Raw genomic sequence first — 60,948 nt, 5'->3', positions numbered from 1 at the left:
GTACGTACAGGACTGTGTGCAAAGCCATGTGGAGGATTAAAGACAGGTAGAGTTGAACTCTGCATGCTCAGAAAAAGAAGCAATAGCTGAAGTTGGCTTTGCTGTAGAGAAGACTGTCAAAAAAACTATGCGTCCAAGCTTTATGTCTGCTTGTTGTGTCTGAACCTTTGTCTACACATGTCTCTCAATAATAAAAGTGAAATAAAGCCAAAGGACTAGTAGCACATTTTGACTCTACCTACAACTGCTGAACCACTTTGTCACCTGACACTTTTATCCTTTCTCCCACATAACAATGCTCACTTAAATACAAATTTTACCTTCTATATGGACAGGAAAAACTCCAAACTATCCTGGAGCTCTGGAGGAGAAAAGAAATTTTGTGGGATGTATCTGTGCTACAGATACATAGTTCAGGCTTATGGGGATACTATGGTAGAAGAAAGGGGAGACGTACTGAGAAATTGCTTCAAGCTGTTGTTTCCAGATGTTTTGGATTACTTGGTGCTATCATTCCTCTGGAATTCTCACTGTCTTCACATGTACTTCTGCTTGAAAATATTATTAAGGTAAAGTGATTTCTGAGGGCATTTACCTTGCCTTATGGACAGAGTTGCTAAAGGAATCCAGTCTCTGAAGTACTAGATTGACAGGGGCTGGCTGTCATCCCTGTCTACAAGGTCATTAATTTTTTGTTGTGAAGCACTGCGGTGGTGTGGGTAATGTTAAAACCCTTGTGCAACTCAACCCAAAGTGGCTGCATGGATGGTGGATACACTGGTCCCTGCAGAATGCAAACAGTATGTAACAGCTCACAGACTTTGTCCCTGTACCCTTTAGCTTCAGAGCAAGCTGGACCGGGTCCCAAATCTGAAAAATGAATGGGGACACGGTGAGATGAAAAACACATGAAGTAATGATGTTGCTGTTCTTGAACACCCTCAGTGATAGCCATTAATGGCCTCATTTGACAAATTATTACACTGACTGATTTGCTGCTGTTCTGACATCTAATCCTTTGCAGCGTTGCAACTGTTGCTCTCTGTAAGTCCTTTATGTCACCCTTGGCTCTCTTAAACAATATTTCTGGACTCTCTTGTAGATTAATATGTCCATCATGATTTCACCTTGGGCTGATAGCACAGACCTTGCTTGTTCTGTACCTGACTTGGATGAGCAGAGCTGTCTGGAGAGAAAAAAGCTGCCATAGGAAAGGAAAACCTTGTGCTGAGCTCTTCAGCATGCACTTGGGAAGGAGCCTGCTCCACGTCCCCTGGGTGACTCCCCGAGTGTGTTGGGGGAGGGCTTTGTCCTTTATTGTGAACAGTGGGTGTTAATGTAATGTCTAGTAAAGCCACCAGCATTTTATTTACTGCAGTTAAGTCGATGAGAAATGTCCCATGGATGGAAATAGGAGCAGGGTAACCAAACGGGGAAGACAAGGACTTGTCATTCGGGTGTAGTAAGAGCTGGGATGGTTTCCCGTTGGGAGAAGGGCAGTGTGGAGGCCTCCTTGCATCTGGAGGAGTACTGGGTTTCCAGCAGAGCTCTGGGCCCACGGTACAGAGAAAAGGAGAGCACTCTTAGAGAGCTGAAGCAAAGGTGAAAGATTCTTTTATTGAATTATCCACTCTCCATTTGAATTAAAGAAAGGTGGATGGGCTGGTGGTGGCAGCGGGGGCTTCGCTGGGAGACGCTTTGGCTCCTTGTATGGGGCGAGCCCTTATTATGTGTATTTTGGTGATGGGATGACAATGGAGGTGTGGGAGACGCCTCTGAGTCACCCTCGGAGCCCCGGCGGCCCCGGCCCATTGGCGGGGCCGGGCTGGGTGGGTGGGGGTCGCTCAGGGCCGGGGTGAAGGACTCATAAGGCGCGGAGAAGCCAGAGGCGCCCCACCGCCCGCACACGTCGGCCCCATGGAGCTCGCCAGCCTGATCCCCGCCAGCCCCGGACCTGCCGGTGAGCAGCCCTGGGGCGCGCAGAGCGGGCGGGCGGGCGGCCGTGGGCCTGGTGGCGGTGTTGGTGTCGGTGTTGGTGTCGGTGTTGGTGGCTGTGTCGGTATCGGTGGCTGTGTCGGGGCCGTTGGGGCAGAGATCCGCCGCCCGGCCCCGCTGACCGCCTGTCCCCGCTGTCTCCCCCAGGAGAGCCCCGGGCGCGCCCCGCCGGTCACGGCGCGGGGCGAGAAGGAGGCCGGCGCAAGAGAACCACGTTCAGCAAGGCACAGCTGGAGCTGCTGGTCCGCGCCTTCGAGAAAGAGCCGTACCCCGGCATCGCCCTGCGGGAGCAGCTCTCCAACCTCACTGAGATCCCCGAATCCCGGATCCAGGTGAGAGGGGCGGGCCGGGAGGACGGGCGGGCGGGCAGCGGGGTGGCTTCCCGGTGGTCCGGGCACTTAGTCTCTGCCGGTCCCGCAGGTGTGGTTCCAGAACAGGAGAGCCCGGCAGCTGAACCACAAGAAGAGCGAAGCCGCCGCCTACCCCCGGCCGGGCAAGGCAAAGCCGGCCCGGTGCGGCGGCCAGGAGCGGCCACGGGCGCCGCAGGGTCCTGGAGCGGAGCGGAGCCTCCTGTGCCCGCAGCCAGGCCTGCCAGGAGGGAGCCAGAACTTCTGCGGACAGCCGCCGTCTTACTCGGGACAGCCGTACTCAAGGCTCGACATGCATTTCAGGAGCTTGGATAACACTTTTGGAGCTCAGGGTCAGACCCCAGCTCGCTTCGGTTTGGACTGCGTGGGAAAAGGGGTCCCACTAGGTGCGGAAAGCATGGGGAGTCCCCCTCAGTTCTCGCTCCCTGTGCAGCAGGCACAGGACTATCCGCACCTGAAGAAATCTTTCCCTGAAAACCACTACTCAGATGCGGATGTTTTCCAGACTTGTATAGAAGATCACCAGTACCTGGCAGCTAAAGAGAACATGTACAGGAGGCCTCTCTTTAACTATATCAGTGCTAACCAGGGCCTGGGTGCTGAGAACTATTCATGTATCAAGTCAAACACCTCTCCCTTTGCAAAGGGCTTTGCTTTCAGTTATGGTGAAGGGGAACCTAAGCTTGAGCTGGAGCAGGTGAGGCACAGTTCACCTCTGCTTGAGGCTAGTAATGCTAGTCCTCCTTTGATACTTCCAAAACATGAAGGGGGGTATCAAGGGACACTTGCCACTCTAGCCACATCATATGGGCAGCAGGTGCTGGAGACAGTAAATGACTATGACTCTCATTGGCTGGGGATGAGAAATGAAATTTTGGGAACAGGGTTAGATTCACTGTTTGAGAATGAGCAAAATGCAGAGCAAGGTGAGCAAAAAAGTTTCCTTTTTGCTTTTGGTGGCCAGAGTTCAACCTGTCATTTGAGTCACACATGAAACTGGCATGTTTGCCTGATGAAGAATTAATGTGATTTTTTGTTCAATTGGCAGTGTTGTCCTAAGTGACTAGAGGTTTTGCAGGTCTAAGTGTGGAGTGCTTGCTCTGAGTTTTGTGCCCTGTCTGGAAGGGAAAGAAAGATAAGCCACATAAGTAAGGGCTACAGGAGAATAAACTGCCAAATGTGTCCCATCCCAGGGGAACTGTCACTAAGCTGCTTGCAGTATTCCTGCACATTTGGTTATTGGCAGACTCATGTTAACTTGCATGCACAGACTGATCTTCACAAGTATGTCTGTACTGAAGATTTTTCTGTGTTCGGACTGTGCTGGATTAATTCTGCCAGGAGGATTGGGACTATGGCGTTGCTTTTGTGGCCTTACTGCACTGAGTTTTGTTTCTATTCTGGTCATAATTCACTTATTTTAACTTAAGAAATCTGTAGAAAACAGACTTATTTAAGCTTTTAGTGGAGAAAGGATTAACACGAGAAGGGGACAAGCATGGGAAAAACAGCATTGGTGGTGGCAGGGGATGGCTCACTGGGTGTGTTTGCATTTTAGGTGTGCTCCTGATAGAGAACACAGATGTTTTTTCCTGGATACTTAATGTGTAGTGTTTTCATTTAAAAATGACCACACGTGTAGCCTTTTAAAGGGCAATATTTTTGTGACTTCCTTTTGTATAATTTGTTTGCAGGTTGTATTCTTTTTTTTTCTTGGTTGTCTTCAAATTGTAATTTTCTATTTGCCAAATGAAGGTTTTCTTACCTTCAGGAACTTGTAGAATTGCACTCAGAGGAAAGAAAAAAAATTAATTTCATCTTTGCATTTGCACATTGAGTCTGTTTTTAGAACTGTCAAGATCCATGGCTGTCTAGAAGACAACTGTAATCATGGAAGTGTTCTTCACATGTGTCTCGGGAGACTGCCATGTTTACATGTTAAAGCAATATCAGACCTACAATGCTGAAAACTCTACAGTAAATCCTTTTGTGTTTAAAATGTGGCTCTTTTATATTTTAAGTATGCCTAGATCTAAATACATATGTTATTAACCTAATTACTTTGTTTATAGAACAAAAGAAACGATGAAAATAAAACTTAACCACAGACCGTTATTTTATTAATAAAGTTGATATCCCTGAAGAAGCTGTCTATGGAGATGTGTATACAAGAAGTCCAGGAAATTAGGTCTGACTTTTGTCAGTAGTTTTTAGCTGTGCCTGTAACTTTTCTGCCTTGACCTGAAGGAATGTGACACACTCATTTATCACAAAGGAACCATGGCTTCAGACAATAGCTGCAAGGCACAAGAAGTTGCATCTGAGAGCAAAGGCTAAAGAGATGTTTATATTTATGATTGTATATATGACTCCTTTAGTAAACTTTTTGAAAAAATATTTCATTAAGACTCATTTCTTTATTTACATATACCCTCTCCCTCATAAGACCTTCTTAATGAGAAGGCACAGACAGAAAAGTAGTAATTTTACCCATGAAAAAGACAAGAAAGTGGTGCTCAAAAGTGTGTAGCAAAACAGCCTTACTTCACGAAGAGTGAGGTAAAGAGGAAGAGAAAAAAGGACATCTGAAAGAATAATACACACCATTAACCAACAAGGCTGGGATTTGGTTCCTCCCTGGGGTCAGTGGGCACCTGGCAGGTAGCACAGGGTCTTCCCATGGTATCCTCCCTGCTGATCTCAATGGGTGGTAACCAGCACCTTCTTATCTCATGGGGTCTCAGGCAAGGAATGGGAAGGTCACTGTTACAGGTCTCAGGTGAGGCTGGTCCCTGCAGTGCATCCAGCTGTTACCCTGTCACTCTGTAGGCATCCTATTCTGTCAAAGCTGCACTGAGGCAGCTGTGGTAGGTGTTTGTTGTTGAGCTGTCAATCCTGGCTGCTCTACTAATACTGGGTATTCCATTATAACCCCTTCATCTGGTATTCACCTTCCCTTATTAGGAAACCCACATTTCTAACGCTGAAGTCAAATACACTCTGAACACTTCCTGTGAGCAAGTACTACAACAAAAAAAATCATTTTTCATCATAGAGCTACCTACTGCTCAGAGTAGAGCTCTTCTGTAAACTACTGGGTTTCTTTATTTTGTTACAAGTTGCTTTTAACACACCTACCCAGCATACATTTCACAAAGAAGAAAAATCTGTGCAGAGTCATTGGATGCAATACTCTTGTGATGTTCCTGTATACTTTCTCTCCTTGCTGTGAGGTAGAGAATGCCAGAACAGAAATTATATGCTTATTCAACACATAGGAGGCACTTTCACAACAGTGGTATCAGTACCTTCCCCTGGACTTGCATGCCAACAGCATCTCTGCTGTCATGTTAGTACATGATGCTAAGGAAGAGGTGGGGCAGGAACCAGGTGTGTTCAGTATTGGACTACTCTTCTGCCTGCAAACCACTCCTGTTTAGATGAGAAGAGAGGATTTTGCATGCTAAATATTGAAAACTGTATTTTCTTCCATATAACTTATCAAAAAGAGATATTGAGGACCCAAATTCACCAATGTGGTTTACAGTCAGCCTGGGCCTACCCCACTGCTGGGTGTCCCAAGTTTCTCATGATGCGGGATTCTGCAAATCACATTCCCTTCTTCTCCAGCAGCAGGACCAATGTGACAGCAGCAAGTCCTCACTGGAAGCCACTTGCCTGGGAGGCAGGATCAGGCCAGCATCACAGAAGGAGCAGTTCATGATCTGGACACCTCTTTAGCAGACCTGTGCCTTGCTGCTGGTTCATGCCATGTGGCAAATCACCCTAGAGGAGAAGGCCCTTCACTTCATTAAGCAGGGTCTGTACCTATAACTCTCTTCAGGGTGACTTACCTTCAGGCATGGGCACAGACCTGAGATAAAACAATGACCCACTTCTCACCCAGGGTACCTTGCCCTGGCATGTCTGGTTGTGTCCCTGTGGGTGGGGGGCTTAATGCCTGCAAAAAGCCCCCATCCCAGTGCGTTAGTGACAGGATGAGAGAATGTAAGCTGCACCAGGAGAGGTTTAGGTTGGACATAAGGAAGAATTCCTTGGCAGAAGGCATGATAAGGCACAGGCATGGACTGCCCAGAGAGGTGTGGATGCCATCCATGTTTATTCCAATTTAGGGACAGACTGGACGTGGCACTGAGTGCCCTGGTCAAGGCTGTCAAGGTGGTGTTCGGTCGCAGGCTGGACTCCATGACCTCAGAGTTCTCTTCCATCCAGCTTGGATGTTTCTGTGATTCCGTGACTGCGTTCGAGTTCACCGCACTTAAAAGCCTTTCATAGGCTTTTACCCTCTGACCTGTTTGCCCTCCCACGGCCCTTGGCAAGGATCCATTTTTTTATCTTTTTCACACGCATTGCTGGGGCCACACCAGCCGCTTCACACGGGGGCTGCCCCGAAACCCGGGGGGGCAGCGGACGAGGCCCCCGCGCCTCGGTGCTGTGGGGCCGGCCCCGCCGGGCAGCTACCAGGGGCTTGCGGGGAAGTCATTTATTCACAAACACGGGAAGAGGGGCCACTTCCCGTGGCTGGTTCCTGGTTCCCGGTTCCCTGTTCCCGGCTCCCGGGGCCGGAGGGACACCGTGTCCGCCGGCAATAGCGCTCCGCCGCAGCCGCCGCCATGCCCGGAACTCGGCGCGCAGCCGCTGTTTCCGGGGGAGCTCAGGAACGGGCCGGTGGGTGGGAGCACACGTGGAGCGGGCGGCGGGACCGGAGCGGACCCGGCCCGGGCTGACCCCACAGCGGTGTGAGGGCTGACCCCGCAGCGGTGTGAGGGCTGACCCCGCAGCGGTGTGAGGGCTGACCCCGCAGCGGTGTGAGTGCGACGGCATTGCGCAGCGGGTGGGACACCACTGCACAGCGGTGTGGAGGGGGGACGCCATTGCCCAGGGGTGTGGGTGGGACAGCACTGCACAGGGCAGGTGTGCGGTGGCGGCCCCGTGGGAGGACCCGGTCCCGCCCTCAGGGCCCGCGGTGTGCCCGGAACCCCCGTGCCGCGGGTACGGGCCGTGCCCCTCGCCCCCCACCCCGCCGGGGCACTGCGGCCTACCCGGAGCCCCGCGGCCCTGGCGCGGAGGGCCCCGGTGCTGCCGTGCGCTCTTGAGGCCGCGCAGTGCGAGAACGAGCTCCTTTCCCGAGCTGGTCAGGTGATGGTGGCACGGTGAGCCCTTCTCCCGCAGGTGTGTGTGCTCTGTGTGCTCACTGCCTGCTCTTCTGTGCCAGCTGAGCCCGGAACCGCACAGAGGAAATCTGCGTCTTATCGGTTGTAAACAGCTGCTGGAAGAGTGAGATGGAGGAAAAAGAGAAGAAGAAGCATCGTGCGAAGCACAGCGGGCCAAAGGCAGAGAAGAAAAGGAAGCGTTATCTCAACAACCTGGGAATAGGAGATGAGGAGGATGCACGGAAGAGAAACCCCAAAGCCTTTACGGTGCAGTCTGCTGTGCGGATGGCCAGGACCTTCCATCGGTAGGAAGTGGGAATTGGTTATAGAGCATGCAGGGTCAGCTGGATGGACAGGCGTCGGCTGGGGTTACTTTGTTGCTTTGTCTGGAAGGCATTCTAATTCACCAGATTGTGTTGTAGTCTATACCTGTGTCAGAAGTGTGATGCTTTCTGCATCTGTGTTACACAGTACAGCTGTGTTGATCAGTGATAAAAAAAGTATAGCTCCTTAGACTCCATGGGAGTTCCACATACATATTAGTATCTGGGCTGAGGGTGAACCTTTGTTTCCAAGATTTTGCAAATACTGAAGGCTTTCAAAGAATAAACATTGCTGTTTATTACGTTCCTCTATTTATTTATTACAAATTTCTTCTCAGAACTCAGGATTTGAAGACTAAAAAACATCACATTCCTGTGGTTGATCGCACTCCTTTGGAGCCACCTCCAGTGGTCGTGGTTGTAGTCGGCCCTCCCAAGGTTGGGAAGAGCACTGTGATAAAATGTCTCATTAAGAACTTCACAAGGCAAAAGCTGGTTGAAATCCGGGGTCCTGTTACAATTGTTTCAGGTGAGAACAAAGAAATGGAAGTGCATATTTTGTGCTCCTTATTTGTCTGGCTTTTAGAGCTAGGATGTGTCCATGTTCTCGTAATTCTTGGTCATTTTGAGAAAATCATTTGGATGTGCGATCAGGCATACTTACAGTAGAAGAAGAGTGAGATTTAGGCTTTGGGGGATTTGTCACTCTAAGCTTGGTTTTCATTCTGCTGGAATCCCAATTCTCTTTTGTTTTTTTTTTTTGTTTCTACCTTTCTGACCTTTTTCCCCATTTCTTCCACCCCCCAAACCTTTCACAACTTTGCCTTTTCTAGTGGGTTCTGTTTTCCCTTTTGAACTGTTTTTCTCTGGCTTCATTTTAGCTCTAAACATGTTTCATATTCTTTCAGTTTCGCTGTCCTTGTGTACCTTTTTTTCTTAAGCTAAGGAATACTTTACTTAGCCAGTTCCACTTACATTTCTCCACCTCACCCCTTGGTCAGTTCCTTCTCCTTTTTGTTAAGTTTTCAGTCCCAGTTTCCATTTGTCTTGTTCCCTTCATATGTTTCCCTAAATGTTTCCAAGGGGATCACTGAGGTTCTATGCAGAGCCCACAGCACTCAAGACATAAATTGGTAAGGGAGATTTTGCTTGAAGACAGATAACTGTATGTTTGGTAGACTCTTCAGAGACTTTTAACTAACGAGTCTTGTTTTTGCAAGGAATGATTGACAAAAATGGGAAAGAAAAAATGGAAAGAAAATTCATGTTTCGTTTGATTTCCTAATTGGTCTACTGGATCTCCAGTGTTGAATCTTTCAGTTGAAAAGATAAAGAAATAACCCATGATACCTGTTGTCTGTAGTTGCTTAAAGTTGTTACTAATGTTGTCTTAAGTTCAATTACCTGACTTGAGTTAGTCAAGCCAAGTTACCAGTGGGTACTTTTTTTCTTGTTTGAATACATGTTAATAAATTTTTTGGTGTGTTAATCCTCTCTTTTTTTTAAAGACTAGAACAGAGTATATTTTTTCATAATAATATCAAAAGAGCAAAAATATATGGTAAAATAAAATTCACAGTGTTAACTGGGGCAAAAGACAAAAGAAGCAGAGATTTTTTTTCCCCAAAGGTAAAAAAACCCAGTTTTTTGCTATTAGCATTGTTTGTGGAAAAGCCCAAACAACTCATTTAAAACCATCAGGTTGAGTACATTATCAAACAAAAAATTTTAATTTAGCAAAATTAAAAACTTGTAAAAACACTTCTACAGTGGTGCATGTTGGACAATCTACATGTTAGACAAGAATTTGAGTTCCAGATACCCTTCAGGAATGTGACCTGAAAAGAAAACCATGTCCTAATTGGTTTGCTCCCTCTGTTTCAGTTTTTGATTCTTAATTCTGTTTTCAGGTAAAAAGCGCAGGCTAACTATTATTGAATGTGGATGTGACATCAACACAATGATTGACCTGGCTAAAGTTGCTGATTTGGTAAGTTAGTACTGCCATGTGATTTTTACTATAATTATATTGAATATACTACTTTTGAGTGAACTGCACCAATGTCTGATTTCTCTACCTGTTGCTGTCAAAGGCATAACTGTTTTTGGTTTCAGAGGAACGGGACTTAAGCTTGTTGACAAACCTAATATTCTGGAACAGCCCCTAGGACTTTCCTCATCCTGGGGGTGGAGGAAAATAAAGTGTGTGTGGTGATGGGGAGCATGTGAAAAAAGGGTAATGCAGCTGAACTTCATTGCTAATGCAACTGTTAAACTTTTAATGGAAGATCTTATAACGAGCCAAGGTGATACAGTGACTTTTCATTAAGGGATTTGGTTAAACCATATAAATCTGAAAATTATTTTTAGTCAAACAGTTTTCAACTAATGTCTAAAGCAATATGTGTTAGTTTTCTAGTTGTTTTTGGTATTTTTATGCACTCTGATGTCCCCATATTTAAAGATCACTGTGTGGCAAAACAACTGATTTCAGTGGAGTGTGGTCACGACTGTAATTTAGTTATAACTTTTGAGTCAGGGAATTACATCAACTGATCTTGGGGATCCAGTGTACGATCCTTAGAATTTTACTTTATGTGTGGATTTGGAGTATATTATTGATAGCTGATAGGGGTTTGGGATCCTTGTCTAAGTATTAACTATATAAATATCTAAATACATGTGCACACTGATGTAGATATTGTTCTACTTACATGTTTTCTGCCTGAGTAAGGGAGATGCATTAACACAAATGCAAAATTTTTGTGTTAGTAGATGTGACGGATGTTTGAGGTTCTGTGTGCACATGGTGATGCTGAGACTTTATTTGACTTTATTGTTGGGGGGCTGAGATTACACAGTTGCTTGAAGATCTCTGTTGTCAGTTCCCCTGTGTTTTAAGTTCTTTATTGTTGAGACCGTGATACGACTTAGCTTCCAATTTTCATGTGATTGTTGGTTGCTGTTTTCCCATGTCAGTGCATTTTAGTGATGCCTAACAGTAATTGCAAGGTGTGAAGCTAGTTTGTCTCATTTTACCAAAAGAGCCTAAGGGGCATTGGTGCATCCAAGACACAGATATAAGAATTTTGTTAATTTTCTAAGATGTTCGTGAATATATTGGAAGATGCTCAATTTTGCATATTTTAAATTTTCAAGGCAAACACTTCTTCAGATCTTATTACAGTAGTGTATGTTATTGCATTCCTAGAGCAGCCATATTCTTCTATATTTTTTTTTTAGAGACAATGAGCAAATCAAGTCTATATAAAGGAGATTTGATTGCCTGGGAGAAGAGATTTGATTTCCTAAGCCTCATTAACTGCTAAAGCAGCTGAGATCCATACTTTAATTAAAAACCAAAGTGAGTTTTCAGGTTATATGAAAATAAAATACAAAACCTTTTGCAAGATTTTGGTTTCCAAGAAGCTTATGACTTTAAAGGTGTGGTCTTTGAAATTAGCTAACGTGGGCCCCATGGAATTTCTGTAGTGAAATGTGGATGTTGTGTTTTCAGGTTCTAATGCTTATTGATGCCAGCTTTGGATTTGAGATGGAAACATTTGAATTCCTGAACATTTGTCAGGTACATGGATTTCCCAAAATTATGGGAGTTCTTACCCACTTGGATACATTCAAGAACAACAAGCAGTTAAAGAAGACTAAGAAGAAGTTAAAGCACAGATTCTGGACTGAAGTGTACCCGGTATGACATTTAACATTATTTTTTTTTATATATTTTGCTTTATGGAAGCTAAATTAAAAACGGGGCAATACTTAAGGGTTTATTATGTTCTTACATCTTTTAAATAATACCGTAAGTGAACAATGTGGGTATTGTATCAGATTATATCATCTTTCTTCTATTTGCAGAAATATTTGTGTGATTATTCTTTATCCCAGTGTGGTAAGCTACTAAACTTGCTACTAGTGAAAGGTGTGTTATGCAGGTGCTGTGCAAGGAGGATCTGCTTGTAGGTCTGTACGAGGTCTTCTGGATGTGAATGGTTTTCCCCTGAGATTTAGGGAGCAATTTTCCTGTTCAAGTAAACTAGTCAGTTTGATCCCTAGAACCAGTTGTAACCTGCAATATCCAACTATGATTTACAAATTAGAATTGTGTTTTTTTTTTTTTTTAGTTTATTAGGTATTAAACAGATGTTTAACGTTTTTATGCCTTTTTGATGTGTTTAGGGTGCTAAGTTGTTTTATTTGTCTGGGATGGTTCACGGAGAATATCAAAAGCAGGAAATTCACAACTTGGGGCGTTTTATCTCGGTTATGAAATTCCGACCCCTTACTTGGCAGACGTCTCACCCGTATGTCCTCGCAGACAGGTGTGTCCTTTTCTCTCTCTTCTTCAACCTCAGTGCAGGTAGCACCTGCTGTTTGAAAAAGCTGTAATATCAGACCTCAGCTCTGTGGGTGAATGGGTGTTTAGTGTTACCTGGGTGGCTTTGGGAAGTGAAAGCCTCCTCTGCAGGTTTGTGCCATTAGCTTTAGCCATTCAGTTTTCACTTGTGTCAGACCATGTATATATCTCTGGCATATTGTAAATACTTTTGAAACACAAAAACAAAAATTAAAATAATCCTACTTGTTGATGATTATATTGAATGGATGTGGAAAAGGAACAGCATTCCAGCAATTAAACAACAGCTGGTGAATTAGTCCTCCGAGTTTCCTGGAATATCCCTTCTGCTTCATCTCCATGTCTGGTGTTTGATTCACAGTCTCTTTGGAACATGAAACTAATCTTTGATGGTGGCTGTGGCTATTTGGGACGTTACCTCACCTTTCATGTTTTATTACCAGAATGCTTAGAATTATGACTAAACTCCCACAAGAATCCAAGGTGCCTAGAATGAGCCTCTTTCAAAGCTCTAATTCTTTCGGAAAAATTGTCATGAAAAGGTCCTGCAAAATGCACAAAGCAAAGTGAGGGAAAACATACAAAAAAAAATTCGGTGGTTTTTCAGTAACATTGTTTTAGGCTGTGTAACTGTTACAGTTATTTTGATTGTTGGGTCAGTTTACAGCTGATCTGCAGCCAGGATGCCTGTCCCATTCTCTTCCTTGACTCTGTGTTTGTGTTACCTCCCTTTTTCAGTGTTGGAAGGAGTTTCTCCCTCATCTACCTGCAAACAGTCATTTTCTGTGGTAGCTTTTGTGTTGCTCACTGCCATTATTAGGGAAAAGAAGATATTGTGTGGCTGCAGGGAACGTGACATTCAGCTGTTTGACCTCTAATGACAGAATTAATTTGAGGAGAGTTGTGTGTGCAAAGTATATAAACAGTAGTTAAAATATGCTAAGAAAGCAGTATGTGTTTAGCGAAATGTCAGTAAATCTTCTGGAAATACGTTGTTGAACGTGATCATACAACTTTTAAAATACAATTTTAGAAAGCTTTCAGAAGACCTTTTTCTGTGGATTTTTTTTTTTCTTATGATTATTCTATTTTGATTACTGGAATCTGCAGAGCATGCAGTGGCAGCAGTTCTCTTTTCTTAAATTACCTTTTTTCAAAAGTTACTGTTGCAACTGCTGGATATTTTAACTTTCATTTTTGATGTTGGGTAGAATGGAAGAGTTGACAAACCCAGAAGATGTTCGAATCAATCCCAAATGTGACAGGAAGATATCACTTTATGGATACTTGAGAGGAGCACACCTGAAAAACAAAAGTCAAATTCATATGCCAGGTAATTTATGAGATTCTTAAACTCTTTCTATACTGAATAACAACATGAAATTATTTGTATCTTTAAACTGTATTGTAAAATATGTTTTCCACATTTCCAAATATGTTATGCTCTTGGAAATAATTTTTCATAATACAGGTTTTTGTGAAAATAAGTCTTGTAATTAGCTTTGCTTTTAATTGTGCAGTTTTGTTGCAGTGTTAAATACAATATTCACAGTGTTCAAAGCTTTTCAGAAAAGTGGGTTGCTGGTTTTCTCATTTGAAAACAAACAAACAAACCATAAGCTTGGCAGGATTCTGGTGAATTTATGTATGCTTCACTAAGTTCAGTAGTAAGACAGAAGAGTTGGATGTTTGGTACAGAGCTTGCTATTGATAAGTTACTGAATGCCACAAAGTTTCTGTTTTGGTTTGTTGGGTTTTGTTTGTTTGTTTTTTTAATTTCTTCTTGGTGAGTTGCACACATTTCAGAATTAAAACTTTGTGCAAACCTTGTTGCTTCCTTTGTTTGTCGCCCCAGGTGTTGGAGACTTTACTGTGAGTGATGTGAGTTTCCTACCAGACCCCTGTGCTCTCCCTGAGCAGCAGAAGAAACGTTCTTTAAATGAGAAAGAGAAACTCGTCTATGCCCCTCTTTCAGGAGTTGGGGGCATTGTATATGATAAAGATGCTGTTTATATTGACCTTGGTGGAAGCCATGCTCATGAAAAAGAAGAGGTAAGAGAACGCTGGTGGTGACTTGAATTCTTGTGCAAAATGTAGTTTTTATCCTTAGAGTCAAATTAAGTGTTTAAAAATAAGCTGCTTTAAAATAATCAATCCTTATCTATCCATAGTGGTTAATTACTTTTTTTCTCCTCCAAGGATTTCAGAGAAGGGATATTTCAATTATCTGCTATTGTGCAAAACATTTGGAAGATCGGTTAATAATAAGTACTAAAGTTTGTGTAATAACTGTCCAAACATTGACATAAGATATATGAAAACTCTTGGTACTGGGGTATTATCACCCAGGGCATAGTGATTGTGGGAGAACACTTACAGGATTTGACTGGTCAAAGGGAGAGATGGAAAACATTTGCCTACAAACAAATTGAATTCAGCTTTTTTCCTGTATTCTGCTAAATGTTAAATACCTTTGGGTCTGTGATAATGCGTGCTTGCTGTATTTACTGTAGTGGTTGCATACTGTGAAGAAGAGTCCCTCTTTAATTTTTCTTGGTTTGGTATTGTATATATTCTTGAAATGTGAAGCAGAGAAGGGAGACCTTGCTAGTCTGAGAAAATGTTTATATAAAATACTCTGCATTCTTTTCTTGCATATGCATATTTCTGCTGGCAGATAGACTCATAGCTGTTTTTTAGACATTTGTTTATCCATTTTAATTGAGAAGTAAAAAATCTTGGCTTTCCAGGAGGAAGTGAGACCAAATCATGAACTCGTTCAGAGCCTCATCTCCACACATTCAGCCATTGATGTTAAGATGGCATCAAGCAAGGTCTCTCTCTTCATGGACTCCAGACCCTTAGGTTCAGAAGATGTAGGACAAGAGTAAGTTTTAAATGCTGAGCAGTGTTTGAGTGTGAACGAATCTCTAATTTCAGGCTCTAGTTTAGGAAAAATTCTCAACAGAGCATAGTTAATAGAATGGCATATTGTCTAATTCTTCCTCTTCTGAGATTACTCATATGCTACATGTGTATTTTGAGATAGAAATAATTGATACTAGAAAATTTTACAAGCAATATAGTCCTGCCTTCCAAGAATTTCTTGCTGATATAGCCCAAGTAGCATATTTCTGTTTTTCTTCAGAGTTTTAGAGAACATCAGTCATAATCTTCAGTAAAATTGATCGTATAACATATTTTCATTCCATGGAAAATGAAGAAATTTCCTGGAATTATTTATGGCTACAGCACAGGGTGTATTCTTGAATTAAGAGGCACTCTTACTTAAAGAACATCATTGCTCTTCTGAATGTTCTCCATCACCTTGCTTTGTTTGAAAAAAAAAAAAAATTGTACAATTATTTAAAAATATTGTATCATTAAAATTTTATTGTACTTTACCATCCTACCCCAAATGTGATCTTTGGGAAAACAGGTTTGTGATGCCAAAAGAAGAGAGAGAGCTTGATTTGAAGACCGGAAGAGTACGTCGGAAGGCCGTGTTTGAAGAAGAGGAGAAAGAAAATGATGATGCAGTAAGTGATGATGAAGATGACCAAGAAGAAGAAGAAGAAGCAGCAATGTCTGAGGATGGAAGTGACGGTGATGATGAAAATGATACTGAGGAAGAAAGGGAGAGAGAGCTGTTAAGGGAAGAGATGACCATTAGGAGAGCCAAACGTATGAAAACAGAGGTGCCCAAGGAAGAAGCTGTGAATGAACTGCCAGCATTTGCAGACAGTGATGATGATCTTGAGATGAGTTCTGAAGAAGAAGGTAGAACTGCCCCTGAAGACAGTGAGGTAGAGGAAGATGATGATGGTGATGAAGAGGAGGATGAGGAGGAGGAGGATGAACAAAGGACTTGCAAAGATGAAAGCTCAGATAGTGAATTTGAGGCTGCAAAAGAAAGAGCTGAATCCAAGCAGTATGATATAAATAGTGGACATACAAAAACAAAATCACAGACCTCGGATCACAGTCTGAAAAGAAAGGCAGTGCTCACTACAGATTCGGGAAACTGCACAGCAGAAGAGGCATCAGAATCTGAGGTTGAAAACTCTTCCCTTGATGAGGGTGATGGTGAAGGAGGATCACATGATGAATTAGAAGCTGAAGAGTCAAATAGTGATGGGATTCAGCACAGTCAAGCAAAGAAAGCTCATAGTGTTAGACAGACTAAACTTAAAACTGTAGAAGATGAGGATGATGATGTGGAGAACCTCCTGAGAGAGGAAGAGGAGTACGAAGAAAAAATAGATCTTTCTGCTGACACAATAGGTACACTATAAATGTTCAATTTTTACAGTCCATTTTTAATTGTATCAGTTGGAATTAGTTGTTAGTAAATACTGTTTAATCTTGGCTCTCATATATATATATATATATATAGTTGTTAAGTGGCAAACGTCAAGTTAGGGAAGCTGGGAATATCTGCTAGTAAGCCTTTCACTTGTAATGTAGTGTGCAGGTCTGAGATTTCCTTCCTCTAAAACAGAGGTGATTCATTTTATAAACTTCATTGATTTTGCATATACTTGTCGTTATAGCTGTGTGTGTAAAACAAATTAGGATGGTCTATTACATGTAGAAAGACTAAAATATTCTTGAGGGAGTGTTACTAAAATACCTTAACAACTCATTGAACACTGGAACAGGTTGCCCAGAGGAGTTGTGGAATCTTTATCTTTGGAGATGCTCAAAAGCCATCTTGACATAGTGCTGAGCAACCTGCTGTGGGTGACACTGCTTGAGCAGTGGGGCTGGAGAAGATGACCTCCAGAAGTCCCTTCCAGTCTCAACCATTCTGTGAAGAAGATGTGTATCATCATAGACATAATAAAATCTGTTGCTATTGCCAATAAATTCTTAAAATTTTGTCCTAAAATTAGGACTTGTCATAAAAAAAATCAGTGATCTAATTTGTTAGCCACAATTTGTGTTTCTGTGTATATATGGAGTATGAGAAAAAGAAACTGTGGGTTGTGTGTACACTCCCTAAGCCTTTTGTCATATCCTTATTTAAATTATTTTTGTAGCTCCTAATTCTTGTTCTTATTCAGGTGCACTTAAGTGGAAAGAGGACCTTACACAGAAGGCAGCTGAGGCCTTTCTAAGACAGCAACGTTCAACCCCCAATCTTCGTAAACTTGTATATGGAACAGGTACAAATCTGTTTGGAAACTTGTCTTCATATATGGTTACTTTTTAACTAGTTTTCAAATCTGAATATTTGAGCACTGTCTTTTGGTGGGAGGCTTGAGGAGAGTTAATTGACTTTTTAATTGTAGAACTAGTACTCAAAATAAAGAAAGTTTTTTACTTTTCCAATAAAAACCATTTTGAGCTCATTTTCCAGAGTATTCAGTTATTACTCATGTTTTCTGCTACAGTTATTTCAGTTTTACAGTTATTTCTGCTACAGAAGTTTGATCATTTATGTAATTGTCTGATAGATACTGTGCAAATCCATTGTGGTAATTGTGTTTCATAAAGGGATATTGTTTGTTGGCTGTTTTCAGGAATTTCTGTCTCACAGTGACTGGAATATTCTCTTAGACATGACTTAGTATTATCATATCACTAATGAGGTGTTTGCCAAGGAAAAAAATAGCTAGCTGGCTTAAAAGGAAGAGAAAATGACTATTTATGTAATTTTTCCAGTTTAATGCACAACTTCTCTTGTCACTGTATGAGTGTACAAACCTCATTATGCAAAACCTTGTAGATCACAATGAGAATTTGGCTTTTTTAAACCTTCCCTGGTACAAGAGTGGGAAGATTTTCTGACAGATTCTTGATTTACAGGCAAGCTTAATGTCCTTCCTCTTCACAGATAATTTTGGTATTGTTCCTATTTATGATATTGAACAAACATCCTGTGTTGACTTACTAGGCAATGTTTTTTTCAGATGATTCCAATTATGCAAATAACTGGATCAGTGTACCTTTTTCTTTGGGCTTCTATAATTAAAACTATTTTTAGTTTGCATCTTTTATTTCCTCAAACTACTGCAGGTATTGTGAAACATAAGACAGTGGTTAAAGAATGTAAAGCATGTGCTGTGGGGGAAACCATCACAGGTTATATGTTTGATTTAGTTGTAGAGGATGAGGACCACGAGAGCGAGGATGCAGACGATGAACTCGGAGGTTTGTTTCGTGTCAGCCGTCCAGACAAAGAATCCAAACAGAAGGCTAATGCTCTTGACTGCTCCAAATTTCTGATAGAAAAGCCGCAAGATTGGGATTTAGAAGAGGTAATACCATTGGATAATTGTTTCTGCATATCCTGTGGTGGTTATGTCCTGGCTGTGTTTCATGAAGTACTGCTGCGTTGTCACTGAAACAGACCTACGGGAGCTGTGCCCAGAGTGTCTTATATTCTGCTATTTGCTGTCATTAGAAGTAACAGATTCCAAGGTCTGTGCTTACAGGAGTGGAAAGTTACAATAAATCAATTCAGTGCTTGGCTGTCTTAAACATCATAGTTTGCTGTGTATTTACCAAAAAGTAAAAAGCAGAGGAATCCTGAGTGAAAATTCAGTGTAGGGTAGAGACCTTGTTAGTGTAAAGACCTTTGTGCAAGAGTTAAGGTGGCTTCATATTCCTGCTTTTGCTGAGGCATTGTGTAGTTTTGGTAATGGTGTCTTGGTGTGGAGCTGCATGTGAGACTATCAGATTGTCTCAGAGGTGGTGTCTCTGATGGGGAAGTAGGGAATGTATTGGAGAAGGTTTCAGTTGATGACAAGCTGTAGCTGTGCAAGGCAATGACATTGTTATTTTGCAGGTTATGAGCAGTATTCGCGACTGCTTTGTTACTGGAAAGTGGGAAGATGATAAAGATGCAGCAAAACTGTTGGAGGAAGATGGTATGTGTAAGACTTCTAAAACTGATCCATAAGTACAGGATTTTTAAGGAAAGTATGACTTTTTACTTAGGTATGTAGAGTATTTTGCCTTAGTGATATACTTGCAAGTTTCTTTCAAACTATTATATAAATTATTACACAGATACTAATATAATTACCCATTGCTGTAAATCTCTATATAAACAAGTGGTAAGTACCACATTCTGAAAATTTACTTTCTGAAAAATAGAGTATATAATTTCAATTATGAAATGGAGTCCTTGGTCAACACTTGGATATGCCAACTTTGAATTATGTGTCTGAGTTAAGCAATTCATCCTCTATGTATATTTTATTCTTTTGGATACTCATGGTAGAAATAAAAAAATTTTTCTTTAATGGGAAGACAAACTTGCCATTCACATTTGGCTGAAAAGTGAGATCTATCTTCAGATGTTTTATAGGTGGTTTTTTTTTGTTTTGTTTTTTAAATTAGGAAATATTTAGAAAATTTTAATAATGTGGCTGTATCTTGCATGTGACATAATTGTGATTAGACAGGTTTTTGTAAGCATTTGTTTTTAACCTAAGAATTGTCAGCTATATTAATTTTTTTTTTTAAATTAAACAGGAGCTCAGTTGCTCTGCTGGTGTCTTATGTCATTAGAGTGCTAACTAATGTGCTGTGTGGTCCTTGGGATGATCTAAACTTTATTTAAATTTTTTAAATCATAGAAGTATTGAAAGGAAACAGGAGGAGGCACTGGAGTTCAGCTAAGAGCTTTCAGCTGAAGCTCTAGAGAGGGCAGAACAGGCTTATAAAACTGCTGATGGGAAGAAAAAATATGTGTGCTGAAACTAATTTACCGAGCATTACTGAGAAATGCACGAGACTGAAAATATGAGAAATGGTATGGAACAAGAAAACAGAATGGCTAACTAACAGTCAGATGTCTTGGGTGCTTATTGTTGCAGAAGAACTGTATGGAGACTTTGAAGATCTTGAAACCGGTGTTGTGCACAAAGGAAAGGGTGCTGCTGAAGGAGATGAGGTCTGACTGCATTTTTATGTTCTTTAGCAACACACACGTGTATGAGTTTCTGATCAAGTGATAGGCAACCTATGTAATAAATTCAGTTTTCATAGAATCAGTAGGAAAGAAATCAGTGGTAACAAGGAAGAAAAGATGAGTATTGCCAACTTTGGAACTTATAAATAAATATCTAGAATGGCAAGTTTCTAGTCTGAGTCTGAATTTTTGTTTAAAGTTAATTATGTAGGAGAAGTCACCTCACTTATTTAACAGTAGGTGTCAGGCTTAATCAAGAGCTGGATGATCCGGAGGCATGAGAGAAGTATTTTAAAACCAAATGTAATCATAACTGTTTGTACTATGTCATTTCATCTGATGCAGAAGATTATAGCACTCTCTTTAAACACAAAATTGTGAGAACTTGACACAATTTCCTAGTCATTCCTCTTATCTGCATAAAGGAGGCTGGTGGAAGCAATTTTATACTGTGGCTTGGATATCGTCCAAGAACAGAGCTGTAGTTGTCTGTGAAAATACAAACTGAAAAATCAATTTTTTTTTTTGACTGAGCAGGTTGATGGCTTTGCATTTCATTGTAAAATTAAGGGTAATGGCATAATTTTGGCAGTTTTCAAACGGTCTGTGAACAGACTTCCTCCTCTCTGGCCTCTAGAGTGCTGCCTTCCAGCACAGTATTACTCAGTGCTATCAACAATTATTTTTTTTTCTCTTGCACTATGTATGCTTATATTAGCTGTACAATAAGAGGTAGGTCAGTTCTAGGGTCTGTTCCCTTATGTAAAATGAATGTTAAGTCAAAAAATTTTTCTTAGTGAAAAGGGATACAATTAGATCATGAGATCTTTTGGTCACTGCTGAAGTTACGTCTTCTTGTATGACTAGCTTACTAATTTCTGTCTCAAATGGAAATATTTTTCAAGTGTCTAATAATTTGCATTATGAAGAAGTATTGCTTAATAGTGTATTAATGGGTTGTTTTCTCTGAACCATTTTACATGTTTGACAATTTACTGTTGTTTAGTCTGGAAGTGAAGAAGAGGAAGAAGACGAAAAAATGTCCAAACCAGAACCTGAGGAGGAGGAAAAGAGAAAGGAGCGCATGGACAAGAAACGGAAACTGAAAGAAATGTTTGATGCAGAGTATGATGAAGGGGATGCCACATACTTTGATGATCTTAAAGAAGAAATGCATAAACAAGCACAGGTACAAGGTGTTAACTTGACAATTTATATGGCTATATGTCTTCAAAAATACCCCAGAGAGTTTTCCCTCCAAAGCTTTTTTTGTAGAGACACATGTGACGCTACTTCAGAAAGTACACACAAAGAAATACTTGCTAGTGATTTTTTATGCTTGAACTTTTTGATTCTGTTAGCTGGAAAGAAAAGCCAAACAACTGAAAGCTTAATTTAAACTGAGGGCAGTAGTTAAATGACTGAATAAGCCAGAATGTGTCACCTAAACTTTATCTACTTTAACAGTTTGCAACTAAAAAAGAAAAGGCATCTTTTTATGTGTAGGAAGGTGAAAATCTTTCCAATACTAATTTGTACCATGTATTTTCCTTGTATTATTTTTAATGTGATTTTTTGCAATCTTATTAGTGGATAAGTAAGTTCTGTGTAACAGTCTTTTTCCTCCGTCAAGTTATTTTGAGGAAAAAATAATTATGACTATTGCTCTGTTCGTGTGGTAGAAGTAGTGTAACTGCATCCAGAATTTGAGGTGTTGATGTTGTTCCAGGCCTTTCTTTTTTTAGATAAGAACTTACAACCTTAAAAGTAGCTTCTTTCTTTGACTTGGAAGAACATTGCCTTCTATTGCTAATAACTTCAGTGTCTTCTCTGCTGGCAAAATTTTGCCCTAAATAGTCATTAAATGGATTGTTACCTTCTTGCATTAGCCTCTGTCATAAGTGATCATATGAGCTCTGATATGCTGATTTACTAAAAGCACTGAAAGCATAAATAAGGACATTCCAGTAGAAGAATAAAAGAATTTACAACTGTTCACTTGAGGTCTGTTACAGAAATACATATCAGCAATACTCCTGCTGTGAGATGGAAGGGCAAGGATCTCAAAACTGAGGATGTGCAAAGGCTTCTAGAAAAATAAACTTGAACCAAATTTGTGCTGTACCTCAATACCTTGAAAAGGAAAATAAGTAGTTATTTTGCTGAAATATGGTGTCTTATTGGTATCTGGAAACTAGAACCTCCTTGTTATTCACAATATCTACATTTGTGTGGTACAGAAGAGCTTTTGACGATGCACAGTGTGAGGGTGCACAAAAATATTTTTAAGCTGCTGAGTAAGGTAGGAGCCCAGCCTCCTCATAAAGTGACACCGTAAAGATGAGGACATGATCTTTAAAAGGTACTTGGGCTCCTAAATAAAAAATGTACCTTTGGCAGCTGTATTTTTAAAACTCAAAGTCATCGTTATGAAAGGTATAACAGAAGTCACTCAATCATTTGCTTCTCTTGGGTACTGTCTTTCAAGTAGACTAACAGGCCCACTTGGGATTTCAAATTGGAAGGAATTCATGGTGGCAGAGATCTTGCTCTGAATAAAAAGTCACAAAACGTATCAGATCTTTCCCAAAAAGATTTATATAAATGTTAGCATGTTTTAAATAGAACTGGCACTTCATGAACAAGTTGTTAATACTGGAATTTTGTGAAGCACATGGTGACTTTCTCTTTGTCACATAGCTTAATCGAACAGAATTTGAAGATCAAGATGATGAGACCAGAGTGCAGTATGAGGGCTTCCGGCCCGGGATGTATGTTCGAATAGAGATTGAGAATGTGCCATGTGAATTTGTCCTGAATTTTGACCCTCATTATCCTATTATCCTGGGTGGTTTAGGCAACAGTGAAGGAAATGTCGGATATGTGCAGGTATGTAGCCAAAGATGTGAGTGCATTTTGTATCAAAACAGGTGTGCTTCAGAGTGTCTGGAGTTAACTATTTTCTGTTTATTAAAAATACAGTAAACCCTGAGAGAAACTTTCATCTGTGTCTCTCAAATAGGGGATTTGCTTTTGACACAGACTGTAACTCTACAGTAGCAGATACTGGATTTTTACAGGCTTAATTGGATAGCCGGAAAGGATTACTGTTGTTTAATGTTAATCTGCAGAGGTGTCTCAGGACTAAGGTCTGATACTGTGATTAATGTTCATCTGCAAAGGTGTCTCAGGACTGATACTGCAATTGCTAAATTGCAAACATAAATTGTATTCTGAGCTTCATGGTCTCTATATAAGTGACCATAGAAAAGTTACTAGGATATTTATAGATACATTTTTTAATACAGCAATTCCTTATATGCATACAATTGTGACTTTGAAGTGAGTGAAAAACTGATTAATCTTTCCAGTCAACCCAATGTTAGTGAGAATGTTTGAAGACAGAAAGCTTACTGAATAAAAAATTCTAGTGTAGATAGAAGTTGCTTTCAGTCATTGCTGGAAATGAAGGCTTGAATCTCAGAATTCACGTTGCCATCATGTAATAGGATTGTTCCTCTTCTAATTAGTTGCGCCTGAAGAAGCACCGATGGTATAAGAAGATACTGAAGACACGCGATCCCTTAATCCTCTCATTGGGGTGGAGGCGCTTCCAGACGATCCCCATGTTCTACATTGAGGATCACAATGGGCGTCACCGGCTCCTGAAGTACACACCACAACACATGCACTGCGGGGCAGCCTTCTGGGGTGAGGGCTTTCTGGAGTTACTACCCTGTGTCACTTAATCACTGTAAATGTCTCAAGCTTGCAGGATGTATCAGGAAATACAACCAGTAGCTTTGGGAATAGGAAGTCTTTAAATTTCCCCATGGAACATAAAGTGACACCAAATAGTATGGGAAAGTAGACAATTGCCTAATACTTGTGAGTTATTTCAATGATTTGTGAATTATTTGGCTTTTAGTCAAATTCTGAGCGTTCTCCTAAGTTGTATCATATCAGAGAGGATCCTGAATTGTTGGCTGTGTGCAGGGAAACACTTGCTCACATTCAGAGCCCAGCCGTCACATGAGTAGCTTCGTGTTAACCATTCCTTTAACTTTCATGGGACTTTGTATGTAAGTAATACTTTGAATGCTTTAAACTTTTCTTTGGTTGTATTTATTGAGAATCTTTGACACGTATTTCTAAGTTTTCTGACTTTAAATAGAGGCTAGATGTTGTGTAATAAAGCTTTTCAGAGGTTTTTTAATTTAATTTTCTTGCAGGGCCCATCACTCCTCAGGGGACAGGATTTTTGGCAGTTCAGTCTGTCAGTGGCACAACGGTATGTTTGTTATCACAAAATGCTGGTTACTGCTTTCACTGGGTATTTGGGTAAAATACATAGATTTGGGGAAGAAGGTTTACATATGGTAGAGCAGTGTAGTTGTAGGAACTGAGAAAGTAGGTGGACTCAAGCTTTTGAAAGGTGTATTGTGATAAGATGGGACACTGTATGGAGAGGGGTTTTTTAAACAATTTTCATCTGCTACACTGAAAGAAATATTGCTTTATTATTTTCTGTGGAAGGATTTATACCTACTTGGTTTTCAGGTATACTGTTGAAAAAGTTTGTCCTCAGTGGGATTTCTCTGCGTCCTGTGAAAATGTTTGTAGATACCTGAATAAAGCTTGTGAGGGACTTCTTAAGAGACCATATACTCAATAGATCAAGGGCTAATGGCTTCAAACTGGAAGAGAGTAGGTTTGGATTAGAATTTAGGAAGAAATCATTTAATCTGAGGGTGCTGAGACACTGGCACAGGTTGCCCAGAGAAGGTGTGGGTGCCCCATTCCCAGAAGTGTTCAAGGCCAGGTTGGATGGGGCCCTGAGCAACCTGATGTCATGGAAGGTGTCCCTGCCCATGGCAGAGGTGTTAAAACTAGATGATCTTTAAGATCCCTTCAAACCCAAACCATTCTGTAATTCCAATTTAAATAGTGTTAAAGCAGTATTTGCCAGGTGCAGTCTTTGTTGCATATATGTTACTCAAAGGTAGATTTATGTTTGCAGGCAATGTATAATGAAAGCTTTGCATGGCATTGTAATGATCTTGACAGTAATCAGAGTGGTGATTATTATCTCCTTCCTAAAATATGCCTTGTCCTGTTGCACAGCCATTACATGTATTAAAAGGCTGTTTTCAGCATGTGTCCGCAGCATCATCTAGTGACTTAGAGCAGTGCATAAAGCACTTCCCCTTTGAGACTTTCTGTCTGAGTAAGATTCTGTTTCATAAAGAGAACTCAGTGAGATAGATAGCAAGGATTCTTAGATTGCTTCCAAGGTAATTAGAATGGCAGTTCTGAAAATCTCATTAGTGAATGATAGGAATGTTATGTCAGCAGCACCTCAAGTAGTCAGTACTAGTCAGTTTATGTTTTTCATGCTGCTGTACTCCTGTAAAGGTTAGAAATTCTGAACTCTTAAAAGGAGTTAAATATGGAGTGCAGGTCCCCTACAACATCCTTATCTCTAAGCTGGAGAGATACTCATTTGAGGGGTGGACTATTTAGCTGATGAGGAGTTGGTTTAATGGCTGTATCTGGAGGGTAGTGGTCAACAACTCAGTTTCCTGATGTACATCAGTGACAAATGGTGTCCCTCAGGGGTCTGTACTGGGACCAGCAGTGTTTGATGTCTCCATCAGTGACATAGACAGAGGGATTGAGTGCACCCTCAGCGAGGTTGCAGCCAACACCAAGCTGAGTGGTACAGTTGACATGCCAAAGGGATGGAATGCCATCCAGAGGGACCTTGAGAAGTGGTCCTATGGGAACTTTTTAAGGTTCAACAAGACCAAGTGCAAGGTCCTGCACCTGAGCTGGGGCAACTCCCAGTGTCAGTTAGAGTCTGGGGGATGAAGGAATTGAGAGAAGCCCTGCTGAGAAGGACTTGAGGGTGTTGATGGATAAAAAGCTGGACATGAGCTGTCAATGTGCACTTGCAGCCCAGAAGGCAAACTGCATCCTGGGCCCCATCGAAAGCAACATGACCAACAGGCCAAGGGAGGTGATTCTCCCCTTCTATTGTGCTCTCATAAGACCCCACTTGGAGCACTGCATCCAGCTTTGAGGCCCCCAGCACAGGAAAGACAGGGACTTGTTGCAGTGAGTCTGGAGGGGGGCCACCAAGATGACTGGAGGGATGGAGTACCTCTCCTCTGAGGAAAGGCTGAGAGAATTGAGGTTGTTCGTCACAAAGAAGAGAAGGCTCTGGGGAGACCTCATTGCAGTACATAAAGGGAGCTTATAAGAAAGATGGGGGTAAACTTCTTAGCAGGGTCTGTTGTGACAGACAAGGGGGAATGGCTTTAAACTAAGAGGGTTGATTTATACTAGATCCAGGGAAGAAGTTTTTTATAACAAGGGTGGTTAAACACTGGAATAGGTTCACCAGAGAGGTGGTGGACACTCCATCCCTGGAAACATTCAGAGGATTGGAAGGGCTCTGAGCAACCTGATTTAGTGGAAGATGTCCCTACTCATTGCAGAGCTACGTGACCTTTAACGATTATCTAGGTGACCTTCCAATCCCAACTATTTTATGATTTTGTGATCTAAATGGTTTCTTCACTTTGTGATAAATATACACTCAGCAATGTCTTTCATCTCTGCATGTTTCAGCCTGACTTCCGGATTGCTGCCACAGGAGTTGTGCTTGATTTAGATAAATCCATAACTATTGTAAAGAAATTAAAATTAACCGGTTTTCCATTCAAAATTTATAAGAACACTTGTTTTATTAAGGTAGGTATGTAGGTATGTATACTGCAAAACCACATGTTAGAAAGGAATGAAACTGGGATTGTCTTTCCTGAGGCAGAAGTTCTGCATTATTGTTGCATGCTGTTCTGGATCTCAGTAGCCCTTCAGTGTGGTCTCTAAAGATACTGATCATTAGCCAAGCAATATGAATTATTGTGAACCAAACAAAAATTCTGCAACAGTCACCTGGTTCACATTCAGTGTGATTTTTTTTTTTTTCCTTCCCAACCCCTACTTCCTTCCTAAAACCCACTGATTAGCTTCCCACAGTGGCAGATACCTCTGGAGGATGTGAACCTGTCCCTGGCATCATTCAGGCAGTTTGATCCTACTAAATTTCAGCTCTGGAATCAAAAATGATTTCTAGCAGTGCTTAAGACTTCTCAGTTACAGTCACAAAAGTGTTTGGGTAGGAAGTGTTGCAGAAATGAATGTTCATTGACCTTCCAGCTGTCCTTGGGCTTTCAGGCTCAGGAAGAAGTTAGGTTATTCTTTGTTTGAGGCATCAAGTAAGTAAGCAGTGACCCCAACAGTGAAACACTCAAGGATTCACACTAGGCATAGACAGATTTTTTCCTTGATTTCCTTGTGATTTTTGAAAAAAACGCAAAGCTTGGAGAGCTGTATTGTGTTAGAGTCTCACAGCTAGCAACTTCAGGCAGCTTGCTTGCTTTTAAGGTATTCTGTGTTCCAGCAAGTTACTATAAGGAAGAACTGTAAAGCTTCTCCTAGAAGTGTTCTGGTTTAGAATTTTAGGTGTATGTATTTAATGCTTAGAAACCTTGCCTGTGATGTGACTCTAAGTAGATTACTTCCAGTAGCTTACCTTAAAGTCAGCTCGGTGTGTTTTTGGTATGATCAGCACTCTTTAGTCTTAAAGACAATGTTATGTTCCTGTTTCTTTATAAGATATGCTTGTAGGACTTAGTTTTTGTGGCCTATGTTGGTCACAGGGAAAAACTTAGCCTCTTGAATGATGGTGGGTAATTCACATTTTCAGGGGATGTTTAACTCTCAGTTGGAGGTGGCTAAATTTGAAGGAGCAGCGATCCGTACTGTGAGTGGTATCCGAGGACAGATCAAAAAGGCCCTCCGAACTCCCGTGGGTGCTTTCAGAGCAACATTTGAAGACAAGTTGCTGATGAGTGGTAAGTTGCACTTTCCATGTAAGTTATCACACAACTTTCATCCTTCTTCACAGGTTGGAAAGCCGTGTCTCACAATTCTGGAATCTGATAATTAGGATGTGAATTCAGAGAATGGGAAATATCTGGTGACATGCAGAATGAAATTAAAAAGAAATGTGTTTTATGTTTGATTTCCTTCTATTACACTCAGAAGTCATATAGTATGCAGATGAAAAGGTTTGAGTTGAAGACATATATCTTCAATTGTTTTAGTGTTTTACACAGCATGGTGTGCCTTTCTCCTTGAACATGATGAATTGAAATTAGTGGTACAAGTGCTAGAAAGACATTTTTCTGAGAAATCCAAAAACTGGCATTGTAGCTGCAGTTAACTTTTTACTGTAATCTTTTGGGGAAATTAATGCAGGGGATAGTTATCTCCTCTGTTTGCTGAGGATCACAGTGATGTTCAGAATATGAGTTCATGCTTATTTGGGTTTATATGACCTGTTTTCCTAAACCCATCAAAATTACGGATAGTGGAAAATAAAAGCAAATTAGCTCTTTTATAGGCAGAGAAAAAGAAAATTGTTTTTTGTCAAGAACTGAACAGGCACATACACATATATGAACTCTGTTACTAGTTCTTGAATATGAATAGTGAATAGGATGGTATTCAGCTGCCTGCTCTTCAGGAATATGTGCTGCTCATGCCTTTATGGGGTTTTGCAGAATCCAACTGTACAAATAGTTGCATTGCTTTTACCAAAAGTTGAAAACATTTGGTATATATACCAAACCATATACTAGCACGTGATCTAGGTATCTGTTCTATTCAGGCAATCTTTGTGTGGATGTGATGAACTGTTGTTTTAGAGCCAAGTAATGTTTCCTTTTCTTTCAGATATTGTCTTTGTGAGGACTTGGTATCCTGTTTCTATCCCAACGTTTTATAACCCTGTAACATCCTTGCTGAAGCCAGCAGGTGAGAAAGATACTTGGAGTGGAATGAAGACAACAGGCCAGCTGAGGTATGAGCGAGGCATCAAACTGAAACAAAACAAGGATTCTCTCTATAAGGTATGTGTCTGTTTTGTTTGGTTTGGGGTTCTTTTAACTAGTGATCGTAGTCAAATTTGCACTGTGTCTCAGACCTGTGCAAACTGAGAGCAGTGTAAATACATGTTCATATATATGCATGTGTGATTTCATATTTTTATCCATGAGGCACAGTCCTGGCATGAGATGGGAATAAAACAGTGGAGAGCAGATTGTTGTGGGTCAATGAAAGTTTATCAAGTAATCTGCAGGGTAGAAGTCTTCTCCAGAAGCTTACTGAGTCTTTTGCAATAGTTACTGGAGTGAACATACCATTCACAAATCAGTGCAAGGATGTTGGAAAATGGGGTTTGGGTTTTGGTTTGGGGTTTGTTTGTTTTGGTGGTTTGTTTGTTTGTTTTGAGGGGTGCTGTTTCTTTCTGGTTTGTGGTGTTTTGTGGGTTTTTCCCCCCTAAAAGATGGAAATTAAAATAAAAGCTTTTAAAGATCACCAATCTTATATATGTTCTATATTCATTCTTTTAGCCTATTGTGAGGGAGAAGAGGCATTTCAATAAGCTCCACATTCCTAAAGCACTGCAGAAGGCACTGCCTTTTAAGAACAAGCCTAAGAATCTTGAGAAGAAAGGCAAGGCTCCAAAAGACCAGTGGAGACCAGCTGTTATCAGGGAGCCTCATGAAAAGAAGGTAATTATCACTTATTCTGAAACAAGGACTCATGAAGGGCAAATGTGTTGTTTAAAACATTCCTAACTTTTGTTTGGCACTTGAATCTACTGCTAGTGCTAAAGATATATATGCTCCTAGTGAAAAACTATCACCTACAATTTGTTCTGTTCCTGTTTGGCACACAGTATGTATATGGAACTGTCACTGAGTGGATGGTGTCTTATTTTTTAGACTAGTCGGTCACCTGAAGCCTAAATATGACTTTTGTCCTTGTCACAGCACTTGCAAGGTATTTCACTTGGATTTAGTGCTCTCATATTATGGGTGACACAAATTGGCAGCTGCAGTTTTTTATTTGACTTGTCATTGCCATGTATTATTAACACAGACAGGATTTGAAGCAAATACTCTGCTTTGAAAATTGAGAATTAGAGTGCTTGCAAAGGCAAGAAGATTCAAACTGCAGTTTAAGTGTTCTACAGTAGCAATTAGGCATAGCCTTTTAAAAGGTATCTAACCAAAATCAGGGTTCACAAAAATTAAAGCTCTTATTAACTTCCTAACAAGATAACTAATTAAACCATTTTGGAAACTGGGTAACAGGTGCAGAGATGATTAGGAACTTGCCTTGAATCTCTGTTTCATTATATATGTCTCTGCTGAGGTTAAACTGTTTCTTACTCACCAAACTGATCTGTGTGTATATTGATTGTCTATTTTCTATTTTAGATATCAGCCCTACTCAGTGCTTTGAGTACAGTGAATAATTACAAGATAAGTAAAGCCAAAGTAAAACATCGGGAACAGCTTAAAGAATATCTCAAAGTTAAGCAGAAGGAGGATGAACAGAAATTCAAGAGGCAAAAGGAGGCTAAGAAAAAAGTCTATCGCATACTGGGACAAAGGGAGAAAAAGAGGCAGAAGTCAAGCTTGAAAGGATCCAGCAAGAGAGAGAAGAGTATGTAAACTTTCATCAGATTTCAGGCCAAATGAGGAAATACAGTAGCTGTGCAATTTTCTGTTGAAGAAACAAAAAGGCCTTGGACTACACTAGATATGCTTTCAAGACAAGGAAGAACTGCAAATATGACCTTGTTCACACTCTTGAATACATTTGGCAATGTATATAAATAAGATGTAGAAGTATGGATTGTGGGTTTTATACATGAATATTCTGGAGGACTTTGTATTTCAGAGTATTTCTATGCATACTGCATATTCTATCTAGCCAATAAAGTATTTTAATGTCAATTACAGAATATTGCTTGTTTGTGTTTTGTCTTAGTACTAGTGGACTTCTGTGGGAGAATGTCTCCAAATATGTTCCTGTCTTGGCAGTACTTTAAGCCGTTTTGCCCTTGGCAAATCTTTTATTAAAAGGTGTGAAGATAACTGTTACTGGGTAGGAGTTTTGGAAATTCTCTATCTTTGATGTGCTGGCAAATGCCCTCAGAGTAGCTCGCTCCTGAGCTTAGATCATCAGGTCCTGCATGAAAGCATCTCAGTTTTTTCCACTTCTCACTAGGTATTCAGCAGATCTTCAAAAAGTGTTCCTAATTGTGTGTAGCTACTCTGTGATTTTCTGTGGGGGTAGCACAGACAGAGTAATTTGCTTCCTTTGGGAACATCTTCCTATGTCCAGCCAACTTGGTTTGATAATACAGTATTAGACTTAAGATGAATGGAGAGAAGTAGTAGTTGGTTTCAATCCTGTTAACTGAGAGTTGAAGTCTTTTTTTGCATGACAGAAAGCTTTAAACAGTCATTTTATTGGAAGAGCAGAGGAATTTATCTTTTTTATGCCATATGTGGTATCAAGAAGTTACTGTAATGTACCTATTTTTAATACTTCATCCTCAAACAGGCAGTGGGTCAGATAACATCAGTAATTTCTTGGTCCCCTTCCTGAATGAGTTTACTCTTTGTCATCAAGCTGAAATTCATTATTATTACACTGCAGTAATATGTACTATCTCAGATGTAAGATCCCATGTGGTGTCAGGCTGCCTCACACAAAAGCTTTTGGTTGAATGGGTTTGTAGACTTTTTTTGTGATCATTTAGTATTTTGGGGTTTTCTTAATTAATCTCATAATGTTCTGTGTAGTGATATTGAAATTCTAATGCATCCAACTTTGTCTATATGATATTAGGCTGACACCTGACTCAAATTAATTTGTCAGTAATTTTTTTTTCCCCTGTGAGATTCAGATGAGGTCATGTGAATATGAAAACATGATTTATGTTTGAATAATTGAAGAGTCTCTGCTGAATAGACAACTGCTGTCTTCAGAGATTTACAACAAAGCTGTTGGCATTTTGCCCCACAGAGGAGCATAGGATGGTTCACCATGACTTTGTTCAGCAGGATTGTTTCCTCTTCTGTCATAGTGTGCTAGGCTGGTTGTATCTAAACCATCAGAGAAGTGTTTGCTATTAATTCCACTTTTATGCTATTGTGAGCAAACTTCCACCTGAGTTGCTATTTGTATCTTCCATGTATTCACATGTGACAAGTTTTTATGAGAAGTTGCCACTGCATATTTGCTATATATATGTAATGAAAAATAATTTAGATCTAGTTTGTCCAGAGACAAAACTGGGGAGATGGTGGACTTCAGTCTTGTTTTCACTGTGGAGAGAACCACTCAGCAAACAAAGCGTGAAAATGCTTCACCTCCGAAGACTCTACAAGATACTTGTTCTGGATTATACTTATTTTTGAGTTTTTTGTACTGCTTAGGTAACCTCATTCAATTGGAGAGAAAATTTTGTGATTTCCCATCAGTGGGATAGGGAGCCCTGACCAGGGCCCCTGTATCTGCTGACTGCTCCTGGTTCAGGGATGTGCAGCACTGCAGGGAAGTGCACCCCTGTGCTTTTGGCTTGCTTTTAGCATGGACTCTTTCAGCCGTGCCCCCCGGGACCAGGCAGGGCAGTGGTTAGTGCTCAGGGGACAGTGCTGGGCTGAGCACTCAACACCCCCTGACTGTTCTGGGGAGAGCGAGGGCCTTGCACTGCCTAAGGAACACCCAAAGCTACTCAACCCCCCAGTGCCTGCACCCTGTCCACAGAAACGTGTTTTGTACCACTGGGCCTTGAGCAGAGGGGAGGTCAGTGCCTGCCCCACATCCCATATCCCTGCTGGCTAGGAAAACAGGAATAATATTTACTGCTCCTCTTCAGCTCCTAAACTAGCCTGGGTTATCGGAGGGAATCGCTGGCAACAGTCCTGCACTGGCAGGTGGTGAAATAAGGGGTTGAACTGTTCTTATCTTGGATAAACCCAGTTAGCGCTGCGGGAGGTGCAAATAATTAGCAGTCGTGTTTGTGATTAAGCCTGAGGCAAACATGAAAACCTGTAACAAAAGCAAAGTCTTCTGTACAGTGATTTCCATGTTAAAGTTAAAAAAAAAAAAAAGTAATCTGCTGGTAGAAAGTACCATTCAGGTCATCTATGTGGGGTAATACAAAATGAACTATATGCCAAAGTGTTTCACCTAGAATAATATGCTGACTAATTGCCTGTGAGCAAGGGGATTTCAACAGCAACAGTTCACCCTATAAGGCTGCAGAAACCTGTAACTTAGAAGAGAAACTGAAATTGCAAAGGAATAGGCATTAGAATTAAAAATAGAGAGATGTGAGGGGTTGATGGGTAGCGAAGAGGGCAGTTGAGTTGCTGATGTTACCCTCTATCTGTGCAAGGGGTTAGCAAAGGCTAATGTCAGGTGAAGGGTAACTGAGCACTGGCTTTGAAATAAAACCTTTACTAGGAAGCATAAAGCTAGATGAAGAGTATTTTCCGTTTTGGGCTAACTACCCAGATTCACTTCACCAGGATTAGACCTCATTCCTCCTAACTCAGTGCTGATTCAGTATGATTTCAAGCTGGAATTGGTGATACATGTACTGGAGCAGATGCAGTCTCTGCCCTGTCCTAGAGGCTGGGTTATGGTGTGGGTGTCTGTCAAGTGCACAGTCCAGCAGTTTGCAATGTGTCTGTTGGGCATCCTCGTACCCTGGCTCCAGTTGCTCACTGTGTGTTTGGGTCACGTTGTCAGGTCACCTTTTTCTTCAGCTGTGGCAGAAAACTTCTCTCTGACTGACTTAAGAAGTGATATAAAATACACCTGAAGGTAACTGTATAGCTGTGGGAGGAGACAGAAGTCATACCAAGGCTAACCAGCTTTAAGAGAATTATTTTATACTGTTTGCTATTTTTAAATGGAATTACATCTTTGTAATGGTTTGCAAATAAAAACTCTATTCACATTGTATTTCAAACTAAGTTAATGTGATATTGTGTCATGGCTATTGGATTCAATTTATATAATTAAAATAAATATGTTAGACTATCAAAATACTTTTGTGCTGTGTGTAATGCTGTGTTGCTTGCTTATACAAATCTAAGGCCAGACTTCATCGCTCAGACTAGGCTGTGTCTGTGCTAGGTGATGCAGCTAAATACAGAGGTCCTGTTTTTTCCACAGCCACTGTTGACCCACAGCTCTAAGTGAGTCCATTGGCATTGGCACATGTTCATTGCCACTTCACATCAGGACTGTAATTTGTTCCTGGCCACCAACAAACTGCAAAGAGTCTCAGGATGTTGTAGCATTGGCACAAACTAATGCAATTAGACATATTAAATATGGGTTTCTCTGCAACCAATTTTAAACAGCGTCCTTGCTGTAACTTTAAAGGTCAGTCTTGATGGGGTCTCAAATTCACAAACACCAAGCTTAATTTGTTGTCTATTTTAATGTATTGTCCTGAAGTTATTGGGTTTTGAGAACATAGAATCTATTAAGAAGCTTAATAGAGCAGCTCATTCCAATTATAAGAAATGTATTGGTGGAGAAAATGGAAATGCATGGAAGATCAATGTATTAAGCAGTTGCTTGAATGGAGGAAATAGAAGAAATAGATGAAAATTAACTCTCTTTAGTACAAAAAAAATATTTGCTTCTATGCAGTACTAAAAATGTTGGGTTGCTTATATTGTAGGGGATGATAAAGCATTTCTATACTGACTGTGTAAAATCAGATAAAGAACTATCCTCAACTTTTTCTTTCATTCATTTCTTTTCCCACAAGGTGTTGCTGGGTATAATTGGATTTGTTTTGTCTTCAATTTTTTTTTTTTTTCTTCCCTCTGGATTATGTTTTCCTCTTTTGGACGTTCCTAAATTCCTACAGTAGAAGACTGTTGTGTTGAAAACTTACTGGGCAGCAAGATAATTTAGCAGTGAACCTGAGATGGGTCATGTGTGACGATGCGGTCTGGAGCAACTGGCTCTTTGGCTTTGAATTTCTGTTGTTAAATGCCAGGTTTCCAGAGTGCAAAATCAGGGTTTCAGAGTATGGCCTAAGGATGTGGGCATTTGGATAGTGATCCCAAGTGAATGTTGCCAATTTACTTTAGTCGGTGTCTAAAGGAAAAAACACAGGGGAGATACTTTTGACTTGGATCAATTCTCTGCTCCAGTTTACCATGTAGCACAGCTTGGTGTGTCAGCTGCTTTGGCAAAAACTCATGGAGGCAGGAAAGGGGGAAAATTCTTGAGCTAGTTTTTGGTTTTACTACCTCATTAAACTGGCTGTAGCCCCTCTTGCTCAGTACAGTTACCACTGAAACACACATGTTTGAAGAATGCTATTGTAATTATTTTTTCTTAGTATTAAGGACAGGTTTCATAGAAACCATGAAACAAACCTATGTTACATAGATATTAAATATTAAAAGCTAGTTGAATTATTTACAGTATTATTTGTTTACTAATTTCACCTCTTCTGGTATAAACAGGTTGCCATTTACGCCTCATTTTAAATTAACTGTGGATAATATCTGTGAAGGAGTTCTGAGTTTTTTTTAAATAGGAGATGATCATAGCCTGAATGTAAGCAAAACTAGGTAAAGACCGGCTAACTCAAAAGTTAACTCAAACACAAATTATATATTTGCAGTAGGTTTTCACTTTGAATTGTCTGAACAAATATTTGTCTTGTTTCCCCATGAGAAGAAAAATGCCAAGAAAAACAAAACTATGTTATAGGAATTCTCTTTTATACTCAAGTTTTCAGCTTCTGTTTTTAGTGTTGTGTGCTCTTTCAAAAATTATCAAGAGAGGCTGCAAATTTTACAAGACTGTAGACTGCTAAAGATTCAGAGGTCTTTGGATCATGTGATAGTTTCTAGGGCACATTGTTCATTACAGACAGTAATCAACACAGGGAACAAGATGGATTATTGAGGATCTTGATAGATGACTCCGTGTTCTGACAGTGGCCATAGACTGAAAAGAAAGATTGAGATCTTTATTCCTGAAAATAATAAAACCCCAACTTTGAGAGGATTGCTTGTATGATTTAAATGAAAATCACTTTTTTGGAAGAGGATTAATTTCCAGCCTACTGGAATGTGTGCATTTTTAAATTATTTAATCCAAATTTTCCTGCTTGTTCATCTGTTTCCAACATTCATTGTTTAAGTGATTTTAAAAAATCTAATTGTCAATAAGTTGTTTATCCCAGAACTATATAAAGAAATTTAATTCACTCGGATTTACAAAAAAGCTTTTCACAAAGTTCATTACAAAAGACTCTTCAGGAAACAAACAGATCATGAGTTTAGCCCTCCTCTGCCCATGATGCTCCATCTGTCTAGACTGTATCTATTCTAGACACGTAATAACCTTTGCTCATATTCAGGAAGGAACAGACTTTAAAAAATTACTCCCAGAGTTGAACTGCATGTGTTTTCGGGTAGTTTTATATTCCATAAGTTGTCCTTTCTGACAAAAATGTGGTGAAAACATATGTAGATGTGTCAGGAAGATTAAAAAAAAAATAATTTCTGTTGCAGAATTCCATTTACAAATATTGGACATTGTGCTGCTTTTGACCCTACTTGTGTTGGAGCTTTTGGTTAATGGGGGCTGGTCCCTCAGGACAGTGTGTTTTGAGACAAGTAACATCTGCTATGTCTCTTCTGTTTCTTGAGAAGTGGTCTCTGCAAACCCCACAAAAATCAGAGCTTGGCTTAAAAGGCACCTTTCCATAATGCAAAACTGTTTTCTACAGTTTCAGCATCAGTGTTTAGGAAGGAACAGCAAACAGCTGATCACTGAGTTTTGCCTTGCCCTGACTGGGAGAACATAAAACCGTTTGCACCTGTGCCAATTTGGTAGCACACATAGATGAGAGCCCTCCTCCCACCTGCCCTGCAGAGGTGGTACCAGCGTCTTCCTTGCAGATGGGTAGGAATAAGGTCTGGTGAGGCCATAACTGTACTGATACCTCCCAAAGCCTCAGCCCTGCTCTGACTTTGCCACCTTGTCTTGTACTTGGACAGTTACTTATGAAACAGTTACAATGTGAGGGTTGTAAAGCAGATGCTGCAATATCCTTGAGTGTGCCAGAGGCTTTACCACACTTCCAGGCTGCTAGTCTGATTGGGCTGTGCTCAGAGATGGAAAAAATACATGATACACTGGTTGAGGTGGGTTTTTTTAATCTTTCTGTTGAAGAACTTGCTCTTGCTGTTTACACCAGCAGCAGGACTTTTCAATTCTAGCTGTTCCCAAAATATGGGAAGTAACTCTGTGAAGAGGTCAGCAGCAAATTAATTGCTTCCTCACCCACAGAAGCAGACGTTTGCAGCTGCCTGTCTCAGATCATCATTCCTGATCCTTGTTATTAATTCTGCCTGAGATAACTATGCTATAAAATATTATTTTGCTGAGATATTAATGAGTCCTGTAGGGTTTTTATACTGCAAAAGGGAATGCTTGTGTTTTGGGGGAGAAAAGTGAGGAGGGCTAATGGCTGGACCTCAGAGAATTACTGCTGCTTTGGAAGCTAAATCCGAAGGACCTACTTTTCTCCCAAGAGTCAGGTTTTAATTCTGTCATTCGCTTTTTTTTTGCTGTTAGCTCAGTTTTCCTTTCTATGAGTCTGGTGTTGGAGTATATCTGCATGCACAAATCTGCATTGTCATGACTCTGCTTTGCCTCACTTGCACTCCTAACACAGGGCTGCAGGGCAGGAGGTGCTGCTCAGCTCTGTCACTGCAAGCAGATGCTAATGAGGATGAGGCACTGACATGCACTGTGGTGCTTGCCTACCTCCACATCTGTTGTGAAGCTTTACACGCTATTGCAAAGTGCTTTAGGAGTTGTGGATGAGAGATGGTCACTCTTGGAGGGACAGCATGAAGGCCATAACTGACCCACCAGTGGCATTGCCAAACTGTAACAGCAGGTGTAGAAAAGCACAAATCCTTGGGCAGTGTAGGCAAGCCTTGTCCTAAGCTGAAGCAATTCTAAGTTCAGATATTTGAAAGGTCCCATGGTACTTTATAAACCCTGTAGAGCACTCTCCAAAATCTGAAACTCTGTCTCCTCTTGCTTTGAAGCCAAGAACACTTAGAGCTAATTCTCTCTTCTTTGCCCTTGCCATTGACCTCATTTATGGAGATGAAAGAAAGAAAAACAATTAGCTCACCGGGAAATTCTATTATGTGGAAGGGAGGTGGATGTTTGATCAATACTCTTGGGTTATGGTCTCAGCTGGAAGGGCAGATTTTTGTCTCCCAGATGGAGTGATGCCTGTTAGTCCCTGGGGCTTTGCAAGTGGGAAAGATGGTGATCCAGCCTTTCACTTCTGGAAAACTAAAATATGCCAATTTAATCCTCTCAATAAGTGAACTGAAACATATATTGGAAACAATTCATCCTGTTGTTTTAAGGGTAAAAGGTATCATTAGGGAAATGTGCCTTTATTTAACCATGCCTAATTGTGTAAAGCAGAACCCACCCCAGCCTCTTGCTCTCCTAGCCCAGAAGTGGTTTCTCTTTGACTTTCACAGGATCAAGTAACTTAATCCAGTCAAACCTGTAAGACATTCTCTGAGATCCTTCCTTGCTCCTTCACCTTGCTGACATGAGCGGGGCCCTGGTGTGTGGTGTACGCTGGACAGGAGTACACCCCGTGTCACACTGAGTGCAGCTTGTGCAATGGGCTTTCAGCTGGGACTCCAAAGCAAACTCTCTGCTAAACCAGAGCGGGTGAAGCAGACCTGGCTGCTTTGAGTGTTAATGTTCTCATTGGAAAAAATGAGCATATATTAGGAGAGGCAAGGATAAGTGGACTTCTGCCTTTGAAGCATGATTCGAATCAGTGTTTTTTCCTAACCATTACAGAAAAGTATTAGTTTATCTCATTTAAGGTGTGTTAATATGTAAAGACAGATATGTCAATATTTGGGAGTTCAAGGTTTAATTTCTAGTGAGAGAGGTGTTGATAAGCTTTAGATGGATAAGTATGGATAATTTGCTGTAAACTTAAAAGCTTAAACTAGCGTTATAATGGTTGGGAATTGTTGCACATCGGCTAATGTGCTCTAACATACACTTAATATTTTCATGCTACGACTTGCCTTTTGGAATGGATAATTTGCCATACTTAGTAAAGCAATTAGTCTGCTGAACCTCCTATTTTTCTTCTAGCCATAGCTAATAGGGAGAGTTGGTATATTTTGCATTTTTATTCTACCTCCACTGTAAGAGTCTCAATGGGTTTTACTTGTGTAAGTGTAAGAAGCCTCTAAGCTACTTTGATAGCAGAGAGATCATAAATTATCTTTTTGCCAAAGTGGGAAACAGAGCAATGGCATGAGAATGTCCTTTAGTGTTCCTGGTACTGGATTTAGAACATTGTAGCTGAGTCACAAAGCAGTAATTCCATACATAGTCTTTATCCTGTAAGTTAAAATGTGGGGTATTTTTTTAAAAAAAATGATTTAACTTCATTTTCACAGGTTTTATTCCAGTTCATGTATCTTTTTATTTTTTTCCCCCCATATTCTAGGGAATTTTCTAGGGTTCTGTGATCTAACAGATGAGATACAGGCTTTTCTGATTAAGGAGAGTGATAACTGATTTGCTACACCTTGTTTTGCAGGTGTTTCAGTATCAAAGCTGCTCAGTGTCAGGTGGCTGAAGTTGGTTCATATAAAAGTTGAACACAGTCAGGAGAGCTGCTGCACTTGGAAGATGGTGATGGAACCAGGTAAGCAGGAATGGTCTGTTGCACTACTGATTTGTTGCTGTTGCTGGAAATCTTAAAAGCCACTGGCTAATATAAGGAAAAGACTTTCTAAGCCAAGTATGTTGTTGTTTTAATGAATTTTCTATCTATACTTGCTATGTGCAGTGTAAGGGGATGGACGGGCTGGGCTGATTTTTTCTTTGAATAGTGCTGCTTGCTTAGCACTCTGGTCTAGTATGGGGTCAGCTGGTTGTTGTGTCCCTGGGGGTGGCAAGGGCTGGAGCAGCAGGTACTGTGTGCTGTGTCTCTGTAAGCCCTCCTCAAGAAGTCTCGGCTCAGGCTTGCAGCCTCTGTCCATTTTTTTCAGCCCTTGCCCCTGGAGTTTTTTGCTGTCAGTTTTAAAGAAGATAGATAGCAATGCCTGTGTGCAACAATAGTGGTGATTTGTTCCTGCTAAAAGTGAGGTTTCTGTTGGGAATCTGGTCTTAACCCTGGTATGATTTCCCTCTGCTCATCAATGTAGATTAAGCATGTGACCTCTCCTGCTCTACAGTTGATTACTTCATTATTGTTTGGACTTTAAAAATTATCTGTCACTAAATATAGCAACAGATCTTTCCCTGGGTGGTTTCTGGAGTAGGAAATTTGTCTGTTTACATTTAAGAAGTTCTGCTTCTTGGTCAGATGATACAGCACAAGATGCTCTCAACCCAGCAACAGCAGGGCTTTCTAAATGTGCTCTGGGCATGTGTGGGCATGCTTTTCTTCATGGGCTGGCCCCAACTGTGACCGGGAAATGGAGGTGAGCTGTTATGCAAACTGGCTCAACAGGGGGGAAAAAAGAAGTGGTCCATAAAGGTTATAGTGTTCAGCTGTGAGGGTACAATGACCACCCTCTCTTCTTTTCTTGTGGGGAACTGATGCTCAGTGCATCAGTTGCTGTATGCAGTGATGTTAACACAGCAAGGAGAAGCTGATCTGGGCAGAAGCCTGTACATTGTTTTGGAGTGTGGGTGGTCACTATGGATAACATCTGCTTTCAGTGAGCAAAATGGGCATGAGAAAGTAGTTATGGTCATGGGCTGCAGTGCAGTGACAGAAGCACTGGTCAGTAAGCAGGCTAAAATGGTGTATGAGTTCTTACAGTGCTGAGTTGCAAATAAAGGTCTGATCCAGCCAAGCAGCCTTCCTGCAAGACTGTTTCTAGGAAATGTGGGTGACCTTGGAAACAGAAGGGCTCTCTCTCCGAGAGGGCTGCTCAGAAAGCCTTGCAGTACTGCAGAAGAGGCATTTTGCAATGCACCAGGTGGTGGGGACCAGCACAGGCTGCAATCAGGACAATCTGGAATACCAGGTGGCATGCTACAGCCTGGTGCCAGCACACGCTTGCTATCGTTCTCATCAAATAATTCATTGGTGATCTTGCTAATTTGAAATCCAATCTGTGTTTTGTATTGACTTAAATATCTTCTGCCAAATGAGTGGTAGTGTGAAAATCTAGCATTAATTGTTTGTCAAGATACAGCTGAAGTAACAGTCAAAATGAGTATGACTCACTTGAAAGAAATGTTTTTCACCTTTATTTCCCCTCTTCCTCTCTCCATGTTTACCCCATCACCCTTGAGAACTACGCGAAGGTGCTGCTCAGGCTACTGGAGCTACTGAAATACTCTGAGTAGCAGATGACAGGTTTCCCATCACTGCTGCATTTCTGGTGCTCTGGATGTTTATAGTGGCATTTCACAATGCAGTGAGATTCAGTGACCTTTTGATGGGTCATCAGCATGGGGTTTATTCTCACTTTTCTCGCAGTTGTGAAGCGAATGCTGCTGGCACATTTTGCAGGTAAGACTGCACTGCAGATGAATTTGATGTGATGGGACTGCTGCAGTCCAAATGTACAAAAGTCTCTAAAGCCAGGTAACTTCTCAAGTCTGGCTTGTGATATGGCAAAACAAGGTGAGATGTTTTTGGGTGCTTATTTTCAATGAGTCGAATATTGTGTCTTCTTGCTACAATATTTTGAATCTATTTCGGGGGAAAATAAATAACTTTAAAAATGTGGGTCTATCTGTGGCAGAAGTAGCACTGAATAGAAACAGTGTGAAGAAAAGAGTAGTGTTTGCAAGCTGTCAGAGAAACTTTCCTCCTGATTGATTCTCTGGGTTAGCAGAATGTGACAACCTATAAGTGAACAAGCATGGAATAAAATACAAGGTCTGATTAAAAATTTATTAAGTTGAACTCCAAAACCTCAGAAGGGTATTTGTGTTGGGATTTTTTTTTCTTAGCAGTGTTTCTAAACAATCTGGAGTGAATTAGGCCCCTACAATTGGAAATTTAATTTGGGGTCATCTTTAAATGAACTCTAAAAGCATTAGACTCTGCTTGGCCAGGATCTCTGCTTTGGGCTTAAGCCCAGCATGTCATCTCCAAATCAATTCCAAGGTCCCTTTCCAGCCCAAGCTACTATTGATTATTTCTCTTCCCTTTTAACAAAAAGTCATCTCCACAGTGATCACATTATATATCTTCGTCAGTAAATCAGTGGAGGCAATTTCAGGCTGAAGGAAGCTGCTGCATGAGGAAGCACCATGGCTTGTCTTTGGTGCGTGTGCCTGGGCTGACTCTGCACTCCAGCCAGGACACATCTCGGACTCCTGGGGCTGCAGCTCCTCAGGAGTCATGCAAAAAGCAGCGTGTACATGTCTTAGGCATCTGCCCTTCTCTGTCTCGAGTCTTGGAAGCAGTTTTACCTTTTGATTCACTTTGGAAGTGGAGTACAATCCTGGAGAAAGGGAGCTGCAGTTCAGTGGGTTTTGCTTCTGATGAGCTGGTGCATATCAGAGGTGCTGTGGGGAAGCGTTGTCACCTCTGTAGAGACAGGCTGTGACACATGTGGCAGGAATTCTCACTCTTGACCCAGCTGTGGTTGTTCTTCTGTTGTATTTTGACAGAAGATTGAGAATGTAAAATGGTGCTACAATAGGGTTGGAAGACTAAAGGTGTTTGTGTAGTATGAGTTTTTATAGGCTTAATTCAAATTTTTTAAGCAACAGTTTGGTGTTGGGGGTTTTTTTTCCAGGTGAAAATACTTATTTTTAGTGTAAGTTGTCATTGGAATCCTGTGTGAAAATAACTGTAAATAAGGGATTGATGTGAATACACTTTGAGTCAAGGCATATGAAATTAGAATAAATCTCTTAAAATAAAGGCCAGGTGGCAATACAAGCCGGAGCAATGATGCCTTGTGTGCTACTAACTTTGTTAGTGCAGTTACCAATAATTACCACATCCTTAAATGACCATATTGTGTTCAGTAGTGTCAGTAAGGTCAACTCACAGTCATAGGATGAAAGGGGACACTCCAATAACTCTTAATGTGCATCAAAATGAGAAGATTGATATTGACAAGGTGACCTCAGCTCCAAAGGGGCAGTTTATTTTGAATGCCTGTAGTTTTTTTTTGTTTATGATTGACAACCTCAGTGGTATGATTACTTTCTTTCTTTTTTACCTTGTCTTGAAGGAGCATGACAGTTCATACTAGCTATTCCATATAACACAGCTATAGTGCAAGTAAGTAAAGACTAGTAAGATTTTATGCAGAGAGTTGCTGCACCCCAGTGCCCACTGTCCCCCAAGTGCCCTTTGGTGGTTCTCTGGATGACCCCGGCTCTGTGTTAATGTCTGGCATGCAGTTCCGCAATTAAAATGTGGCCTGACATCAGTTCCGAATTTGTCACTCCTTCAATTTTTCATGTCCACCCAATTCATTCTCTTGTCCTCTTAACCTTCTCTGTGTCAGATAACTGTGTGTTTTATGCTTCAGTTGCCATCAGTGGAAAATTTGCTGCAATTTACTTTATCATTTATCATATTTTTCTCTTTTTATGTTGAGTTTTTTACTTAATTGATATTCTGTAAATTTTGGAACCACCAACACTCTTCTGTCTACTCCATAATGTTTTTACTCCCAAGTAAAGTGATTAAAAATTATGCTAAAGTTTTGGAGGAAGAACTGCATATTCTCCTTCTTTGCCTGCAAAACACCTAGGTACATGCAAATTTGTAAGCTTAGTTAGGTAAATGTAGGCCTTGAAGACTGTTCTCTGATTATACCAGGCAATTAAAAGTTCAGGCTTAGCAAACACTGTTGCTATCAGCAGAACAAGAAAGCATTTTAAATAAACACAGTGAACATCTCTAGGATTTGACTGTTTGACAGTGTTGGATATGAAGGGAGGTTATGCTATTATTGCTTAAGTAATCAATGCAACTGTTCTGAGACACATGCAGGAGAAAAAGAAGTTTTGAGGTGCAGCAAACTTGTGAGAAAACACAACTTTCAGTAGAGGGCTCTTTAACCTCAGCTTCCTTGGATGTTAAGAATACTTGTACTGCATTTCCTCCTGCAGAACATGGTGCTGCAACTGTAGAAAACACTATGCACTGGGTAAAATAAATTGTACAAACAGAAGGATACACCCTATCACCCTGCCCCCGCCCTCCCCAAGACTCTTGGTTTGTTATAGCACAGTGTAAGATATATTGTAAGAGTCAAGGATGAGTATTTCTTTTTTTTTTGTCTGTTTTACAAATGTGATGCAGCTCTGAAGCCATTTCTGGTGCAGGAGTTGCTGCATTTGCCTTATGGGAATGAATGGCAGAGGGATGCTTGTTAGGAGGAAAATCTAGAATATGGCTGCAGAGCAGTAACTGTTCTCAGAGATGGGAAAGGTGAGGAGGTGACTTGGCAGACCTGGAGCTGTCAGAACAGGCAGACAGACCTTCTATATTTGTTTTTTTTCTGCTCTCTTCTTTATCTGTTTGATGTCACACCAAAACTGGTGATCCCTGAGCAGGAGCAAAGGGTGACTGGTGCTACTTGTCTGAGTGTTGGGGTTTTGCTACTTGATGTGGTATAGGAAATGCTGTGGCTTATATTTGTTTTTTCGTAAGCACCCATGTTGCTGTGCGTCCAAGTCCATGAAAATTTGGAATGAATATTGCTAATAGTAAATAGCAGGCAAATGTAATTATTTTGTCTTGGTATGTAATAATACTGTTAATTTTTAATTTTATTTTTTTTTATATCCAGGGAATATTTTGCCTTACTGAAGCTTTTATGTCAGGAAGAAAAAAGTACTTTTTAAACTAACTTTTACTGTCTTCTCTGACTTCCTATTAGTCAAATCACTGGTGAATCACTGGGGTGAAAACAGGAAACAAAAACCAAGAAAAAAATCTTGATACTTTGACTAACTTAAAAAAATAAGTTATTAAATTGTGCATTTGTAATATTTTTACATTGGTTTATTTTTTTTCTTAGATTATTAAGATTTATTCTCCCTGGAGTGTAATAAATCTGAGGTGGAAACAGGCCAGTTGCCTGTTGCCTCTGGAAAATGGCATTTGCAGAGCAGTGGTTGGCCTGGAGACTCAACTCCTGTGTCGGTTAAGAAGTGTGAGAGCAGAGCTAAGTCAGGGACTCTAAAGTGAGCCACCTGCCTAGCAGAGTGGAAGTATTTTTTGTCAAATACTTTGAGAAATGGCTCTGACTCCAGTGAGGGATTTTGACTGAGTAGGTTGACATTGCTGAGCCCAGTAATGTTATGTGCTATCCCTGTGTAAGGAACTGCTCATATTTAGCTTGACAATAAAGGTTTCCTAAAATATTTTTTAAACTGATGTCTCTTATAAACCATTTTTTAACCCCAACACCCCACGTGATCTCTGTTGGAGCTTTTTAATTTGGACATTGAAGCAGTTTGCTTCCATGTGTTCCAGTTTTCAGTGGACTCCTGTTCTGCTCTCTGGCTTTTGAGTAAAGCTCTGGTTAAGCATCTGGGCTTGCCTGGGGACTCTTTTTCTGTGTAACAGACTGGAAGCCTCAACCGGTTTTACACATTCCCTAAAAAATGCTTGAGGTCTGGATTGCAGCTGGTTTATTACTGATTGTTACTTTGCTAGATTTTTGTGTGAACTGTTTTAAATCTTCTTCCTAAATTATCTAAATTATACATTTTAGCACAAATAGATGTGATACAGCTAAAATCCATGGTTTGCTGTGGGGCACAGTATTAAGCATTGCTTATGATATTCAGTCATGTTGGTGATAACACATAATTTCTGCTAAAAGATGTTTACTCTTAGCAGTATTTCATTAATGAAAAGAAATTAAGATGTTGAATCTCCTCTTCTGTTATGAAGCCTTCTGTTGGAAGTGCAAGAAAAGGACCCCAAGAGGCAAAGTGCAGTTGTTCAGTAATTGCTACAGTCTAACTGTGATGTCAGATTGCTTTCTTGATCTGAGGACAGAGAGGAGGAGTGCGATGACAAGGCAAATGTGTTCTCTTTCTCCCTTCTGTGTTAAGAAAGGGGGGAAATTTTGTTGACATATTTGATTTTATTTTTTTTTTGGCTTGAATTGGTAGCTGAAGTCTCAAAGGTCTGCTTCCCTGCTACCCACCCTGCAACTGGGAGCAGTAGGCTGTCTGGTCACTGGGTGTATACACAGTAGGTAAGCAGCATTAGTTTGCTTGTTGCTGCTCCTAACCTCTAACCTCCTGTCAGGATGTTGTGAACAGCAAAAAGGACCCTTTGGAGGTCACTTACAAATGCTGGTTTAAGCTCCTACACGGAAGAATTTAAGCTAATTACTCTTGTATTGAACAAGCTGCTCTTTGCCAAGTAACGTAATAAAGCGGTGCCTTATTGAAGGGAGGAAAGGACAGGACATCAGGAAGGAAATCAGGTTTGTACACACTTAAGCAGGCTACTTCTTTCCCCAGGTACTGCTGTTACGTGAATCTTCCTTCTCTGGTGTCCGAGGAGGCATCAGGCAGTTGCTGCCCATCCTGCAGCAGGGGATACTGGCATCCCAGGATTCCCAGAGGCTCCTTGGCCATTGCTACATGTGGGGTGTTATTAAACCACCAAGAGAGGTCAGCTTCTGCTGCACAGCCCTCAGCAGGGTTGGAGCTCTTACCTGTAACAGACAGACTGTTATGGGTCCTTTTGTGGCTCCTGTTTCCTGGTCCTGTGATCCAACCTTCAAGGCAACAAGAGAAGATAGGCTGGTTTCTTGCTGTGGGATGGATGAACCAGTTTTTATTCCATGATGTGTAACTTTACATATTAAGCTTGTTGCTGTTTTTTGTTTTGCTTACTTGTGAAGCATGAAACCAGAGTATCTGCCTGTTGAAGTGTGTCCCTGGTCACCTGGATTAAAGGGGGCAACTTCTTGTTCTGTGTTCTGGGAAGGAATCTCATGCCAAAGGCAGGAAGGGCAGCTGAGCCTGGCTTATGCCACAGGCAAGCAAACCCTTGGTTGTGGGGCTCTACTGGTTTCCACCTTGTGACATTTGCTCTCACTGGCTTCAGTCACTGTACCAGGATGCTGTGTGTTTTACTGATTATGGTTTATTTTTTTCATGTTACTGGAGAAGTGGTAGAGATTTACATAATTCTTGCAGATACTACTGAAGTAATATAGGACTGGAGAATTTCCCTTGTCTAAAACATGCTGGTGGTTACACTGAATATAGTAAAAAGCACATTATCATCAGTTCTAGCATCTTCTTAATGTGCTTCTCTTCTTATTGAGACAGGGGGTTTAACCCTTCTGGCTTGTTGGAAAAGCCAAGACTGATTTCTTTCAACAAAGTTCATGCAAATATAGGCAGGAAAGATAGGAAAAGTATAGAACGCTTTACGTTCATTTGCACGAAAAATAATTGCAATATTTCAGTCTTTAGAAACTCCATTATAATTCTACTTGATTGCAGAAATAAGATGTATCTCTTCTAAACATATTCTTTATTCTCACAGTTTTTCAATAATTCTGTATGGAGTAAGGTTGCGTGTTGGCGATGAATATTACAAAAGGAATGGAAAAAAGATTTGTGCTTATACTGCCAACCAAATATGAGATTTCTAAAAATTCACAGTTTAAGTACATTATATGTGTAATTGTTCCTGAATGGTATAAAAAAATAATGGTTTTTTATTTAGCTGAGCAATCAGATGTTACTGGACTGGAGCTAAAAAGCCCTGTACAAGGGTATTCTCCTCATGCTACTGGATTTAAGCTAATGTTTTGTAGGTGTTGAAGCTGATGATGTGTCTCTAGAGAAGGGGGCTTCAAACCACAAGGTTTTTGCCTTTGATCTTAAGGTGCACAGGGCTAACCTGTTCTGAGTATGTGTGCTGTCACAGTGCTGAGATGCCCGGCTTTGAGCTGTGCTTGCCAAGGCATAGCTCATCACTGTCTGAGGGAATTCCTGTCCACTGAGGATGTGCTGTATGTCTCTGTTACACCACAGCAGGACATTTTGCCTTTTTCTGCATAGTAAAATTGTAGTTGAAAAATACTTTTTGGCTTTACATTTTTATTTTCACTGTGCAAACTTGACACCGCACACAAGAACTGTGGTAAACACCTTTTAATGCAGCTAGATGTCAGGTACAACAGGGGATGCTGGCATTGGGTAACTCTTTTGATGAAGAATTTATGCTGTAACAAATGTTTTGATTATTGAATTCTTTAGCTATGCAAATTTATGTAGAAAGGGGAAAGAAAGTGCAAACGCATAATTTTTTCATTTGCAGCAAATTAGATTAATGTATCCTAATAGTTAGGGGTAGCTTTCTGAGAAATATTAAATACAATATTTTTTTATTTTTAAATATAGATATTACTAAAAATTAGTCATTGTCTAAATATCATAGCTAGGATATTTTCCTTCATTTTCGGAAGACACCTGAGGTTTCATTTTCAAGCTTATGTTTCAAAACTGATAAAACTCAGAGGGTTTTTCTTGCAGCAGTATTAATTTCACTTATGAAGAAAGCCAAGAGATCAAATATTGACCTGACTCAGGGAAAATATTGACAGTATAACTAGAAATTTTACTGGTTAAGGTGTAGGTTGAGAACAGAAATCTCTTACCCAGGGTGCACTGACAGTGTAGAGGCAGCTTGAAGCTGATGTGAAGGGACAGGTTGTCAGGCTGGGGAAAGACTGCAAAACCAGAAGTGAAGAGGATGTAGAATGCCTTTCTAAATTGTATTAGGCTTTGGGATCTGTCTCTGTTTTGTAATGTATAGCAAAGTGATTTATAGTCTTGTAATAAGGGAGTATTTAGAGGATTAATAATCCTCTTCTCCTTTCAAACTTTAAGCCACCTATGTTGCTTTCAGAAGCTAACATATGACCTGTTGTGTGTACAATTTTTTATATTTCACTGATTTCCTTAAGTATGCTTGATATTGTGAACAGCAGTCTTAGACAATTTTGTGACTTATTGAGCCTGTGTGTTAAAATACTTGATGATTTCTACTTTTTTTTATTTTAAAAGAATGTCACTCTTCCACTTCTTTCTGCAGTACTGACAATTGGCAATTTTGTGTTGCTTTGAACTGGTCTTAAAAAGAAAGTAATAGGCACCTCTTTCAAAAAGACCAAGTAGGAGGCATTGGTAGTTGCTGCTTGTCATTTGTCCTTGTAAAGGATTAAACAGGAAGTGAACAACCTTGGACGTCAGTTGTGATGCTACAGAAACAGCACCAGGTAAGGAGGGCTTCCTAGCCCAGTGAAAGTGGAAATGCCTGAAAACAGGGTGATCTGGATGCTATTCCTTTCTTGGCCAGTATGTCTAGAGCAATCTTGCTTCTTGGATTTCTTTCTCACTTGCTGTCTGCCTGTTCATATTTTGCTCCACACTGTGCATGTGTGGCACCCTGCAAACCAGGTCTTGGGTTTTCCCTTCTCTTATCCTTTCAGAAGGCCTGAAACATCTTCTGTCTCATTTGCTACTAAACTGAAAGCAACCTAAAATGACTAACAGTACTGTGTGAGTATTGCATTACAAGATTTTTCGGCTGCCAATTACTTGTAGTGTGTAGTGCAGTAATTATTAAGTAAAACTGATCTGCCTAGGGTCAAAAAGCCAGGAATAGAGCACAACTCTCCTGACTCCTGATCCAGTGATGCAGCTGCTAATTCACACAATTTCTGCTTGGGTTCATTAAAAACCTTTTCCCACAGCTCTGCCTCCCTCAGCAGCCAAAAATTCTCCTTTTAATAGAAGAAAGGAGCTTCCTTTGGGACTGTAATTCCCCCCACAGTGAAAAACTTATCCAGCTGAGAGTATGCACTACCTTTTGAAGTATTGGTAGCCTTTCTGACCTGAGAAACGAGAGGGGAACTAAACTCGTACATCTAAGCTTGGAAAGCACATCTAATACAGTCAGGGCATGTGTGCTAGACACTTTTCCTTTCATGTCTGAGTGCTGTAGATAATGCTTTAAAAGTTCTCTGAGATAAAAACTTGATTTACTATAACAAAGATGATATTCATTCCCCTTCCTCAGCCAATTAAACTCTTAAATAGAACTATGGAATGGGAAAATGAATCAGGTGTGTGTGTGGTTTTGGTGATATTTTTAATTATTTGTTTGCATCTTGTTTCTGTAATGTGGTGGTTTTGTTGTGGTATTTTTTTTAATTTTGAGGACAGCAGGGATCATTTTGGTCTAATCTGCTGTAGAAGTCTAGTACAGACCTTCATTTTGTGATTTCTTCATTGAACCTATAATATGTACATGAGCGTATTTTTTAGGTGGATATCCATTCTTGTTCTATTTAAATTAGTCCCATATGAGGGCTAACTTACCTTTTCACATGCCAAGTTGTTCCAACTCTTGAATAGCTTTAACTCTAATGGCTAAGAAACTTCACTACAACCAGGATGCTCAGAACATGAGCTAGCATGCCATTTGGTAGCAAACTAGATTATACTTATATCTCACTTCAGGTAATGAACCAGTTCAGAATGACTTAAATTAGAATTTCATTGTATTAATTCACTGCCAAGCTTGCAATGCTTCAAAAATAATTTTGGGGAGAGTTGGGGCTATTGGGAAGTTGTTTCATCAAACATTGTTATTCACAGAAGACGAATCCTGTATGTTTCTGGATGAAGCCCTATGCATGTTTTTAAAACAGTATTTAAAAATTTTTAAAATAGATCTTTTTCCAGTGTAACATATTAGCTATGCAAACATAGAGAAGACTCAGTGTTCTCAATTACGTATAACAATGCTTACAGTGGAAACTGATGTTAGATCTATTTAGCTTGACTTTGGATCATCTTATACCACTTGGGACTTTGATTTTATATTCTGTGACCTTCTCTAAAGCTTTAATTTCAAGTAAAAACTAGTCACTTACATATTATAAAATCTTATGTGGGTGCTTTTCCTTACTCTTTGGGATCAAAAGAAAAATTTCCTTTTTCTATGAGTTCTCAGTGTAATGCTTTGAAAAGCTGCAATAGCAGCTTAGTGTTATGAGCTAAATAAAACTAAATAACTAGGAATTTCTGCTGTGAGATTAAATTGGTACTGTTGTATGGCATGCACAAGACATCACAAGAGTTTGTAGTTGTAAGTGGCCAAGAAGTGAGAAAAAGGAAAGAGGAAAGAAGAGTAAATGCCCTAATTTCTGAAGATGTTTGAGCTATTGGAGACAGTAGTACTGTGACATACTGTTCTTCCCCTCTGTTCCAGGAGCAAAGCCAGTACTTGCAGGAACAGGAAATTTGGCAGTTGCAGTTGTGTCTCTTCATTAGTGAGCTGTGTCTATTAAACTTTGTCTCACCTACGTGAGAGAGTACCAGAATAGGGGACTTAATCAGAAGTTAAGGACTATATTTTATATATATATATATATGTATATGTTTTTATTTCTGTATTACCTCAAAGGTGCTTCACTACTTTGTCGTTTGACTTCATAACACAAATTTTTAAGGAATTTTGATTTTACTAAAGGATAGTCCTTTGAAAAGTCATCTTCGTGTAGGCTGCCAAGATATGTATTGCTGCCATGCTTTGCTTGTATGGATTTTTTTTTTTTTATATCTACACAGATACCTATAGCTAGATAGATATAGCTATATAAAATCAAACAATATATAGTTGCTCACAGACAGAGAATTGGTTTATACAGCAATGTATCACACATTTTATCAGTGAAAAGGAGAAAGTGAGGTGATCCTACCTCCATGTTCTACTCTTTTCATGAAGGGAACTGTCAGTCACTTTTTGATCCCTCCTATCTAATTATGCCAAAGAGTTTGTATCCCATTTCTGCCAGTGAAAGAATGAAAACTGTTAGTTTTTCTATAAATATATATGCATTAAAAAAGAAACAGCCTAACTTATGAGGATTATTTTCTCGTTTTCTTCTTTTTCTTCCTTGAAATGTTTAGAGATTTCTATCAATCTCTGTTCTGAGGTGTTAAATATTGAATATCAGCAAGTATAGAACACTAGGCCTCAAAATTTTTCAAAAATAACCATATGGACAATGTATTTATTCTCGTTTTAAAGATCAGAAAGTTGTAGCTTAACGATTATGGATTTTACCTAAAGTTATAGGGAATGCTGACTGAGCCTGGAACTAAATGCAGGTCTTGTGTGTCCTGTTCTAATGCCTTAACTATGAAACTATGCTTACTTTTAATTGACTGTTCACCTACTTGTACAATACACTGTGGTTTGGGTAACATGACTGTTGTGTGTGTACATGGTTTTTAACACTGTACAGTAAAAGGTTGGGAAAGGCACATCAGAAAATGTGTGTGTAGGGGGGAGGAAGACGAGAAGAGACATCTCCGTCTGTTGCAATGATACAGCACCTAGGATGATGTGCATTACTTGGAAAAAGAATCCATTAAGAATAGCAAGCTTGAAAGCCAAAACAAATAACAGGATATATGAAGGATTAGTTGGATAGAGAATCTGTTATTAATACTGAACAGTACTTTTTGAAAACAAATGTGAAGCATTAGCACGGTGGTGAGAATTAATTTTAAAGCTTTTCCATGAACAAAGTATGAATTATAGTCATGCTCTTCTTTATTTAGAAGTAATGTTTTCATTTCTTGCTTTATCTGAAGTCTGAATGCAAATTTAATTCTAAGTGGTGAAGTGATGCCTGGCATCCTGGCTCTTCCTGATCCTCTAGAGCACAGCACTTCTGGTACAGCACAGCAGATCCCTTCTTTTAGGGGGAGTTAACTACATGCTTGATCAAGCAAAGGCAGGCTGGCTAATGTTCATTTATTGAGTGATAAGCAATAGAAAATTAGCAAGAAACTGTGCACGTTTTGAGGGATTTATTGATCCAGTTTCCCTGCAAAACTGTTTTCTCCATGAAAGCAATCTACCTGCTCTCAGGACCCAAGGTATATACACTTTGAAGTATAATTGAGTCTGGCAATCATGATAAATACAGATTGTTTTCAGGAGTTGTTCTCAGGTGGCACCAAAGGACAAATGCACCACATTATGACTACTGCTTTTCCATAGCAGACTGGGATTTGAAGGATTTCCGGAGTACTTTTCTTTAAAATCTGCAATAACGATCCATTCCTTTTCAGTTAGAATTCATTTGACAGTTGACAGTGATAGTTGTGAATACCACTGTTTATAACTGTAGTGAACACTGAAGGCTCACTACATTTTGTACTGAGGTCTGTGCCATTTTCCCTTGAGTACAAACACAAGTTGACCAACTTGGAATCATGTAACTTCATCAACTTGTGACCATGTTCAGAAAGGTTCAAGCTTAGCTGTACACGATAAAGATGTTTGTTGCTACAGTCTGTACTCAGCTTTATTCAAGCAACAGCTTTTTCATAGACCCCAATGAATAAGCATATTTTATAAGTATACTTGAGTATATTTATTATTTATAAATACAAGCTGTGCTATATATTGAATACACTGCAATACTTCTAGCCTTTTTATCTGTTTTGGACATGCAGTGAGAGGGTGAAAAGATATATCTCAGCAGGAACACTAGAGGTTGGCTTTCACTTTTTATTGTGTCAAGAACCTTGGTTGTTTCCCTTCCTTTCTTTCTCAGTTCTGTTTAGACTGAAAACTGGCACTAAGGAGGAAAGGTGCCTTTCTGTGTGCTAATACTGACTAAGGAGTGACAGGGACTTATGTAATTTACAACATAAGACTTTTTTGCTAAAAAAAACCCTAATAAAAAGCCATCTTTCTGCTTGACTTTATGTCTTGCATTATTGAAAATGCACTTGTAGATCGCATATTTGCTCAAGTCTCTGGCTGTCCTTCTGTGAAGTGAGCAGCAATTCTAACTTGTTAACTTGCAAGTGGAAAGGTCACTTGTCTGTTTCTGATTAGATGGCAGGTAAATGGGAAAGATGGATTGTTGGTGTGTGACAGGAAAGACCAAGTAGCATGTCTTAGCTGCTCATAGGCAGGCAGATATGTATGCAGAGTTACTGACTGTATTGCCTGGGTTTAGGCTTATTGCTTCTGGTTCTTGCATCATGGTGAATTCTCTGTTGCATTGAAGTCCTTGGCTATATGAACCTAAATGAATTTGATATTGTATCTGACAAAATTAATTCAAATAGTTTTAAGTCATATTAATGTGAGCAACTACATAGAAAATATAATGTTCTTCATGATCTAAAAATTCTTTTCTGAAGAGAGAAAAATCCCTAAAGGACTGATTTTAAAGTATCATAAATGCCTCCTGAGGTTCTCTCTTTCCAATGTGTCATTCCAAGTAGTATGTTTCCTGGTTCCAACTGTCTTGTGGCAAGGTGCAGTGCTTGGGTTACCCTGGTGCCTGAGGTCCTGAGTTAGGCTTTTGCTGAACCTCGCCCAGAAGGTCAAGAACCTTTTACATGGCATTGCAGTCTTTGCGAGTCCTACTGCAGCTGGATTAATGGGATGGTGAGGAAAGTTTGTCCATTAATTATCCATTTATTGTTTGTTTCTTATGTGAGTAATTTGGGCATATGACTTGAAAGACTTCATGAGGACGTATGTATGAGTGCTCTATTAGTTAAAACTCTATTAGTTAAAATCTAGGCTGGCTCAAGCCTAGATATGCACATTGCACTTATGACCAGATTTTCTTAAGCAAAAGCACTAATGTTTTCTGGTGTTCTGTAGAGCAGAGAGAAGGTAGTAGTAGAAAATTAGTCCTTTTTCTAGCATAATTGTGTTACACTTTGAGCTTTTTGAAGGTGAGACTGTATAATTAATTTTTCAAAGTAGAAGTCACCATTGATGCTTCCCTAATGTCCCCTTTAAGTGTGTGTGTCCCCTTCAGCAGTTTGGGATTTTTTTGACCCTGTTTACAGGGCTTGTTCCTGTAAATCCTAATGTTTCCACTGACTTCACTAGGGTGCTCTGCATGGGAACTCTGTAAAATTGCACCCTTTATATCTGTTGAATTATAAATGAAGCAAATTGAAAATAGCATTCTTGCTTTTAAGCATTTCTCACACACTAATTTTTCCCTTTGGCTACTACTTGTGGTTAATTTTGCCATCAATTAAGAAATAAATGCAGGCAGCTACTGTCAGATCACTCATACAAAGAGGGATGGAAAAGCTGATTATTTCAGGATACATGTAGCAATTCAGCTAGTGTACTAATGTTTTATATTGTAATGACTAGAACAAAGTTATTATAAAGATATGTAAAGAAAAAATAATTTCCTGTTTCAAAGAACTCTATGTAAGAGGGTCGTGTGTTACTTTCTGAACTTCTCCATATTGTTCTACTGTTCAGTGTTTATCGTCTTGAAATCCTAAGAAGTGTTTCCCTGTAAATGTTTCTCCTTGTGAATATGTTTGAATAAACTTGTTTTATCTGCACCTCAGCTTTTGGGGCATGGACTTAACAGCCCACATAGACCTGACTAGATATTTTTATCACTGCATAGATTTTGATTGAGTCTCAAAGAACGAGGGATTTGAATCAGCAGGACAAAGAACATATTTAATTTTCTATTCCCTAACTTAAAATTTTTCAAGCAAAAGCCTGAAAGCTTCTTTTTAAGTAACACATGCAGAGGGCAGTTGAGTGTGCTTGTGCAAGATTTTTGTGAGGCAAAGCCACTACTTTCCCAGCTGGGATCTGCTTTCAAAATATAAATATATCAGAGACACACAAGAAAGCATTTCTTGTTTGACAGCAGTAGCAAGCAGGGGGTCTCAGACCATTTGCTGGTGAACAAGATTACATATCATAAAGCTGTCATGAGTTGGCACTAATTTGACAGTTTGTTGGCTCAAGAGACTCCAGCACTGTGAATGCAAGGGATAGAAATGTCTCTGTGATGCCATGAGGTTCATGTGGAGGGCATTGATGAATGGCAGACAAATTGGATTCTTAAGTAAAGTTGTCTTGTGTTGGGGATGGGGGAAACATGTTAAACCTGACAAATTTTGGTTGCAAAATGTGTAATGGAAGACAATGGAAGAATGAAGATTCCTTAGAAGATGAAATATCTGGATTTTTGTTATTCTGTATCTCTTTGGTGGGCCAATTTTAAGTATTTTAACCTTGAATTAGTCTGCATACTTTCTGCCACTTTACAGAACTTGGAGTCTTTTATACCAGAAAAACTTATTGGCAATAAGCTGATAAGTTTGGGCAATATGCAGGCTACCTTTTGTGTCTCAGAATAAATGAAGAGAGAGGGATTGTCCAGGAAAGAAAGTGCATGAATGGAGATCAAGGAGTCTATTTTGGGGAAAAAATGAATGGCTAGACAACAAGGGGGAAAAATAGGAGGGGAAAAAACAATGTTCATGGACAAACCTTTAAAAAACAAAACTTTTTTTGTTAGAACTGTGTTTTCAAGAAATATCACTAGAATATTTCAAAAGCCTTTTTACCATGCTTTCCTGGCCATTAGTGAAATAACCACTAAAATATTTGCTAATGTATTTGTTGCACTTTACGCAAAGTGCCTCATTCATGTTACTCTTGGGCTTATTCTCAGCCTTGCTTACTAATCCATATGGAATACTAGGAACATTCAATGTGAATTTCTCATTCTTTTTAAGGTGCGTACAGAACTGGAGCTTATTTTTGAAAACAAACAATCCCAAACAAGCTCAAAAAAAATTCTGTAGTTTTTGTGCACCTTAACTGAAGTTAGTCAGGTGATATTTTCACAAATAACATTTTCTTTGTGATCCACACACCTGAAATTGTGTGTAATATAAACTTAACATGGCTGGAGACTTATATCTAGTAAGCACTGGAGATAGTGCTCATTCACAGTTTGGTCATTTTTCTTTGCATGTATTGATTTTATTTGTTATTATTTTTTTTTGTTAGTTGTTCAGCCAGACAAGCAATAAATGAAACTACCTGTTTTTAAAGAGATATTTGTATTTGTTTTCTACTGTCTTCATGCTGTGCTATTTTGTACATAATTTGCCTTCAACCACTGAACAAATAATCAGTCTGCTCTGCACTGTGGTCTGCTTTAAATTAAATATTGACCGGATGTGCTGGTTTAAGAGCATAAGGTTGCTCTGAGAACAAAACAATTTCATTTGCACACTAAAACTCACTCTCACATAGTTTAAGGCACCTGCATAGAGTGTAATAACATATATGGACTTATTTTTGGCACAAGTATTCCATGTACACCCTAAACAGGTTTGTCAGGCAACGTAATTCTAAGCTAAGACATAGGTTTAGGTATGGGAGTTGTTCTAGTGACCATATCTTGATAAAATATTTATTTTCATCTCTTAGAGAATTATCTAGAATTATTGGTGAGCTATTTCAAGGTCAATGATTGTGCTCACTTTTAAACACAGTCAGTGTGAGCAACTGAATTTCTATAGTAAATCCATATGTTATTTTAAGAGTGGTGATGTAACTGAAGCAAATGGAAAAATTGCTGAGTGACTGGAGAGGTCTAATGCAGATGCAGGGAAAGTTCACCTCCACTGAAGCTGCAGAATCTTCTCTCCTAGCAGCCTGAAATTGCATAAAAAATGCAGACTGTGAGGTTTGTAAGACAGAAAAGATAAAGGAAGCTTAAAAAAACCTATTTAATCAGGTTTAGGAGCAAAGTATTTTGCCCAGTTTTATCTGTCCATGTCTATCCATAATGAAATGGAGACTACCTAGGCTAGTCTCAGGAAACCAAGCTTGGGGTACAGTCATTGGGACCTCTCAATCCTTAGGAAGATTGCTTTTCAAAGTGTTGGGGAGTTACAGATCTCTATGTGGGTGAAGGTCTCAGCCTGACACTTGAATTGGAAGGAAACCTCCAGCCCAGGCACATGTGTGGGTTGCCTACATTCATCAGGAAAGTTATATGCACTTGTTATTGATTTCTCTATTGCTTTCAGTGTCTGATTTGCTGCCATGAGGAACACAAAAAGGGAAAGTGTTTGTGCCTGTTCAGTGCCTAAGAAAATCTGTGTCAAAGGTGTGTTGAGTTGCTACCAAGATGAAGAAATAATGGAAGTTAAAAATCAATATTTTGCTTAATTTAAATTCCCCCAGCTTCCTCTGATTCACTGAAGAGAAGGAAGGCACTGCTCTCCCACCAAGGGTGGTTGCTCACTTAAACTTTTCCCATACTTTTCTCATCAGTCTTCAGTGGGTGCTTGGTTTAGCTAATCATAAGGTGAAGTTAGCACTTACAATACAACTATTTCGTAATGCTATAGGCATTAAATTATGATTTGGTGTGTGTAAATAATTATTAGAAAAAGGCTAAAATGTAACCTGTATTCTGAGGCACTTGAACTCCTTCCAGAGTAAAGGAAAAACACGGAGCAGAGCCTCTTTCTGTTCTTGCTAGAGACAGATGTACCTAATCTTAAAAACAATTTCGGTTCAAATGTCTCTAGGTTTAAAGTTGAACAACAAAACCTCCAGCCTGTAATAATAAAACAGTTCAGGACTATGAGTTCCAAGAGAAAAGACAAAAGTTATATTGATTTTTCCTAAGAGAGTCCTGAAAAGCATTGATTGATTTTTTTTTTTAAAATTTTATTTTTTCTTATTTTTTTTTAGTCACACTACAGGATGTCTTGGGCCAAAATTATTTCACTAAGAAAAATCACTGATAATGGCAAGTGAAACAATAGGTGTAAACTACCAAAGGCAGGCTGTTGCTTATTTGCCCACGTGCTTGTATCTCCTTGTTTGTCTGTGTTGTAAAATAGTTGAGCTTCAAATGGAAAACCACAGTAGTTTCTAGGCAACAGCTTAAGTAAACATGGCTACATGCTGACAATTGGTCACTTGGTCATAATAGGATATGAATGACACCCTGTGGAAAATGCTCTGTTATTTAGTTAGCTAAATGTTGCAGACAATGCACGGGAAGTGACATTCCTTTGGAAACAATTAAAGACAAAAATCCTCTTTACTCCTGAAAGGTGCAGGGCTGGGATCAGGAGTGTTTGCCACCTTCACAAGCCTGGCTTTGGGCTCTACCTTCTGCAGTATTGCAGATCTGCAACCAGATACTGAAACTGCTTCCAGGTGGAGACAGTTATTTTAACACCATCTGTTTGTTCAAGTATCAAGCTTGAATGTCCAGTTTTGAAAGCTGTCTCTGTCTTGTATGTGGGCATACAGGTCACAGCCCCAGTGCCTTTGTGAGAGGAGATACTCAATTACTGAGAACAAATTGAGAGATGAGGATTCAAATACATGTTGCTTTGGCCCTTCTTTTCCTACGAGGAAAATTTAGAGTCCAAACCTTTCCATGCAAACTTAGAGAAGAGACCTTGGTTTCTCAGCAAGACACAGAAAATTCAACAGATGGAGATGGGTGCTTACTGAGCAACTCTATGAAGGAACTTAGTAAGCCAAATGAGCGACACAAACAAACAGTAAAACTTGTTTCTCTCCCAGAAGATGCCCAATCCACATGTTTGTTTTTTTTTTAACTGGGAATCCTGCAGTGATTTAAAACAAACAAAATAACAATGACAAAAAAAACCTCCAATAACATAATGAAATATGTTAGTTAACAGTTTTCTTTTGTGAAACAGGATTGATTAGTGGTGTCCACAATATGCAGGTTAGTAGTGTTGTTGTTCTCCTTGCCTCTCTTTGACAAGGATTCTGCCCCCATCCTCCCTGTAGCTGTGCCCTGTGTGACTAGAGGCTGTTTTGTGTGGAGGTATTACCTGTCTCTCCTGTTGAGGTTGGCCTGTTTCCTAGGGACTTCAAAAGGGTCTCTCAGGATTCAAATAGAGTAAATTGAAAAGGAAGGGAAACACTCTCCTATGCTGTAGGAGAAAATCTGTCCTTGTGGTGATGAGTCTCATAAAGTCACTTCTGAATATAAAGTATTAAGAACGAGAGCTTTTTTCTTTCCTGGGTGAGTGCTCTCATCACTAGGATTGGCTTGTAAAAGAATGAATGAGGCATGTCACTGGGGTTGAAGTTGACAGTAAACCTTTCTCATATTAAGGAGTTAAGCTTGTTCAGTGTACTGTGGGAATGCCTGCTAGACCACTCCTCAGTTAAAATATGTGGAAGTAATTTGCTTTATATTTGTTAACAAGATACAGATGCAAAGTTCTGGATTCTTCAGTCTTTGTCACCTGCCTGACATGCATGTGCAGAAGCCAAGCTCTAGGCAGATGGGGAATTTGAAATGTTGAAAACTAACCTATAGGAGGAATTTAGGTAGTAAGTGAACATGATTCTATGATTATAATTTTGGCTTAGGTTCCTACACTGAAGTAACTCCAGCTTCCAAAACAAAAAAAAAATCACTCTTGGGTCTCAGACTTAGTTTGTTTTGTACTTCACTTTCCTGTGCACAAAAGATGCAGATTTCATGGTGGTCAAAGCCATGCTAGAAGGAATGTGTGATAAGTATGAACATTTTGGCTGAAGAATTTTAAATGATAGATGGGAACGGATTTTACATGTTATATATAATGGTAAATCTTTGTAAACTTTGGAGACAATAGGGAAAGGCTAATTCTGTTATGTCCATCTAATTGAAACCAAAAATGAAGTCATAGAATGACAGCAGTAGCAACACATCATTAAAATAAACTTTGAGCCAACTGGTGACTTGCAACACAACTTTAAATTATATTTGTTACCTGGTTCCTTTGTGATTGAGTAAAATCTTCACTGGCTCAGAGATGCAGTTAGTGTTTAGAAGGAGCAAGGAATTATGCCATTATTAAAAAAAAAAATGCATGGGTGGGGCATCAGAAGGAGGCAATTTTTTTAATCTACTGATTATATTCTCATCCA

The 60,948-nt window shown here is 39.9% G+C and overlaps 2 protein-coding genes across 2 annotated transcripts; both read left to right on the top strand.

Moving 5' to 3' along the window:
• The first annotated feature begins 1,917 nt into the window (after positions 1–1,917).
• LOC113950194 (diencephalon/mesencephalon homeobox protein 1-like) lies at positions 1,918–4,506 on the top strand. The gene is made up of 3 exons (XM_027649692.1): positions 1,918–2,059; positions 2,143–2,327; positions 2,416–4,506. Exons 1-3 carry the CDS (start codon positions 1,918–1,920, stop codon positions 3,355–3,357), a joined length of 1,269 nt encoding a protein of 422 aa, XP_027505493.1. The 3' UTR covers positions 3,358–4,506.
• A 2,524-nt stretch (positions 4,507–7,030) lies between these two features.
• Positions 7,031–31,041, top strand: BMS1 (BMS1, ribosome biogenesis factor). The gene is made up of 23 exons (XM_027649528.1): positions 7,031–7,123; positions 7,600–7,842; positions 8,199–8,389; positions 9,771–9,850; positions 11,378–11,566; positions 12,055–12,197; positions 13,444–13,565; positions 14,088–14,284; positions 14,983–15,119; positions 15,672–16,516; positions 17,299–17,400; positions 18,338–18,495; positions 19,026–19,107; positions 20,062–20,138; positions 21,163–21,345; positions 22,857–23,045; positions 23,687–23,867; positions 24,389–24,447; positions 26,790–26,912; positions 27,931–28,078; positions 28,962–29,137; positions 29,642–29,803; positions 30,515–31,041. Exons 2-23 carry the CDS (start codon positions 7,667–7,669, stop codon positions 30,749–30,751), a joined length of 3,957 nt encoding a protein of 1,318 aa, XP_027505329.1. The 5' UTR covers positions 7,031–7,123; positions 7,600–7,666; the 3' UTR covers positions 30,752–31,041.
• The last annotated feature ends 29,907 nt before the right edge of the window (positions 31,042–60,948 follow it).

Source organism: Corapipo altera, unplaced genomic scaffold, assembly GCF_003945725.1.
Source record: "Corapipo altera isolate COAL_440 unplaced genomic scaffold, ASM394572v1 53, whole genome shotgun sequence".
Taxonomy (NCBI): Eukaryota; Metazoa; Chordata; class Aves; order Passeriformes; family Pipridae; genus Corapipo; species Corapipo altera.
The sequence above is the reverse complement of the archived record's forward strand: the minus strand, read 5'-3'. Positions and strand labels throughout refer to the sequence as shown.

Bases quoted from the DNA above. Each gene is read 5' to 3' on its own strand.
- LOC113950194 (XM_027649692.1), top strand. From the start codon at position 1,918: ATGGAGCTCGCCAGCCTGATCCCCGCCAGCCCCGGACCTGCCGGTGAG. The intron at 2,060-2,142 runs GTATCGGTGGCT...TGTCTCCCCCAG, and splicing joins CGGTGTTGGTGGCTGTGTCG to GAGAGCCCCGGGCGCGCCCC. The intron at 2,328-2,415 runs GTGAGAGGGGCG...CCGGTCCCGCAG, and splicing joins TCCCCGAATCCCGGATCCAG to GTGTGGTTCCAGAACAGGAG.
- BMS1 (XM_027649528.1), top strand. From the start codon at position 7,667: ATGGAGGAAAAAGAGAAGAAGAAGCATCGTGCGAAGCACAGCGGGCCA. The intron at 9,851-11,377 runs GTAAGTTAGTAC...TTGTGTTTTCAG, and splicing joins TGGCTAAAGTTGCTGATTTG to GTTCTAATGCTTATTGATGC. The intron at 11,567-12,054 runs GTATGACATTTA...TGATGTGTTTAG, and splicing joins TCTGGACTGAAGTGTACCCG to GGTGCTAAGTTGTTTTATTT.